This window comes from Malus domestica, chromosome 13 (genome assembly GCF_042453785.1).
Source record: "Malus domestica chromosome 13, GDT2T_hap1".
Taxonomy (NCBI): Eukaryota; Viridiplantae; Streptophyta; class Magnoliopsida; order Rosales; family Rosaceae; genus Malus; species Malus domestica.
This window is the reverse complement of record NC_091673.1, coordinates 5971812-6043070: the sequence shown is the minus strand read 5'-3', so window position 1 is coordinate 6043070 and position 71259 is coordinate 5971812. Positions and strand designations below refer to the sequence as shown.

The following is a 71259-nucleotide window of genomic DNA, read 5'->3' as shown; positions in this document are numbered from 1 at the left end:
ATACATCAAGCTCCCCACCAATGAAGCATAGGGTTTGTTCAACATGGTTTTCCTCTCCAAGTCATTCTTAGGACATTGCTCCTTGTTCAATTTGTCACCTTTGCTCATCGGGACTTCTCCTCTTGAACATCCTTCTATGTTGAAATGTTTTAATATGTTCTCAGTGTATGACCTTTGCGAAATCCCCAGTAAGTTTCTTGACCTGTCTCCTTTAATCTCTATGCCGAGAACAAAATAGGCATCCCCAAGTCTTTCATATCGAAGGTGTTTGACAACAACAACTTGGTTTCAAGCAATAGGTTCAAATCATCGCTTGCAAGAAGTATATCGTCAACGTAAAGTATAAGGAAAATGAACTTGGAACCAATGTTTTTAAAATAAATGCAATCATCAACCTTATTCTCAGTGAAGCCAATATGAGTTACCTTTTCATCAAATTTCATAAACCACTGCCTCGATGCTTGTTTCAGACCATATATAAACTTGCTTAATCTGCAAACTAGGTGTTCTTTACCCTTTTCAATGAAACCAGGAGGTTGGTTCATATAAATTTCCTTTTCCAAGTCACCACTTAGAAACACCGTTTTGACGTCCATTTGGTGAAGTTCCAAGTCAAAGTGTGCCACGAGTGCTAAGATTATCCGCAGGGAATCCTTGGACGACACGGGAAAAAATGTTTCATTATAGTCTACCCCTTCCCTTTGAATGAAGCCTTTAGCTACCAATCTTGCTTTGAACCTTTCAACCTTCTCTTTCGAATCTCTCTTAGTTTTGTACACCCATTTGCATCCAATGGGTATCATAGATTATGTCTTCTCTACAAGGGTCCACACCTGATTAGAATGCATAGACCCTATCTCCTCTTCCATTGTTCGCTGCCATGATAGAGAGTTTTCACTTTTATAACTTCATGCATGCATGCAAGTTGCTGGATCAGTCATTATACCTTCATCATGCTCAACTTCACAAAAGTAAGTGATATAATCTTCTGGAATCGTTGATCTGCAAATTCTTTATGAGGCTCTTCTTGGTGCTTCCAAGGCAATTTGCAACTCATCAGCATCATGTTAAACTATTGGTCCATCTTGTTGTGGTTCATTTATTTGATGACCCTCTGCAACATTATTTTCATGTGATGGTTGCGAGAAACTAGTTTGAAAAACTATAGTTTCTCCAAGGCTTTGACTTCATTCATCATTATTGCTCAGCACATCAGTATAGTTTGAAAAACATTATTTAATGGATTTCATAAATCTATGAATTCTGATAGAGTTTAATTGATTTGTAGAGATTGCATGTAAAATTTTGATTCAATTCCCTTGAAATCTCAAGAGAAGAAGCGGGATTTGTGAATGTTTAAAATACACTACGAAATCTCTCTAATTCCCTCAAATTCCTCAACTTTTTAAAATTATATAAAATGAATTCCCAATTGAATACACCTGGAATGTTATCAATATTTCGAAATTCTAATTAAATACACCGGGATTTCTAAAGATTTTAATAAACTATATTAAAACCCTAATTCAATACACATTGAATTTCAGAGAATCATTTAAAATCTTGATTTAATATCCATACCTTTTTTTTGAGATTTATTAAAAGAATTAAAATTTCTTAGAATCTCAATTGAATACACCCTCCATTTATGATATGTACAAAATTTAACTATATTTTTGTACTAATTAATTTACCTATGTATATATATTTTTTTAATGATTAGCTAATATGCCTAATATATAAATTCATTGCCTACTTACTTACCAACATAATGCAAAATAAGTTACCTACAAAATAAATGAATGTTAAAAAACATGCTTATACATGCAAAGTTAATGTTACGAAAATTATATTTTACATATAAATGTGGGTAAATTATTTAAACACATATATATACTATAAAAAAAATTATGCCTAATATATGTAAGAATCCATGCAAAATAATTTACCTACAACATAAAAAAATGTTGTTTGATTTAAAATTAAGTCACCTATGTTTTACATAAAAATCTATCAATTATTTGCACATAAGTTAACAATACATGCAAAACAAATTCACCTATAAAAACAAATAATGAGCTAAAACATGCCTAAGACCATCTCCAACCCTTGGAGTAAAACCTAAAATTTTTAGCTCAGAAAATTTAGGTTTTAACTCAGAAACAACTTTTTTGCTCCAACCCTTATGACCTAAGAGCATCCCCAGTGAGGGGCTCTATATGAGGCTGGAAAAGTGATGGATAGAGCCCATTCTAAAGCTCCAAGGAATCTTTGGGGCTTTATAAAAGAATATCTCCCAATGAGGGGCTATATTTTCCGGGCTCTATATGGGGCTATATATATTTATTTATGTAGTAATTTGATTAAGCGATGAATTTTTTTATTTTTTTATTTTTTGTGTTAGTTTTTCTTAAGTTGATTTTTGAACGTGCTATCTTAATTTTTTTTTTATGAACCCTTCAACCTAAAAAGTTCAAATTGTGACAAAGTTAGATTTCATCACTTATGAATCATTCGTTGGATTAGATTCCCTTATCTCAATCTCATCCGTTGAAAGAAACAAACCCCCACTTCGCCCTCTGAAATAATTTGATTTTCACGTATAACACAACAAATTACCTAGCACCAATTAATATATTAGTATCATGATTTTGAAAAAAAATATTTGAAAATTTCACCCATCAATGCCCATAAACGTTAAGTCAATTTGAAATTTTAATTCTTATGAAATTTAAAACAATCATTAATTAGCCAAATTGCAAGAAAAATAAGTAAGAAACAAGAATTAAAAAAATAATAAAAGGAGAGTATAAGTGTATTCACAAGTGGAGGGAGAGTGATAGAATTTTGTTCACATGAGTTGCTACTTTTTTTGTGAGACCCACTGTTTTTTGGGGCTAGATGTAGCTCGATTTTTTGCTACCCAAGAAAGGAAGTTGCTAGCCCCAGTGGTGGATCTAGCCCTATTTTCCGGCTCATTTGGGATGAAATTTCTTGCTAAGGCTAGAAATGTGGTAGCCTTATGGAGGATAAAGCCCCCATTGGGGATGCTCTAAAATTTTAGCCCCAGATTATTAAAGAATGAATTTAGGCTTTTTTTTTAACTTAACTTTTAAAAAAAATTATGTAGACTATCATAAATTAATTTTTGAACATTTTGACCTATAAATATTTAAATTCCAATAAATATTGAAAAATCACTAAATCGACACATGAAACTTATGAAATACTATGGAAGAATATGAAACACATGATAGAGATTGGAAGAATTGTAAATGGGAAGAAATGGTTTTGGAAGATGGTATAAAAAAAAAAAATTGGAAGAATTGTAGGAGAAAAGTGAGTTTTGTGTGGATGTTTGAACAAATACATATGTATTTATAGAGTTTTTGGGTGAATTTTGAGTTAAATAATTTTTTTTAATTATTTTAGTTGTTGAATTTAAATTTGGGTAGCTAGATCTTTTTTTATTGTTAGATTTGATTATATTTGATTTTAGCCGTTTGATTCAATAAATATATAAATATAAAACTAAAAAAAAGAAAGTTTGAATGTGGATCGTTGGGTGAACCAATGGCCCAACTGATTGTGGCCGCCAAATCATAAAAGAGCCGTTGGGCTTAGTTACCTATCAGACATCAGGGTAGACAACCCTATGTGGGTGGGCTATATTCTTTGGGCTCCACCAAGTTTTTGGGCTAAATTTTGGGAGAATTTGAGTTTTATTTATTTATAGGTTTTAACACTTAACCTAATTTTAGAACAATGGTTGGAGAGAAACAAGGGGGAATAGAAGGGAAAATTTAGGACTTACTCCAAGGGTTGGAGTTGGTCTAATATGTGTAATAAATTTATTTGGCATATTAGACCATCTTCAATGATGACCTAAAACCTAAAAATATTTAGCCCAGAAAATTTAGGTTTTAGCCCAAAAACAATTTTTTAGTTCCAACCCTTCTAGCTTAAAATTTTAGAAGTGGGCTTCACAGCCCCGGTTTCAGTCTCAGTTGGTGGGGCCCTTAGGCATTTTTGTTTTTTTATATTAGGCAATGAATTTATAACATTTAAATAGGTTATTTTAGACATCCAAAAGATGTACAATGTTTAAAGTCCAATGTAATTAATAAATTTGTTTATGGCTTCCACGGACTCTTTGTGAGGGAAAGTGATCTCAACAAGTTGTAGTTTCATATGTCCCCATGAAGCAACATAGCAAACGTTACACAAACAATTATAAGTAGGAAATATATTGTACATATTTACATTTTACAATAAAGCTTCCAATAAAAAATAAAAGTTTAAAATACAATTAATTTTGTTCAAATATAAAAAAGTAAAAAATTTACAATTAATTGGTGTTTATAAACATGTATCGGAGAAGTACGGCAATAATCTATAATTAGATGGTTTACTGGTGTGTACGAACCAGATTGTGTTGGACTGATGGTTAAGTTAAAGATAATATCGAAATTAGATTGAATTCTATATCGCATAAATAAATCATGTAGGTGATCGCACTTCACCATACTAATTCCCCAAAGCAGAACAAGCTAATTGATCTAAGCATTGAGCAACAAGACCAATATCTGTTGTAACGAATATTGGAGGCTTCCAGCTTCTCATAATTCTTCATCACAAGGTTGCTTTCATGTGCTCTGCCTTCACTTGCACGCTCATCCCAGTCACAATCGAAAATATGCAGTCTTTTCTAATGATTAAGGGGCCCTTTGATTTTTTTCTTTTCAGTTTTCAATCATACATCTGAATAAAACAATAATCTAAAGTACATATACATATTGATAGAATTCTGATTCTTAACCAAAACTTCATAATATTATCATTCCAACTTTCTGATCAAAACTAAACATAAATAAAAATTATGGGCAATTTAGTAATTACATGAACACAAATTTTACTGTTTTTTTTACGTGAACCTCACGTCCATATAAACATAGCAGCCCTATTCAAAATTAAAAATTAAATTAAAAAAACTCCAGTTCTCTCCTCCTCCTCTCTTTGCACTCTCTCGCCAAAAAAATCCTCAACCGCTCTTCTCCCATGTTCTCCTCACGCTTAACTGATCTACTTTCTTAAAACCACCCAACAACACTATAATTTGTCTTTCCCCGAACTCCCACAAGTTACAAAAACAAATCCTTCAAAATATTAAGATCCCCATTCCATATTAATTCTTAAAAAAATTGTTTAATGTTCCACAAAATTGCAAGATAAATGAAACAAGGATTAATCTATAAGGTTTGATCTGTACGTTTCTCTTCTCTTCAAAAATTGATGAAATATAAATGAAAGGATTGTTTTTGCTGGTTTGGTGGCTATGTTCGGCAGTATATTGACAAATATTCCTAAAAAGCAGGCAACTTTTTCTTACTTCATAAACTCTCTTGTAGTTTTGTGGATGTGACGAAACGTAGAAAATTAAGATGCAAATTTAATTGCACACGCATTGGTGTGTGCCAATTGCTAGTTTAAGTTGAGTAAACTCGAGCATGGTTATTAAGAGTTAAGAACTTAAGACCCACGTTTCCTCATGGTTGGGCGATTTATTTTGGTCCACAAACACCAAGTAAAATATCTCCCCGGCTTCCCAACACCCTTTAATAGTTCCCCTTGTTGGAATATGATTATGATAACATGATTTTCATAATATGTGTAATCATATGTAAAGGTACATCATAACATTGGTATACTAATATACATATGATTGTAGTAAAATAAGTTAATTAATAAAGGAAATAATATAATATAATACAATTAATTAATTTTAAAATGATATGAACAGTTGTATTTCAACGTGAAAAAGATTATTTTCATCCCTATATATTTGTCAAATCATTTTCTGTCAAATTCATTCAATTTCATTCTCACTCATTACTCATAACATATTGTAATCAATAGTCTAAGCGACAACCGTTTCCCGATCATGTGAACTACCCAATTTCTATCACCCCTTCCCCTCTGTGGAACAAAAATCCATTGATCCGTGACGGTGTTAGATCCGGACGGAATTTAGAGCCGCCGAAACAAAGAGCAATACAAAAAAATGGATGCCTTGTCTTCCTCATTTCTACCCACATTTCGCACTCCAAATATTCTAGTATCTCCTGCCATCACTACCCCCAATCTCCTCATAATTTCCTCTGCCAGAAGAACTGAAGAAAAACCAGATAATGCTTCAACTTTCACTGCGGCAAAACAAACACCGTCCACGCTACCCGCAGCTATCTTCAGTGCCCTTGATGACTTGATCAACAATTTCATCGACCCTCCACTGAAACGCTCTCGACCCCAGACACGTGCTCTCCGGCAACTTCGCTCCCGTTGAAGAGCTTCCCCCAACAGAGTGCGAGATCATACACGGCTCCCTGCCGACGTTCCTCGACGGGGCTTACATTCGCAATGGCCCGAACCCGCAGTTTCTTCCTCGTGGGCCGTACCACCTTTTCCAACGCGACGGCATGGTTCACTGCGTTAGGATCTCCGGAGGCCGGGCGGTGCTCTGCAGTCGCTACGTACGGACATACAAGTACATCGTCGAGCGTGACGCCGGCCACCCTTTTGTTCCTAACTTCTTCTCTTGCGGCACGTATCGTTCTCTTCGCTGCCCGCATCTTAACAGGCAAAGTACAAAAATCTTGTAGTTAAATGTTAGGAAGATTAAATTTGTCTATAAAATCTTATAAATTAAATAATATGGAAGTTGATTAGATTATTATTTAAGTATTAATTAGTGTGCTTATTTATTTCTATTTGCGACAAATAATTTAGTTTTCAAATTTAGTCTACGTAGTACTACTGTTATAATAATCCAACAGTGTAGATTATGACACGTCACTTATAATTAAACTAAAATTAAGAAAAATTTTATTTCAAACATAATTAAACGGTTTTGAAATTTTTTTTAAGAACTTCTAAACCTTAATTGTAGTAAAAATTAAGCTTAATTACATGTGATGTGTTATGTTTTAATTTCGTTAGATTATCTTTATGGTGAAGATTGAACAAAATGCGGGTAGATACACATGACTAGATGTAGAGACTCGGAATCATCTAGCCCATCATAACACACCCAAAATAATTACAATTAGTTTTCTTTTTTGTAATGTTTAATTATTGAGGTTATGTTTAACTTCTGCGATCCTTAAAAAATAAAAAAATAAGTACGTCAAAACTTGTAATAAAAATTCAAATACAACCTGAAAAAAAAACAATTAAAATGTGAGATGCTTTTTCTAAAGGGGATTTTCTAATACTTTTGTTATGCAGTTAACTTTTTCAGCTGACAAATTGGAAGTAATTATTATTATTTGCATGCGCTTTTAGCTATTCTAAAAAATTTCAAACAAGTTTATGAATAGACAATAGCGAGTCAATATGTAATATATTGGTGTATTTACTAAAATATTCCAATAGGTTAGGGTATATAGTATATTATTAAATAAATTCACGTGATATATATATTGTGTGACGATTTGATAATCACATTTCTTATTGTCCCCACTCACTTTACCTTTCCACTACTTCGTTATTTACAGGCCAATACAATCCTGCAAATGGCATCGGTCTTGCAAACACAAGTTTAGCTTTAATTCTTTGGCAGTCGACTCTATGCCCTTGGTGAGTCTGATCTCCCTTATTCCATCCGCCTGACGTCCAATGGAGACATCGAAACTCTGGGACGCCATGATTTCGAAGGAAAGCTCTCCATAAGCATCACGGCTAATCCGAAGATAGACCCTGAGACGGGGAAGGCATTCTCCTTCCGCTTCGGCCCCATGCCGCCGTTTCTAACATACTTCCGCTTTGATTCGAACAGCATGAAGCAGCCTGACGTGCCCATATTTTCTATGGTCACTTCCTCTCTCGTCCATGATTTTGCAATTCCCAAAAAATATGCCATATTTGCTGACATACAAATCAGGATGAACCATATCGACATTCTCACTAAAGGTGCCTGTCCGTTTGGACCCCTCCAAAGTGCCGAGGATCGGAGTGATTCCACGGTACGCCAAGGACGAGTCCGGGATGAGGTGGTTTGACGTGCCAGGGTTCAACATCATGCATGCCATCAATGCTTGGGATGAAGATGATGATGCTATTGTGATGCTGGCACCAAACCTTTTGTCAACCGAGCACGCATTGGAGAGAATGGAGCTTCTTCATATTTCGGTGGAGAAGGTTCGGATCGATCCCAAGACGGGGATTGTGACAAGGCAGTCAATGTCAACTAGAAATCTAGAGTTTGGTGTGATTAATTCGGCTTACGTGGGAAAGAAGAATAAGTATGTTTATGCAGCTATTGGTGATCCCTGTTGACCTATATTGACTTAGAAATGCCACATAATCTGCCATGTAATGTGACATGTCATCAATAATGCAGTTGAGAGTTAGTTAGGATGGTTATATGTGGCATACAAGAGAAGGAAGTTAGGTTATAAGATGTATAAAAAATGTAGTTCTCGGTCTATCTTGTGTACTGAGAATTCTTTTAATCAATACAATTCCTCTATCTTCTTTTAATTCTTCTCTTGAGTTCTTCCTTTCTCTTTATTTTCTGCAATTCTAATGCTTCTGTTAAGAATCCCATGCCTAGGATATCCGGAGTTGTGAAATTGGATGTGTCCAATGCAGAGCACAAGGAGTGTAGTGTGGCCAGCAGGATGTTTGGGCCGGGGTGCTACGGGGGCAAGCCGTTTTTCGTGGCCAGAGAACCCAATAATCCTGAGGCGGATGAGGACGACGAGTATTTGGTGTCGCATGTTCATAATGAGAAGCCGGGGAATAGTGGCGTAACCAGAATTTTTAAATAATAGAGTCATAATATCAAGCAAAAAAACTTCATTGGACATTTCACCCATCACCTAGTATGCACTTGCCAATTCCTGTCAACATATGCCAAAACTTTATGCCAACATAAGTCAACAACTATTATTATTCGTGGAGGCTTGTGAGAGTTGACTAAAGTATTTCATACTAGAAGAGAGAAGGAAGACAAATATGATAGAAGAAAATAGAAGAAGTAGGAAGAGGATGTTGTAATTTAGTTTAGATTAGGTGTTTATAGGGGTCAAATACAATGTACAAAACAAATATACATGGGGTTTTTAAGTTGTTGGGGTCAAGGATAACCAATGACCCCATGTTGGCTCCACCACTGCCGGGGAATCGAGGTTCTTGGTGATGGATGCCAAGTCTCCTCAGCTTGACATTGTGGCTGCTGTGAGGATGCCCCGGCGGGTGCCTTATGGCTGCCATGGACCCTTTGTGAAGGAAAGTGATCTCAACAAGTTGTAAATATGTGACACATTTCGTTATAAGTTTGAAATTATATTTTCTATTGAACACATCGGTTACCATCAATACAAATAGTTAGTGCTAAAAACACCGATCTTTTGAGATAAAATCCTACACTAAAGTGGCAGCTATGTTGCACAACAAAGTACAAGGGAAGAACCAAGTTTTTGAGATTTTTTTTCAATGAAAGGGATACATAAACCTATACAAATTCAGCTAGAAGACCTAGTTTTCTGCATAATGTGAAAACTGATGAAGTGCTGAACTTGCTGCAGCTCCTAATTGGGCTTTGGAGTTTCTGATCATGAATTTCATCCCCATATTTCAGTTCCCTTTCCCTTCATCGCCAACTTCTTCTCGACAGGCCGGTTCTTGCAATCGGCAGAAATTTGTCGTGCTTCAGCACATTCCCAAAGCAGAACAAGCTAATCTGAGCAACAAGACCAAAATAATTAGTCCCTCTTTCATAGCAGCCAATGTAGATGCAAAGCAACCTAAAACTTAGTCCTTAGCAAAGAAACCAAGCATCAAAAGAATCCCTCTCCACTCGCAACCACTGCCAAAATATATCGCTAGCGCAATTGCATTGATGCCGTGCGTCCCCTCCAATACCGAAATCACAAGACTCACATTGCACACAGCACTCCACGCTAAGTAAATTGTTAGCACTGCTGTAAATGCTGGCCAGCACCAAACAGCAAAGTATAGACCGAACATTATTTGCAGGAAGACAACATGGTAGGTTGCCGCTGACCTTATCAATCCAAGAAGCGTACAGGTTGACAAGACAAGAACATAGACAGATGTTAAACTTCGCTTCAATCTTGTTTTCTCAAAAGGGTATATGTAGCATTGCCTTGAGAGTCATCGTCGGTCCCTCTTCTTCATAGATCTTTGAGGCCAAATCAACGATCAAAAGCACGGTGCTGAGCTCTAGGAGATGGAGAGGCACCAGATAGAGAAGACCGAGATGACTGAACCCAGCTGAATAGTCTTTCATTTTTCTGGCTATGTCAAATGGTACGAGCCAATTGAAGTGGAGATCATCGGGGATTTGTTTTACAATTTCTGAGATTTCAACCATGAACATTTAGGAACAAAAAAAGACAGAAGAGAGGGAGGGAGGTGAGGGGAGAATTCCGAAGGCTTCTAGCTTCGAATTTTTCATCGTAAGGTTGTGTTGGAAGTTTTGAGACTCTTGTCCCACATTGGGGAAAACAAGATTCTCAAGGGTCTTTATATAGATTTAGTGCTTTAGTCTAGTAATTAGAATATGGGCCATTTGGAAATGGATTGAAGGCTTGGGCCTTATGGTTGTGTGGATTAGGCTTGTATAATATAGCCTAAATACAATTAATATTAATTAATCAAGACAAGGGCCTAGGCCCTTGGAATTTAAAATTAATCTGATTCATTAATTTTAATTTTCGGATTAAGTTTTTAATTAATTTATTATTAATTAAAAACGTTTTGATTAAAAGACACAGCTCTTAGAAAAGAGTTGTGAACCTTCAAATACACTGAACTGGTATTTGAAAAGGTGTGAAACAGCCTATATATCTGCAATCCATGGTGTTGATGCACAAAATCAGCGAGGACTTTGGTACAACAGAAAGTGTCAGGTTTGTGACCTTCGCTTGGTTGCTTCGATCACTAGTGAAGATAAGTACGTAAATGAATAGGGACAGGGAAGCAAACACAAGATGTACGTGGTTCACCCAAATCGGCTACGTCCACGGAGTAGAGGAGTTCTCATTAATTGTGAAGAGTTTACACAAATACATAGGTTCAAGCTCTCATTTTGTGAGTTCTAGTGAATAGTTTAGTACAAAATGACATTAGAGATTATTGTGGGAGAATGATCCCTATTTATAGAAGAGAGTTTCTAGTTTTTTTCTAACATTGACACGTGTCATGTTGTGATTGGCTTTTGATGTTGACACATGTCGCGCTGTGATTGCTTCTGATGTCGACACGTGTCGCATTGTGATTGGCCTCCTGGTTTAAGGGAAGCTCTTCTGGGTCCTTGACGGTATAACGTTGATCGGTGCTCAGTAGTTTCGGGATTGGTCAAGTATGGTACAAACAGTGCTCCCCTAAGTTCCCGAGCGAGGGAAGCTCCTCGGTTGGGGACTTGCAAGATCCAAGCCATTGAGTAATCACGAAACTTCTAAGTACCGAAGTGTGGTATCATTTTCACGTGCCTTATCTGTCTCATATGTAGATGTGGCATCTTCTCTGGAAGTACTTTTCCTCCATCCATGGGTGGTATCTTTAACTGATGAAGATGCACAAGGTAATGTATCAATTTCACTTGAAGCTTACTTGTAGTTTCGGGCTTGGTTAAGTGCGATACAAACCCTATAGTAGGAGTCCCCCAAGTCGCCGAGCTAGGAGATCTGCCGAAAGAGGTGACAGACAAGGTAAGCAGTCAAACTTCCAAGCAAGCAACCCAGGATCGGAGGTTCGACTTCGGCTTCCGGTTGATTGTTCTCCTTCTCCTTGTCTCTCATTCAGCTGCCAGGATAAGGAGAAGTAAATGAAGAAGAGATGATATGAGATACTTTTGCTTTTGAAGAAGTAACTTTCCATAGGCTCATTCTTGAACTGTGCTGGAGGGTTTTCTGGTTCCCTTCAGAGTATAAGGCCGACTCAAGAATTTGAGGGTCAAAACAAGTCCATCAAATCTAGAGTACGTTCGACCTTGATGATATGAGATACTTTTGCTGTTGACGGAATAGTGAATGTGGTATGGAAAGGTGTCGTGCTGTAATGATCTGTTTCAGCTCACCGTTAAACCTTCTGCTTCAATCTTTTGCATGGCAGAAGTGGTGTGCAACCTTTGCATTTAAATGGTCCTTCAGAACATTCCTTCATAGTGACTCATCCACGCTTGGCAGCTTCAGTGTAAAGAGCCAATATCTGATCAACTGTCATGAGGTATTTGCCGGTGGAATTCATGACCTTGACAGCAATTGAGGATGAGTTCTCGAGAGCAATGCTAAGTAAGCAACCAGGTAAAGGTCTCAGGCAGTCAGTTCCAGATTGGAGGTTTGATTTCAGGTTCCGACTGACTACGCTATTTCTCTTTGTCCTGCAGGTGTGGACAAGGACGAAGACAAGGACAGGGAGAAAGCATGATATGGGATACTCTTGCTTTCGACCCTGATGATATGAGATACTCTTGTTCTTGGTGTGGCTTATTTGCTGAGGTATTATCAGGGGGAAATAAAGCTGAGTATTTCGAGAGGTTATGTTGAGGGTGCATTCTCGAATGCGAGAAAAGGTTGAGCATTTTTGCAGGTTTGCCTGTCCGTTGAGGAGGAAGGTCGATGTATATAGGGATTTCCCAATAACAAGTAGTAATGCTATTCCTTTACCCTTCTTGGTCACAGCAATGTAGTGAGAGCTGCCAGCTTCACGTGTTTTAACTTTGTCAGAGCACTTTGCAAAAGTGGTATGTGGTATCTGGAAAGCTGATGTTGCGTGTGAAGATTACAGACAAGTTTTATCTAAGGAAATCTGGCTCTCGAAGTTCTGAAAGCTGTGCCTCTTCGGTTTTCGAACAAGCAATCCCGTCGGGGATCTGGCTCTTGATATTCGGAAAGCGGTGCCGCTTCGGTTTTTGAGAAAGTAATTATGTTGGGAGTCTTTTCTCGAATGTGAGTAAAGGTTGGACGTTCTTGCCAGCCTGTCTTGCCACAGAACACGGAGGTCGACACATATAGGGACTTTCGAGTTGTCAAGCAGTGGTGCTGTTCCTTTACCCTTGTGGGTAATAGTAGGGTAGCTGGAACTTCGAAATTCTCGTGCCTAAACTTTGTCAGAGATCTTTGGCAAAGTTATATGTGGTACCCGAGGAGTTGATGGTGCGTGTGGAGAGTGGTGATTGAACAGTAAGATTCACGTGCTTTCTACTTCACCAGAAATCTTCGACAGATTGCCCGTAATTTCCGCAAAGCTGAGTGTGCATGTGACAGGTGCTGACGAGGCTGAAAAAGTAGGTGCTTCTTCGATTTCTGAGATCGGCTCTCGTGGTCTCTGAGCAGCTCAGCTTTCGAGAAAGTAAACGCCTCTTCGATTTCTGAAGCTCCATCAAGTGCAGATTTTTATAGAAGTTGACATTAAGTTCCACAGCACACTTGAATCTCCACCAGTAGAAGCTCCCTTCTTGCACTTCTAAGATCTTAATTTGTCTGACCTCTTCCTTCTTTAACACCTTTGAAAATGTCTGGCCCCTCCGACCGTCGTTTTGACTTGAACCTTGGAGAAGAGACAGCCACGCCTTCTCCAGACAACATATGGCGCCCATCCTTCATATCCCCTACTGGTCCTCTTACCGTTGGGGATTCTGTGATGAAGAATGATATGACCGCTGCGGTGGTGGCCAAGAACCTTCTCACTCCCAAAGATAACAGACTACTTTCCAAACGGTCTGATAAGTTGACTGTTAAGGATTTTTTGGCTCTTAGTGTTCAGTGTGCAGGTTCTGTGTCTAATATGGCCCAACGCCTATTTGCTAGAACCCGCCAAGTTGAATCATTGGCTGCTGAAGTGATGAGTCTCAAACAGGAGATTAGAGGGCTCAAGCATGAGAATAAACAGTTGCATCGGCTTGCACATGACTATGCTACAAACATGAAGAGGAAGCTTGACCAGATGAAGGAATCTGATGGTCATGTTTTACTTGATCATCAGCGGTTTGTGGGTTTGTTCCAAAGGCATTTATTGCCGTCGTCTTCTGGGGCTGTACCGCGTAATGAAGCTCCAAATGATCAACCTCCGATGCCTCTTCCTTCTGGGGTTCTGTCCAGTACTGAGGCTCCGGATAACCACCCTCCGGTGCTTTCTCTTTCTGGGGCTCTACCGACTGCTGAGACTTCCCCTGAGCAACCTTTGTGAAGGCTCCCTCTTGTTTGTTTATTTTGATTCATGTATATGTACATATTTGTAACTTATCGGAAATATCAATAAACAAGATTTGCTTCATTTCAACGTATTGTGTTAAATACACCAAGGCCTTCTTCACTAAGTTCTTTGAATTTTTCCTTTTGTTGAAGCTTGTATGTTGAAACTTTGTGAGTGAAGCATGTAGGTTGAGGTAGTGCTCCCTTAATTTCCCGAGTGAGGAAAACTTCTCGTTTGGAGACTTGAAAAATCCAAGTCACTAAGTGGTCGTGAGACTTCTGAGTATCAAGGTGCAATATCATATGGTAGGAGTCCCCCAAGTCTCTGGTCGAGGGAGTTGACGAATGAGGCATTTCCTTTCTAAGTGGTAGCCCAAAACTCCTTCTTCATATATATTTGTTATGAAAGTTGTTAGGCCCAAAGAAGATGAGGCCTAGGCAATTTTTTTTTTTTTTAATTTTCAAATTTCCGGATTTTTGAATTTTCGAATTTCTGAAAAAATAAAAATTAAAAATAATATATATATATATATATATTTATATTTTAAAGCTTTGTAGGTGAAGCTTTGGTGTTGAAGCTTTGTAGGTGAAGCTTTGAGGTTGAAGCTTTGTTGGGCACCATGAATTGATTTTGCTTCACACTATCTTGATGAAGAGTGTGTGAAGCTTTTATATGCTTTGGTGTTGAAATTTTGTATTGTAGGTGAAGCTTTGGGGTTGAAGCTTGATAGGTGAAGCTTTGGTGTTGAAGCTTTATAGGTGAAGCTTTGGTGTTGAAGCTTTATAGGTGAAGCTTTGGGGTTGAAGCTTTATAGGTGAAACTTTTGTTGGCACCATAAATTAATTTTGCTTCACACTATCTTGATGAAGATAGTGCGAAGCTTTTGAGATTAATATTTGTCCTCCATTGATGAAGCTTTTGTTGGCACCATAAATTGATCTTGCTTCACACTATCTTGATGAAGATAGTGCGAAGCTTTTGAGATTGATATTTGTCCTCCATTGATGAAGCTTTTGTTGGCACCATAAATTGATTTTGCTTCACACTATCTTGATGAAGATAGTGTGAAGCTTTTGAGATTGATATTTGTCCTCCATTGATGAAGCTTTTGTTGGCACCATAAATTGATTTTGCTTCACACTATCTTGATGAAGATAGTGCGAAGCTTTTGAGATTGATATTTGTCCTCCATTGATGAAGCTTTTGTTGGCACCATAAATTGATTTTGCTTCACACTATCTTGATGAAGATAGTGCGAAGCTTTTGAGATTGATATTTGTCCTCCATTGATGAAGCTTTGTTGAATTTCCCAATTTCCAATTTCCTCTTTTTTTTTTTTTTTTTTTTTTTGGGAAAACTAGAAATTTGAAAATGTGGGAGAGACAACGTATACAAATTTTGCTTCCACATTGTTGAGTGAGAGATTGTGATGCAAGCCACATCTTGTAGTAGTCGAAGGTTTGGATGAACCATATAAATTGAATTTGTTTTGAACAGTCTTGATCAAGAGCGTGTGAAGCTTTCTATGAGTTGTAGTGTTTGCATTGTTACAGAGGAGAAATGTTTGAAGCAGATGCAAGAGGGCTGAAGAGCTTGATCTTCGTATACCAAGCCCTGAAGCCATTGTTGGCTTGCAATAAGACTTTGTTGGTGACTATAGCTCTTGTTAGGCATAAGTGCTCCCCTAGTTGAGTTGTAAAGCTTGAGGGTTTTTGATTATTTGTGAATGCTAGGAGTTCACATGTACAAGTTGTACCACTCGTCTTCTGGTTAGTGGAATGAATGGTGGGTTTCTTTCATCACTTGGTTGGTGGTACGAATGTGAATTCCTTAATCACCTTTCATCACATTTCATCACCTGGTTAGTGACATGAAGGAGAGTACGCGTTGTACATTTCATCACCTGGTTGGTGGCATGAAGGAGAGTACGTGTTGTACATTTCATCACCTGGTTGGTGGCATGAAGATGAGTTCCTTCTTCACCTGATTGGTGATAAGGGTGGCAAGTTTCCAAATAATATTAGAGTACGGGTTGTACATTTCATCACCTAGTTGGTGGCACGAAGGTGAGTTCCTTCATCACCTAGTTGGTGAGAATAAAGGCAAGGTGTCGAGGCACATTGTGGCAAATGTTGAATGACACAAAGTGTGTTGAACCCTTTCGAAGCACAGTTGGCTTATGTATGGATGTGTTGGAATGTATGATGTTTATGTATGAATGTGTTGGAATGTATGATGTTTATGTATGAATGTATTGGAATGTATGATGTTTATGTATGAATGTGTTGGAATGTATGATGTAGATCATTTGTATAGTCTTATTGACACATACTTAGATTTTGTTTTGTATTGGAAACATTTACGTTGAAGCTTCAACACTTGAGTGTTTCATTGCTCGGAATGTAAAAGAGTTTAGGGCCGAGTTGGCTAAATCACCTCTTTATTGAATTCATACCAAATGGTCTTTGTTACATAGGATGCCGAACGGCTGTAGCTTAACACTTGTACAATGTGAGTCTATTTGTAATAGTACTTCAAGTGGTCAGCATTCCATGGATGGCCAAGGGTCTTGCCGTCGGAGCTTCTGAGCTTGTAGGAGCCAAGGCGGCTGATGCCGACGACCTCGAACGGTCCATCCCAGTTAGGACTGAGTGTTCCTTCACTCGGGACTCTATCACAGAGTAATCTTTTCTTCAGTACCCAATCTCCCACTTTGAAGGAGCGAGGTTTGACCCTTGAGTCGTAGTAGTTGGAGATGCGCTGCTTGTAGGCGACATTCCTCAGGTGAGCCTGATTTCTGTGTTCCTCGACTAGATCCAGGTTGAGGGTGAATTGGTTGTCATTTTCACTCTGCATGTAGTTTGGATTCGGTATGTTGCTTGCTCAAGCTCAACCGGGACAACTGCTTCTGTACCAAAAGCAAGTGAGAATGGAGTTTCTCCTGTGAAAGTCCGATATGAAGTGCGGTATGACCAAAGAACTTGGGGTACGAATTCTGGCCAACAACCTTTAGCTTTGTCCAAGCTAGTTTTCAGAGTGCGCTTGATTATTTTGTTAACGGCATCGACTTGTCCATTAGACTGGGGATGGGCTGGAGAGGTAAAACATAAGTTGATGTTGAACTTAGAGCAGAACATCCTGAAGTTCTTGTTGTTGAACTGCCGCCCATTGTCCGTGACTATCGCATTGGGAATGCCGAATCTGCAGAGGATGTTCTTCCATACGAAGTCTTCTATTTTTTCCTCAGTAATGGTTGCCAAGGGTTCTACTTCAGCCCACTTTGTGAAGTAGTCAACTGCAACGATTGCATAACAGACCTTGCCCTTCCCTGCAGGCATTGGGCCGATCAAATCAAGTCCCTATTAGGCCAAGGGCCAAGGGCTGATCATAGGAATGAGTGGCTCGGGAGGGGAGTGAGGGATGGTTGCGTAGCGTTGACACTTATCACATGAGCGAGATATTCTGATGGCATCTTAGTGGAGTGTTGGCCAATAGTATCCTTGGCGAAAAGTCTTGTGTGCTAGGGATCGAGACCCAGCATGATCTCCGTAGACTCCTTCATGTATTTCCCGAAGGACAATTTCTGCCTCCGCAGGTGTAAGGCATCTTAGGTATGGTAGGGTAAAACCGCGCTTGTAGAGTTGGTCATTAATGATCAGGTAGCGAGCAGACTTGTATCGAATATGCTTAGCTTGGACTTTGTCATTTGGGAGGGTGCCATGGGCAAGGAATTTATAAATTGGGGTGATCCAACTATCTCCTTGTTGTAAATTGCACACTTCCGCGACCATGGTGCTTGGTGCTGCCAACAATTCAACATGAATTTTTCTCCCAATCTTGTCTTCCACTGCCGAGGCGAGGCGGGCCAAAGCGTCTGCATGACTGTTTGCCGCTCGAGGAACTTGGGTGATCTGGTAGTGGAAGTGCTTGAGCAAAAGTCGTGTTTGCGCAAGATATGCTGCCATGGAGCTATCCTTAGCATCAAAGTTGTTCGTGACTTGGTTGACCACTAATTGGGAGTCACTGAAGATATCAATTTGTTTAACTCCAAGATGCTTGGCCAAACGTAAGCCTGCTAGAAGGGCTTCGTATTCGGCCTCGTTGTTCGATGCCTTGAATTTGAAACGAATAGCGTATTCTATCGCCACTTTGTCAAGGGTAGTGAAGACTAATCCTGCTCCGCAGCCCTGTTGGTTGGATGAGCCATCAACATACAGACTCTATGTTGGGGTTGTTGATTCTATCTTCTGAGCTTCCGATGGTAATGAAGCTATTGCTTCAGGTGTAGAAGCAATGTCAACAGGATATGTGAAGTCGGCGATGAAATCTGCTACTGCTTGACCCTTTTCGGCTGGTTTTGGTTGGTAGGAGATGTCAAACTCACCCAATGTTATTGTCCATTTGATCATTCGCCCAGACATGTCAGGACTCTAGAGTATCTGTTGAAGAGGGTGATTGGTAAGCACGATGATGGCGTGTGCTTGGAAATAAGGGCGAAGTTTTCGAGCAGACATGACCAATGCTAGAGCTAATTTCTCAATGTTGGAGTATCGTGTCTCCGCATCTTGTAGGGCCTTGCTAGCGTAGTAGACGAGCCGTTCGACACCACTGTCCTTTCGGATAAGAACAGAACTGACTGCTGAAGCCGAGACCGATAGATAGATAATGAGAGTGTCACCAACTTCTGGTTTGGAGAGCAGAGGGGCTTTACTCATGTACTCTTTGAGGTTCCTGAATGCCTTGGCACATTCCTCCGTCCATGTAATGTACTTCTTATTTCCCTTGAGTGCTTTGAAGAAAGGAGCACATCTGTCTGTGGCCTTAGAGATGAATCTGGTTAAGGCTGCCACCTTGCCAGTAAGGCTTTGGATGTCTTTTGAAGTTACTAGCTCTTTCATGTCAAGGATTGCTTTGATCTTTTCGGGGTTAGCTTCAATGCCTCGTTGGCTAATCATAAAGCCTAAGAATTTGCCAGATCCCACGCCGAAGGCACATTTGTTGGGGTTCAACCTCATTCGATACCTCTTTAGAATGGTGAAAGTTTCAGATAGGTTGGTGATGTGTTGGTCAGCATGTTTGCTCTTGACTAGCATATCATCAACGTAAACTTCCATGCTCTTCCTAATCTGTTCGGCGAACATTAAATTGACTAGTCTCTGATAAGTTGCTCCTGCATTCTTTAGGCCGAAAGGCATGACTTTGTAGCAATATAGTCCCTTGTCAGTAGTGAAGGTTGTGTGTTCTTGGTCTGAGGGGTTCATGAGGATTTGGTTGTATCCTGAATAAGCGTCCATGAAGCTCAAGAGCTCACACCCTGCCGTAGAGTCTATAAGTCTATCAATGAGAGGAATGGGGAAACTATCCTTCGGGTATCATTTGTTTAGGTCGGTGTAGTCGACACACATTCTCTACAAGACCTTTTGAAGCAGGAGACTTTCCTTGGTCGGATTTTTCTTAACAAGGACAACATTTGCTACCCATGTTGGCTAATTAACTTCACGGACGAAGCCTATGTTCTTGAGTTTTTCATCTTCTGCTTTCATCGCCTCGTATCGTTCAACATCATAAGATCTTCGCTTCTGTTTTACTGGTTTGGTCTTGGGATCAATACTCAAGTGGTGACAGATGATATCGGGAGAGATGCCCGGCATATCTTTATATGACCAAGCGAAGACCTCGGCGTTCTCTTGTAAAAATGAGATCAGCGACAACCGAATAGGTGGTGACAAAGTGGTGCCAATCTTCACCATGCGATCTGGATGGTCTTTGGAGATAGAGACATTCTCTAACTCTTCAGCGGGTTGTGCTTGCTGGGTGAATGAGTCATCTCGAGGGTCGTCGGGTTGACTGTTGCCATCATGAAGATCCGAGTTGGCTTCATCTGGACTGGTCTTTACTACCTGGTTATGTATAGAGAGGGTCTCCTTGAGGACAGGCAGGTGTTGTTGCTTAACTGAAGTGTTGTAACATGATCGAGCACTAAGTTGATCTCCCCTGATGTATCCATTGCCGAAAGGGGTTGGAAACTTCATCAACAACATATGTGTGGATACCATGGCCTTGAGATCATTGATGCATGTGCGCCCAAAGATGACATTGTATGCCGTCGGGCAATTGACCACTAGGAAGTTAGTGGTAATAGTAGCTGTGTAGGGGCTTGTACCAATGGTGAAGGGTAAGTGTATACTCCCTAAAGGTTGCACGATATCGCGAGAGAAGCTTATCATAGGAGAAATCGAGCGATCGAGCAAGTGTTCAGCTACATTAAGTGCCTTGAAAGCTTCAGCAAACATGATATTGACTGAAGCACCTGTGTCTATCAGGATTCGTTTCACATCAAAATTTGCTATGTGAGCCTCCACAATCAGCGGATCGTTATGAGGGTAGATGATACCTCTTTCTTCCTCAGGGTAGAAACATATTGGATCCCAATTAGGTTTTTGATACTTGCCTCCCCTGATGTCTTCCACGTGAAACACTTGATGGCCATGTCTCAAAGTTCGTTCATTGTTTTTCATGGCCCTATTGGAAGATTCAGACATGGGTGTGCCGCCGCTTATGGAGTATATCACATTCACCTGGCGTTGGTTACGGTTATCCCTTAGAGGGTGAAGGAGGAACTGATTAATTTTTCCTTCACGTGCCAAAGCTTCGATATGATCACGGAGGATGATGCACTTCTCGCCGTCATGGCCATTATACTCGTGGTAGCAGCAAAACACGCCCGTGTTCTTCGTGGACTTGTAATCTGGCTGCCTTGGCTTTGGCTTTGGTAACAGGTAAGCTATACTGGGTTGATGGCCGCACATGTAGCGTTCAAAGGTGTGTATGTCTCATACCTCGGGGTAGGGCCTGTCTTGACACGCGATTGGCCCACTGTGTTGACTGCCTGGGGATGGGTGTTATTGTGACGATATACTGAGTTATCGCGATAGTGCCCCTTATTCTTTTTATTAAAATGAGATTGGTGAGGATGGAAATCTTTCCTTTTGCCCTGGGATTGATATGTCTGCTGACTTGGCGAAGCATTAAATGAGGCCGGGGGGTGTGCTGCTACCATTTGGAAGGTTGAGGTCTTTTCATTCGGTTGGATCTGGCCTCCACTCCCTACTTGCTGATAAGGGGTGACTGTAGGGGGTTTCCCTTGATATGTCCTTGCCTCGGTAGAGGCATGGTTGTAAGCTTGTGCCATCACCTCAGAGTAAGTCTTCCAAGTGTTGGCATTGATCATGTACTTGAAGAAACAGTCACGTAAGCCTGCCGTGAAGGCCTTGAAGGCGGTCTTGTCATTTGCCTCAGCGCAGCGGGAATACTCATGGCTGAAGCGGCCAGCATACTTTCGTAATGACTCGTCCGGCTTCTGGCGAATAGTGTACAAGTCATTTGCGGAATGCAAGCGATCGGTCTGGAAGATGTGTTGAGAGACAAACAACTTCCTCAACTCTTCAAATGAGTCTACCGTCTCGGGTGGAAGACGGCAATACCAGTTTAAAGCTCCGCCAGAGAGGGTGGAGGGGAAGAGAAGGCACCGTTCTTCATCGGTGTGTCTCCAGTATACCATGGTGGACTCAAAGAGGTTAAGGTGTTCAATCGGGTCTTCCCTTCCAGTATAGAGTTGTAAGTCAAGCTTCTACTTTGTCTTCGCTTTGAGGGGGGTGTTGAGGATCCTTCTTGTGAGGGGGCCAAGCCTGGGTTGGTTCCAGTCAGGTATCTCGGCTTGACGTTCAGCCTTCAACTTGTTTACTTCTTCCAGGAGCTGTAGGACGAGGGGGTCCTGAGTGGAGTCGTGCATCACTGAAGTTTTCTTCCGTAAGTCCCCATCGCTTCTTGGAAGTAGGAAAGTTTGATCAAGATAGCATGATTTTTCCTTGGACTCGTCACACTGACTCCTAGAGTGAGTATGTCGGAACATTTCCGAGTCCCCTGTACCTTCATGTTCTTCTGGGACTTGTTGCCCATTCCCTAGATTAACTGCTGGCCTGGGTCGTGGGAGAGGACCGAGTATTTCAAAAACTCTTGGGTCATTGATCTTCGAGCTTATGTGGATGGGATTCTCTCGACGTTGCTTTAGGAAGTCTCGACAATCGCGATAGACGGCTTTTGATCATTCCACTCCTTCTGTGAGGAGGTGCTTTCCTCTACTCCTTCTGCTTCGGGTTGAAGCATCTTGGTTGAGAGAAGTCTCATGTTGATTATCACATTGATGTGTAGCTCGATCCCTATCAGGGATGTCCGTGTTGGATATCGGTGACCCTCCGTGTTGGGGGGCATTCAGATGATTGTTGACCTCAGCAGGGGCGACGAGCTTGTGTGCTTGAGCATGCCTAGCCTCGTGAAGCATCTCGAAAAGTTTTTCATACTGCTCCTGGAGGACCTCGTTCCTTATCATTATCTTGTTGTTCTGAGCTTCTAACTCATCGACTTTAGCTTGAAGAGTAACTCTATTTCCTTCCTGCTTTCGTTGATTCATACTAGGTCCAATGGGGGTGTCATTCTGTGTGCTATGGCTTCTTTCGCTCCCCATGTTGGAGAGAGATGTTTGGCCAAAAGAAAGTGTACGAGTGGTGGAAACCAGCTTAACAAAGCTGAAGAGAGTGGGAGTAAGTGTCTTTCCCACAGATGGCGCCAAATGTTGATGCACAAAATCAGCGAGGACTTTGGTACAACAGAAAGTGTCAGGTTTGTGACCTTCGCTTGGTTGCTTCAATCACTAGTGAAGATAAGTACGTAAATGAATAGGGACAGGGAAGCAAACACAAGATGTACGTGGTTCATCCAGATCGGCTACGTCCACGGAGTAGAGGAGTTCTCATTAATTGTGAAGGGTTTACACAAATACATAGGTTCAAGCTCTCATTTTGTGAGTTCTAGTGAATAGTTTAGTACAAAATGACATTAGAGATTATTGTGGGATAATGATCCCTATTTATAGAAGAGAGTTTCTAGTTTTGTTCTAACATTGACACGTGTCATGTTGTGATTGGCTTCTGATGTTGACACGTGTCGCGCTGTGATTGGCTTCTGATGTCGACACGTGTCGCGTTGTGATTGGCCTCCTGGTTAAAGGGAAGCTCTTCTGGGTCCTTGACGGTATAACGTTAACCGGTGCTCAGTAGTTTCGGGATTGGTCAAGTATGGTACAAACACATGGTATCCAAATGAATCATCTTTTCTTCTTTCTTTTCTTCCGTACAAACTTTCCAGAGAGAGTAAACACACAAAGCAATTCGCTAGAATTCTATAATCCAGTGCGGGTTATAAGATTAGGTAGTTGTATCCTGGTCGAGCAGACGTTATAGAACCACAAGCACAAGAGTGTGCCTTGGAATTTAAAATTAATCTGATTCATTAATTTTAATTTTCGGATTAAGTTTTTAATTAATTTATTATTAATTAAAAACGTTTTGATTAAAAGACACAGCTCTTAGAAAAGAGTTGTGAACCTTCAAATACACTAAACTGGTATTTGAAAGGGTGTGAAACAGCCTATATATCTGCAATCCATGGTATCCAAATGAATCATCTTTTCTTCTTTCTTTTCTTCCGTACAAACTTTCTAGAGAGAGTAAACACACAAAGCAATTCGCTAGAATTCTATAATCTAGTGCGGGTTATAGGATTAGGTAATTGTATCCTGGTCGAGCAGACGTTATAGAACCACAAGCACAAGAGTGTGCCTTGGAATTTAAAATTAATCTGATTCATTAATTTTAATTTTCGGATTAAGTTTTTAATTAATTTATTATTAATTAAAAACGTTTTGATTAAAAGACACAGCTCTTAGAAAAGAGTTGTGAACCTTCAAATACACTGAACTGGTATTTGAAAGGGTGTGAAACAGCCTATATATCTGCAATCCATGGTATCCAAATGAATCATCTTTTCTTCTTTCTTTTCTTCCGTACAAACTTTCCAGAGAGAGTAAACACACAAAGCAATTCGCTAGAATTCTATAATCCAGTGCGGGTTATAGGATTAGGTAGTTGTATCCTGGTCGAGCAGACGTTATAGAACCACAAGCACAAGAGTGTGCCTTGGAATTACTGTTCGAATGACATAGCTTTTACGCTAGCCTTTACCTTCTGTAATCAAGTTAGTACCGTTGACATTCTTATATTAATTTCTGTATTTATTGTATACTTTTCATTCTGTATAGCAAGTACCTTTTGTGAAATAAAATTGTGAATTTCAAGTTCTGTTTATTTCTGAATTGTTCTCCAACAGGTTGCTTTCCATTGCTTTCACTTCCAAGCTCAATCCACACGGTTTCATATACAACCGTGAATTTCTAAATGACCATGAAGTCTTTGAAGTCTTTCTTGATGCAATTAGCAATGCGGAAAAGTCCAAGTCAAGACTCAAGTCCACCCCAACCACCATCAACAGAAAAAGTCTTTCTTGATGATTTCAGCCTATTGAATATTTGAAGGAGAGCCAAGGGTAGACTTGACTTAAACTTTAAGTCTCGTTCGGAATTGCTTATGTTCATAAACTTTTGTTTTTCTTTTCTGAAAGTGCTTTTGATACAAATACATTGAGAATTTTATTAAAATTCAAGTGCTTCCTAAAAAGGCCACTCGGAAGTACTCTGTATCCCAAAAACATTTCTATGTAAGTTTTTCTGCCAAATTTCGAAGCGCTTTTAATTGTCAGAAAGCGCTTTTAATTGTCAGAAAGCGCTTTTAACTCTTCTTGAAACAACCCCATTTGTTTCTCGACTAATTACAACATTACTACCATGGCCCCAAAGTTGTTAATTTTCACATGTAAAGGGGGCCATTGGTTTGTTATATCCTTGACTTTGTCTCTTGGCTCACAAAAGATAACGAAAAAAGGTCGGCCTACTTTGTGGAAGAACCAAAATTTACCAATTCTTACCCTGTGTAACAACAATGCAGTAATACATAATTCAGTGTAACAGCAATGTGGTTACTGGTTTTGTTTCGGTAGATTGTTGGACGCTTTGAAATTCCGATGAGATAATACAGTTGCCTTAGCAATGGCGCCGCAAAATGTCAAATTCTTATCAATATGGTAAAAGAGAAAGACATATAATTTGATGGAAGGATGCATCCAAACTGCAATAGTATTATATGAAGGGTTGCAACATCTTCACAATTTCATTTCCAAGTAATACATTCATTAAAACCACCAAATGAAAGTTACAAATTGAGCTACAAGAAACCAGAATATTCATCCATTGCTTTCACCTCTCTTCTTAGCCTGCATCTTCAATTTCTTCTCCACCGCGCGATTCTTGCAATCGTAGAAATATATCATGCAGACAATCCACTTCAGCACATTCCCAAAGCAGAACAAGCAAACCTGTGCAATAATACCACCAAAATAATTCCTGCTTTTGTAGCAGCCGGAATAGAGGCAAGGCAACCTCAAACTTATTTCCCAGAAAAAGAAAATGAGCATCAAACTAAACCCTTTCCACTCACATCCGCTGCTCAAATATATCGCCTGACCAAACGGCTTGATTCCGCCCGCCCCATCCAGTATCGAAATCACAACACTCACATTCCACACAGAACTCCATGCCAAATACATTACCACAACCCCTACAAATGCCGGCCAACACAGTACAGCATAGAACAAAGCATCGAAATCATTGAAGTTTCGGAAGACAGCATAGTAGGTTATTCCTAGCCATGTCAGCCCTAGCAGAGTATAACTTGACAACACAAGGACATAAGAAAATGTTACAAAAGTTCCCTTCAGCCTTGTTTTGTCAAAGGTTTTTTTCACCATTTCTCTTATAGTCATCACTGGACTCTCTTCTGTGTGTATCTTAGATCCCAAGTAAACGATCGGAATCGCAGTTACGAAATGGAGGAGATGAAGAGGCACCACAAAGAGAAACCCCAGATAAAATAACTCATTGGGAAAATCTCGGTTCAATTTTCTGGATACCTCAACTGGAATGGACCAACTCAACCTGAAGTAAGTCAAGTAGCGGTTCATGCCGGCCTCACGCGGCGGCAGGTTTAGGGTTTTCAAGGTTTCAACCATGATTTTCTGGAGATGGGATTCATAGTAAATCAGGAAACAGAAGAGAGGAAGGGAGGTGAGGATTGTGAAAGTTAAGAATTTGATGTTTCTGGCAGGGATTATAAGAGCTTTCCTGAGAATACCGGAGGCTTCCAGCTTCTGATTCTTCATCACAAGATAGCTTTCCATTTCCATGGGTTCGCTTCCAAGTTCGATCCACTCACAATTGAAGGTTTCTGATAATCCAAAGCACATCATTTACTAAACTATTTGAGCAGTTTTGGGTATTAATGAAATTTCCAAAGAGCAGAGGACAAATTAAATGACACCATTGTTCAGCCACTTGAACTTTACTCTGCAATTTTAATTCTTTTTTATGGTTAGGTCAAGGCTGCGTGCATGTCCCGTTGCACCCAAGTTAAAAACTCCCTCCATGTAGATTAGACCTAGGTGATTTACAACAAAACGCGTACAAAGAGAAGAAATACGATAAAATACTTCGTTACTTCATTTATTATTTAAGGTTTACAATATACACGCATCAGGGCCGGTCCAGAGCGGGTGCAAGTGATGGCACCACACAGGGCCCCCAAATCGGAAGGTTCCCGATTTTTCAAATTTGCATGTATATACGTATATATAGCAGTATGTGTATAATATTATAAACGTGAGTATAAGAGCAAGTGGTATTACAGCTTCTTTACATCGGCTTAGGTGATGGGTTTGAAACTTGTCTCCATCCTTTTTTTTAGTTTATTTTTATTAAATGCATAAGTTTCCACAAAATAATATAAAAATTCTACATAATAACATGAAAATTCAAATCTTTACCCTCTAAATAGTTAAGGAAAAACAATACGCTACCTTTCCACTTGTTGATTTGTTAAATTTGTTTGTGCTATTAGAATTTAAAGAAACTCAAATGAAAACTAAAATTATTTTTTCAAACAAAAAAATAAAAAAATAAAATTCTTAAGTACTTTTTCTTAAGTACTTTTTAAGGCCTCCAATTGACTTTTGCATAGGGCCCCCAAATTCTCAAAGTCAGCCCTGACACGCATGTTTGCCTTATTCTATAAGGAATATAATTACAAGGATATGAAAACTAAATACAACAGAGATTACAATTAAACAAATCTTCATCCTATCTAAAATAGGACTCCTAGAATATTTACAATTTAGGACTCAAATCAACACTCCCCTCAAGTTGTGCGTAGATATCATAGATGCCCAATGTGATAATTGGGTCCTAAAAAAACCTTTACTAGATACTACCTGAGTAAGAACATGAACCTGCTGGTCCTCTAAATTCACAAACGGTATAAACACATTCTTTCTTTTAAGATTTTCTTTGACAAATATCAATTAACCTCCACATGCTTTGTTCGATCAACATTAGACTTGATCCCCAACGTAAATTACAAAATATGGCATTAGATTCTTAATTATTTGCAGCATCCGCTAACAAGGCACGATTACGCACAAGATATTGTTCAGAATATGGTATTCGATTCTTTTAACTGTTCGCAACATCCACTAATTGGATCGTTAATTACAATAGTCAAACAAAGAACATACAATAAAAAAAGAATGGTTAGTCTTGTATAGTATGTGGTAGGTTTGAATTATGCTGCACAAATAAGAGTACCGCAACCAGAAGATGTCAAAAACCAAGCCTTTGTGACTAATGATGGGGGTGAAACGGACTCCACAAGCAAAAAAGATCGTCAGCTCATTGGGACTTAGTCAGTAGATTAACCAACCATACTATTTCGCTCAAAGACTACTACCATAAATGCTCAACTCTCAACCACTGAGAACCAAACTCACCTTCTTCGATCAGCAAGTGGAGAACTAAGAAGTGGAGTCTTACTGTGATACACGGTAGATGATGACACACTCTAATTTGGCCAGTTGCGTCCAAATTTCTCAAGGAAAGAGAAGCAGATTAACGCGTAGACATCCAACGTACATGTTGTGCAGAGGTGCCAAGGTGGGGAAGGCGACAAACAACTTCATCTTCTTGAACCAACAAAAAAGGGTGTTCATGAAGCTCTGCTGGAGAAGAATGCAATAAAAAGGTGTCGCGTGCAACCAAAGTACCAAAGTTCGTGCAAGAAGAAGACTTCGATGGATGCAGAGCAGAGATAGAAATTGTGAGCGCTAAGATGCAGTAAGTGTTGAAACGAAGCCGTTTTAGCCGAAAATACACCTCAAATCAAAACAAACAAACTTTAGGAACATCTAATGCAAACAATGAAAATCCAACCACAAAGAAAGAGTTCACATAAAATCATATATAAACAGATATAATATGGCAACTTCAAAGTAGGAAAGCAACCTCTAATTTTTAGCACGCAGAAGTGAGAAAGCCGATGCAAATGATGTCCAAGTCATCCAATCCAAGTTTCTAATAAAACCCATTGTCACGACATCGACATAACTAACATGATTCTCGTCAATCCTACTAGAACTACAATATAGCAGAGAAATCATCCTTCCAAGTCATCCAGCAGTTGCTCCAATTCCAGCTTAGTCCCTGTAAAGGCAAACAAGCAGATGCACTCAGCTACTCGATAATATCAAGAAGAAAAGAAGTCCCAAAACACAAAGCCCTAACACTTTCAACCAGTTGTTCACATCCAAATACACTCTACTTGTTCGAGCTTATATCTTTCACCATTTTGTAAAAACACTGTATAGCCAAGACTTACAAACGTTGTATAGCCATGACTTACCCATTGGCATAAGGTGAAGCACGACGAGCAGGGCGATGTGGAGGAGACCTGCTGTAGCTCCGACCACGTCGAGGAGGTGTGACACTACGGCGTCGTGGAGGTGATCTTCTCCTACGCGGACTATAACTCCTGCCAAAAAAGATATCATTTAAGTGTAATAATTTTAATTCTCCTCATCAAGAACAAAATATTTTCAATTCAAAAGTAGACAAACATTAGGAATATTGTGTTCCAAATAAAAAAACTTGGCACGCACAAGGCAAATTCTAAGTGAGCTGAGACAAGTATGTCAAGAAGGATGCGGTTAATCAGGGTACAAACAATTCTCATTACCATTCAAACACTCAACGCAACAATAGCATAAAATGGAAAGACAACGGGTCATCAAAATACAGAATCACAATTTTAACAGAGTGAGTTAGAAAAGAAAGATGGTCCCACCTGCGCCCACAGCCATCGTAACTGGGACTTCTGCGGCGTCGAGGGGATGGACTTCGACGCCTTCCACCACTCACTCCTCGTGAACCAACGCGCGTGCGACATTCTCGAGCAAAATGACCAGGTTCACCACACTCATAACACTTTAAGTCCTCTCCTCCACCACGCCCACGTCCACCACCACCACGGCCTCCACTACCCGTAGAATTGTGAGAAAGCTCCACACGCCATCCATTTTTACCTGTATACACAAAAACGGGAGATAGGAAGCTTTGCATCTACCAGAATAAATGAAGATATGATGCAAAAGATAATACGACACCAACTTATCACTTATAGTTGCAAAAGTCAAAACAAAACAAATTAACACACACAAATACAGTTAGAGTGGGATAGTTGGGCAAACCATTCAAAGCTTGAACCGCGTCTAGAGCATCCCTGCGATCATCAAATTCAATAAATGCATATCCTGGCGGTCTTCGTGCAACCCATACACTGTCATCAATTTCATAAAAATATTGGTTAGCAACACGAATCCTTCGAACCTATGAAAATTGATCACGACTCGTTAAGACAACGAAAAACAAGAGGAATGTAGCAGAAAATACTTGCGAAGAACGCCGAACATCCGGAATTCATCTTCCAAATCCCTCTCGTTCACTCGAGTGTCCAAATTCCCAACATAAACCCGAGTCATCGTCGCAATACCACCTTCAACCTAGCAAAATACATACATATATATATATATAACACAAATTTATCTAATAAAAACAAATTCTCATTTAAATTCCAGAAATAATCGAACTTTTCCAGGAAAAATTAGAACAAATCGAAAGTTCAATGATTTACGAAACGAAAAGAGGGAAAAATAGCATTGAATATTACCTTGAAAAAAACCTAGAATTTGTGAACTTTGATTGATCGGAGCGATGGGGAAACGAATTGGATGCTCTGCGGGTGGAATCGCAGAGCCCGATTAAACCCTAGAAACCAGAACCAATTTCCCCGCGTGTTCTTCGACTGATTGTACATTCCCCTTTTAGCCCTTATGGTGAATCTCCTCTTTTAACCTTGTCTGTGAGTTTCGGGAGCCCAACTGCCCCGCTATTGGGCTTATATGTAAAGTTATCTGCTCTCAAGGCCCAGACTTCTAAGGGTGTCTGAACGGCATGTCGTTTTTAATATCCAAAGCCATTCTACGGCATTGCTAACACATGCCTATGGGCTCGTTTGAAAATACTTTTAAAACGACTGAAAATGCTTTTGGTGAAATTGACTTTGGGTTTCCAAAAGCATATAAGTATTTTTTGAAAGAAGTACCATATATATTCTTCTTGCAGGAAGCACTTAAAATGTTTTTCTATAATCCACTTAGATTTCTACTAAAGATTGGTCTTAAAATTTTGGATTTTTAGCCAAATGGTCCCTGAGATTTGCATAACTCCTCATTTTGGTCCCTGAGATTTGAAATCAATAGAAGTGATCCTTGAGATTGTCCAAAATCAATCATTTTAGTCATTCCGCAAAAAATTATGTTAAAAACAATCAAAATGACAAAAATACCATCAATCTAACAAACAATACGTCAAAATGATTTGACAAAAAAAATGAGGGTATTTTTGTCATTTACATTTAGTGGAGATTTTTTATGGAATGACCAAAATAATTGATGATGAACAATCTCAAGTGCCACTTTTATTGATTTCAAATCTCATGCACCAAAGTGAGGAGTTATGCAAATTTCATAGACCATATTGGCTAAAAAGCCAAAAATATTTTCACTAAAAGTTTTTTCAGTAATTTTAAAATAACTTTCAAACGAGCTCTATATTTCTCATATCATTTTCGTAGGATAAATTTTTACTTCTTCACATTATTTCACCCCTTTTATTAATCCATGTCGTATTTCCAATGATTCTGCTTACTCCATTTGAAAGTCCTTATTTATTGTCTAGAAATAACTTAAGAAACATAAACTCTACAAAATGGCGTGTAAGCGTTTAATATTTCTCATCAAACAAGACTAATGACGTACTTGGAAAACTTTTCTAGTGGAAGTGATGTTGTTATAAACACGTTTAGAAATTTATTAGAAGTTCCAAGTGTTTCATGAAAAACTTCCAAGTTTTCTTAAGTGAAACACATTTAAAAGCATTTTTTTGTTCATAAAGTGTTTTTCCTCGTATGGAAGCAAATTATAAAGAAGCTTTAAATTTATAGTGAAGAGGTTGGACGAACATAAAAATAAAATAAGAAAAATGCTTTCAAACATCATATCGTCTTATACTCAAACTATCTGAATAATTTACCGCCTACAAGAAAATAATCTATTTATTAAATACACAATCATTGAATAATCTGAATTTATAAAACTAAATAATCCAAATTAATTCATATTATCAAATATTCGTAACATTTAATATTGCGCAACGTAAAAAGAATTCCGAAAAGATACACTAAAATAATCTTATAGAAAGAAGCAAGATATACTATAAAACAAGAAAAAAGTGCGTGGACGTATGATTATGGACCAATAGCAGAAAAGCCGAAGGAAGATAAATGGATGGTTTGTTGTTTGTTATCATGTCAATAATGTCCGTGTCGTTATTCGAAAACGCTGTCGCCGTCCTCACTCCCACTCATCTGCCACGCTCAAACATCATCTCAGCAGGCACGATATATAACCCACAACAAATCATTCAATTTCATGACCAATTACTGAAGCTCGAAGAAAAAGATTGGATTTTTGTTCTGAAGGATTTGTGCAAAAATGGCAGAAGAAGATGGGATTGTGGAGAGGAGTGAGAGATTGGCGGGAAGAAGTGGGAGTGGGGTAGGGAGCGACTCGAGGTGGGTGGATGGGAGCGAGGTGGACTCGGAATCGCCGCCGTGGTCGTTGCATTCTGATAATGGAGAACGCGGCAGAGGAGAAGGGTATGGAGGATCTTTCAGGAGGAGGCTTGTGAAGAAGCCCAAGAGAGTTGATTCTCTTGATGTGGAAGCCATGGCGATTGCTGGTGCTGGTAGCCATCACTTGAAGGTAATAACACAGTTCCTTACGTTTTTCTTCGGTTTTTTTTGTGAAATAAATCATTTTTATGTGGTATTAGTGGTTTTTCTTTATGTGTTGGTTAATTTTAAATTCATCAAATGTTGTAAGATTGGAAATTTGGTTATTTGGAATAAAGGTTACTTTGCATGGGTGTAACCACATTGGCTAGAGCTGACATGCTCCCCTATGCACTGAGTTTGAATCCTCATCCCCGCAATTTATATTAGCTTGGAGTAGAGTATCGTTTGTATTAAAAAATAATCTTTGTAATATGGTATGTTTGTTACATCATGTGAACCTTTTATTAAGAAATTGTATATCAGCAGAATCATGATTTGCCACCCCTTTTTTGCAGACAAAATTACCTTTTCCCAATTCTGTAATGTAAAGTGTTTGAAAATACTACTATGATAATATCCATGACTTACTAACTTTGTTTAATCAATCAGGATCATTCTGTTTGGGGCACTCTTGCTTTAGGATTCCAAACTCTTGGCGTGGTCTACGGTGACATGGGAACGAGCCCTTTATATGTCTTTGCTGATGTGTTCAGCAGGGTGCGCATCGAATCAGATGTTGATGTCTTGGGAGCTTTATCACTAGTGATGTACACAGTTGCGCTTATACCTTTAGCAAAATATGTTTTCGTAGTTCTCAAAGCCAATGATAATGGAGAAGGTAGGCACTTTTTCGTGTCACAATTATTTTGTCCTTGGTTATTTTGTCCTTAGTTGCTTGGTAGTATATGGTCATGTGAGTACTTGTTAACCTGTACACTATTTATGTTTCCAATTGTAGGAGGAACATTTGCATTGTACTCACTGATATGCAGATATGCAAATGTTAATCTGCTGCCAAATCGTCAGCCAGCTGATGAATACATCTCAAGTTATAGGCTCAAATTGCCCACTCCAGAGTTGAAAAGGGCTTTGCGTATAAAAGACACTTTAGAAAGGAGACCATTCTTGAAAACTATCCTCTTGTTGTTCGTTTTGATGGGAACTTCGATGGTTATAGGAGATGGTATTCTAACCCCAGCTATATCAGGTACATTACTTGACTGAGCTTGAGGTGGAAAATTCTTGATATCATATACTCAGCCAACAAAATATGTTTAAGCTGCAGCTACTGACATGAAATCACATTACCAATAACAGCCACAGATTGTTCTTGCATCGTTTTCAAGTTCCTCTTCCTTAGACAGGAAACCACAATTAGGAAGTAGGACTTTTGTTAAACCTGGCTGAAACTGCAAAATTGTGCACAATCATTTTCATACATTATACGAATGTTTTCCATTGTATCTGTGTAGGAGAGTATACTGATGTATTTTCTTCTTTTTGGTTGTCATAGTGATGTCTGCTGTGAGTGGCCTGCAAGGTGAATTGCCAGGTTTTGGTACAAGTGAGTATCTTTTTCTTAGTCTGACAGAGAATCTGTGGTTCATTTGTTTACTTAACTATTTTTTTTACCTGGGATAGAATTGAAAGGGGAAACACAAGTATAACTTATAAGTTGCGGACAGTATGGCCCATAATCTGATTGATTTTAATTGCAGATGCTGTGGTTGTTGTTTCGATTGTAATTCTCCTAGTGTTGTTCAGCATACAGCGGTTTGGGACTGGAAAAGTGGGTGTCATGTTTTCTCCAATACTTGCTTTGTGGTTCTTCAGCCTGGCATCTATTGGAATCTACAATTTAGTGAAGTATGACGTTACAGTCCTGAGGGCATTCAATCCTGCTTATATTTATTTTTTCTTCAAGAAGAACAATAAGGAAGCATGGTTCGCTCTTGGTGGTTGTGTTTTGTGCATTACAGGTATATCTCACCTTTAACTCCCGTTAGGTTTCTAATGAGAGCCATTTGTTTTTCCCTTTTCAATTTCTCCTATGGATTTATAGTAAAGAAACTTCCCAAATGCATTAGTGGTTATGCTGTTTCAGGAGCCGAAGCTATGTTTGCTGATCTAGGACATTTCTCTGTGCGAGCCATTCAGGTTGGCCAATGCATACCCTTTCTCTCCCTTGAAATAGCTTCATACATTTTATTTATCGAAGAGCATCGTATAATCTATACATCTTGTGCAGGTTGCCTTCAGCTTTGTGGTGTTCCCCTGCCTTCTCTTAGCTTACATGGGCCAAGCTGCTTATCTGATGAAACACCCTGATTCCTCGGCTAGAATATTCTATGATTCTGTGCCAGGTGACACTTTCCAACATCTTGGCTACCATTCTTTTCAACTCCACTCTAACTGTCTCGTAAAGGGGCATCTCTCTGTATTTGGTTCCTCAGTTTGACACTTATGGTTCCCCAATCTTGTGAACAAACAGATAGTCTTTTCTGGCCAGTCTTTGTGGTAGCTACCCTTGCTGCGATGATTGCCAGCCAAGCGATGATATCTGCTACATTTTCATGTGTTAAGCAATCAATGGCTCTTGGATGCTTCCCAAGGCTAAAGATAGTTCACACCTCAAAGAGGCGAATGGGCCAAATTTATATCCCTATTATCAATTGGTTTTTAATGATCATGTGCATAGTTGTGGTTTCCATCTTTCGAAGCACCACAGAGATTGCCAATGCATATGGTGAATTATCCTTTTCCTCTCCTTCCTATAAGAATTTTGTCCAAAGCCAAAGATATTTGTATATTTGAAATGAAGTTGGTTCAACATTCATATTCTAATGTTATCACATGAAATTCTATATGTTACAATTTTAAATGCCGCTAGGCAGGAATATTGAGTTTATATTCCTCACAACAATATATATGAGTTTTATTAGTCGGACAGGAGTCAAGATGTACCAACTATTAATGTGTAATGATAATTTTGCTAATCCAATTATATCTATTCACGCAGGAATAGCTGAAGTTGGTGTCATGATGGTGAGCACAACCTTGGTGACACTTGTAATGCTTCTCATTTGGCAAACCAACTTGTTTCTAGCTTTGTGTTTTCCACTTGTATTTGGATCGATAGAGTTTGTCTACTTGTGTGCGGTTTTATCAAAAATCAAAGAGGGTGGCTGGCTGCCTCTTGCTTTCGCCTCTTGCTTCCTCTGTGTGATGTACACTTGGAACTATGGGAGTGTGCTGAAGTACCGAAGCGAGGTAAGGGAGAAGATATCCATGGACTCCATGACTGATCTTGGCTCCACACTAGGGACTGTTAGAGTCCCAGGAATTGGATTGCTGTATAGTGAGCTTGTCCAAGGCATCCCATCCATTTTTGTGCAGTTCCTTCTAAGTCTTCCAGCTATCCACTCCACTATAGTTTTCGTCTGCATTAAGTATGTCCCTGTCCCAGTGGTTCCTCAGGAAGAAAGGTTTCTGTTTCGAAGAGTTTGCCCAAAAGACTACCATATGTTCCGCTGTGTAGCCCGATACGGTTACAAAGATATCCGGAAGGAAGATCACCATTCATTTGAACAACTTCTAGTTGAAAGCCTGGAGAAGTTTCTGAGGAAGGAAGCTCAAGATATTGCCTTGGAGAGCAATTTAAATGACTCAGACTTTGACAATGATTCTCCCAGGTCAAGGGATTTGGGAGTCCCAGGAGGTGATGAGATTGAGGAACTCAGGATTCCATTGATGCACAATGGAAGATCACTGGAGGTAGGAGGAGCTTCAACCTCAGAAGAAACTGCTGTTGCTGAAACGTTGCCGTCTAGTGTGATGTCATCGAATGAAGACCCCGGTCTGGAGTATGAGCTCTCAGCACTGCGAGAAGCAATGGATTCAGGATTTACGTATTTGCTAGCGCACGGAGATGTGAGGGCAAAGAAGAACTCGTTTTTCTTCAAGAAGCTAGTCATAAACTACTTCTATGCATTCATGAGGAGGAACTGCAGAGCAGGTCCTGCAAATATGAGTGTGCCTCACATGAACATCATGCAAGTCGGTATGACTTACATGGTCTGATTTATTTATTTTTACTTGCAGAATTTATCTCATTTTATGGATATTTATCTGCTGCTTATTGCAACCTCTATGTGAGACACTGTAAGACAATTATTGCATCATAAATTTCCCCATCCTTCAGAGAAACATGCAACTAAGACGCTCTGGTGACGGTATCTCAAACCGACTGACCATACCATATGTGGTATCTCGTGATTTGTTTGCAATACCGCCTCCTTAACGGGCCAATTGAATGTGAGTTCTTCTGTTGGTCTCTTTGTGTTTTCTTGTCTTTGTTTTGGTCCATTTTTCAACACCAACCAAAGTAGTTCTTGCGTACAAGAAGCTCTGTTGGGTTTATTTTTCTTGTCGGGCTTTAGGCAAAAGTGGCAACCTATTTTTATTGGTGGAAAAGTATCGACATTTAGAATAAACCCTAAAGAATATTTTTATGTACAAATATAATCAAGCCACATTTCTCACGCAGTGCGTTTTAATAAGAAGGCCAACTCATGCAAGTGCGTGCTTGAGGGTTCTTATAGAAGGAATAGGATCCTCTCCGGATCCTCTTTGTGGGATCCGGATGATTAATTAATCGTGTCCGCTCATCGTATATCGTGCGATTAGAAATTATTTTAAAATTTTAATTTAAAATTTAATATAAATAGTACCGAACGAAAACTGGCCTAACGATATACGATTAAAGGACACAATTGAAGGATCCTCTAGATCCCCACAAAGAGGATCCAGAGATGATCCTATTCCCTTATAGAAAGCATTTATGTTTATAAGAATTTTGTTAAAAACGCTTTAGAAAGGTCACCTTTCAAAAGAGCACTATGTATAAGACTACGTGTTTGGGGTCGCTTCAAGTGTTTTATGAAGTGCTTCATGAAATAGCATTCATGTGATTCTCTCGAAAACACTTCTACAATCACTTTTTTAAAAAATTGTCAAACACAGTCATAAGCGTTTTTGAGCGTCGAAAAACACGTTTAGTTCTTCTAAAAGCAATCTCATTCATACCTTGTAATTTGAAATCACACTCATATCAATCTATTTGTTATCATAATCGCTTTTAGCCATTCTAAAGGCATCCTAAACAACAAGGACTCTTAGTGGAGTTTGCGTGTGGGGGAAGTTGGATTATACTTTAAAAAAGAATGGAAGTGGAGAGGATGTCGTAAATGGATAAGAGAGGAGGATGAGTAGGGTTTGCACTTTGCATCATCAATTAGATTGGGGAACTCTCAGACTCGTTCCCAGTCAACCGCTAGATCCACCACGTGTCATGACTCCTAAAACGTGAGGAAACAAAGCACGCTTGAGAGTTTAGATACTTAAAAATTGCTTTTTGTTCGTTGAATTTTCATAAGAAATTCATGAAAACTAATTTTTCTGGACTGAAATCCGTGGAAGCTGAAAACTTCTTCTAATTAGTGAAAAGTCAGATGTTAGTTGATAATTAAGACTCTATAAGATAATTAAGTGACCCATGTGTCTCAGAATAATTGAATAATTAAGGGCATTTTAATCCAGCATTATTTCGATAATCAACGGGTGTAAACGGTCCTGTTAAGCTTTGAAGGGCCATTAGAGTCCAACCATAAACCAATCATATAGTTTTTAATCAAATTTTCAACGAGTGAGCTTTGCTGAGACCACATCGTTGATGGATGCAAGTTTTATGTGTGAATGATTGAGAACCATTGATCTTTAGGTTTCTTCTTTAGTCGTGACTCAGACGAGTACACCAACGACCTAAAGTCATCTACATGTGATGAAGGATTGTATTGCATTTCCTTCTATAATAAACAATTACTGGCTGCACAGACTAATGCTGACAGTTCTTATCTATTGGATCCCAATCAGGGTTTAAAATACCTATGAAATTGTCGATAATCGTTGGAGGGGGGGGTGAAATATAAACTTCATCGTGTATCGGCGAGATATTGGAAAATTGATGAATATCAACAATGTTTATTGACTCACTACAAAAATTTTGCGAGAGAACCATCGAGCGAGAGCCCTTCCACACAAGACTCCCGGATCACTTCGTCAACTTTCATCTCTGTGAGATCTCACAGTCAAGCAGGCCTGGGATTCGTAACCCAATCAATTCTTATAAAATATATTATATTACCTTCATTGATAATAGCTAAAAATATCATCCGTATACTATTATTTCAATTTTCGAACGCATTGCAGATTTCGAACTTTTGAATTTTTTTGAGTATTTTCGTCGAAGGCAACTGATATCGATATTTTCATAAATTTGCATACTGATATTTCCTGCTATATCGATATTTAAACAATGATCCCAATATAATTAAATGAGATTAAATCATGACTAATCCTATAGCTAATTTATTTGAGAGCCAACAGGCTACTGGATCCATCGCTATCCATGGACCACAAACATTTACAAACCCTATATGGTTTATAAGAGCTGAAACTAGCTAATTAAACAACTACTAATTAATTAATTTGTGTGATCCGGTGCTTCTTGACCTAAAATCGTTGTGATTAGACAAAATTATGTTACTTAATTTATTATATACACATGCTCTTGGTGCAGGTTAAATCTAGCTACCTAATCCCCCATGCTGAATTGTAATCATTTAATTAATTTGATTCATGCATATGTGCTGCATAGCTTGAATTCTGGTTTTGATACCGACTCTCATTTTTTTAATGCCTCTCTCCTCCCATGCATGCAAACTCGAACCTAACTTCAAAATTCCTTGACATAAACTATTATAAATTGTTACCTAATAAAGTAATTTGGATAACCGATTAGGTACGATATAACAAATACACTACTCTCATAACTTGCATACAAAAATGAGTTTTCAGTTACACTGTGTTTGGATGCGTCAAAATAACTCGGAAATTAATAAAAACTCGGTATTTCAGCAAGGAAAAATTGTTTTCCCTCGTTAATTTGGCAACCTCTATCGTGGAAAACGCCAAATTTTGCGCAGAAAAAATAGTGGAACTTGAGCACGGAGATTTCCAACTTTAATTTCCACCGATAGAGGCGTTATTTCAAAATCCAACCTAAGAGAAAAATTTGGCGCGCAGAGAGACGCTTCAAAGTCAGGGAACAAAGAATAATCCAGCAACAGACACCAATCAGAAGGGAAAAGGAAGATAAGCCACTGACCTGGAAATCTACACGACATCAAGAAGAGCGACACAAGAGCAGATCGCAAAACTTTTGGTTCAGATTACAAGAATAGGTGAACAACGCAAGAGCAGCGTAACTCATACCAGAAATTTGGAGTATCTCTCTGCGCACTGAAATTCCCGCTTAGGTGTATTCGCGATTTTTTCACGTAGAATTTGGCGTTTTCCACGATAGAGGTTGCCAAACGAGAGAAAACAATTTTTTTCATGCCAAAAACCAAGTTTTTACTAATTTTCAAGTTATTTTGATGCACGCTGTGGTTGGATAAGGAAATTTAAAATTACTAAAAAATTTGGGGAAACTTGATATAACTCCAATTTTTTGAGCCAATAGTAGGAATGGTCCAATTTATTAAAATAAGTTCAATTCTTTAAATTTAATTATTTAATTATCAATAATTATCTCTTAAAAGAAAAAACTTATTGTAAAAATCAAATTTCTTCCTAATTATCTCTTTGATTATTTCTTTTTGTATATTTTTTTTTGTTATTTCTTGTTCTTCCTCCTGCTTTAACCCATTTATAGATTTTTTTTTTAATTTTTATAATCAACCTATATCACATGTTAATTGTATTTATCTACCTATATGACAGATTCTTTTTCATAGTCAACCTGTCACAGATTAATGTGTCTTATCTCACTATGTTAATTGTATTTATCTACCTATAGGTATATTATGTTTTTTTTTTCTACCTTTTAGTTAAGTTTCATATCTCACTTACAGGTATAATATACATTCATATATTTGTTACTTGAGTTAGGGTAAAATGTTTTGCAGATAGATTTATGTTAGTATATTAATTATTTTTTTTTGTTTATAAGATATTAATTAGATATTTGGGAGTTGAAAAATGCATAATATTAAAAGATTTTTATTATTTTTAGAAAATATAAAAGGAGTATAAAAGAAATAAAAACATATAATTAGATAACTGGAGTCACTCCTAAAAACACTCTATGTTTTTTGGACCTGGATCTAAAATCCCCAAAAATTTTCAAAATGACGAAATTTTATTTTCTAGAATTTGTGGATTTTCTTGTTTGGTTGACCTAAAAGATGGAAATTTTTATTTTTAAACTCTCACTCATAGAAATTTGAAGATAACACATATATATTTACATAGAATTTAAGCTTGGGAAGGAGGTCCCAAATTCCAAGTCCTTTTTATGTGGAAATTCAAAATTTATATTTTACGAATTCAAAAAGGAGAATTAATTAGTACATGCTAATTTATAAATTTTAATTTTTGTCAAAATACGAGTATTTGGATAGTTTGATTGAACCAGTAAAATCTTTAGCCCTAAATTACCAAAAATTCGAGCCATTGATGTAAAATGTATACAACTTTGATTTGACACAGATTACCTTCCTCAGGATTCTAGGGATCCCATAATCGTGACCGTTCATTGTACATCGTACGGTAAGAAATTATTTCAAAATTTAAAATTAAATATAAATAGTACCTAATGATTTATGACTGCACGATGTACAATGAATGACCATAATTACGGGATTCTTAGGATCCGCAGGAAAAGGATCCGACAAAAATCCTTTTCCTACAAGGCAACAAAATGAAAAAAAAATAATTAAATAAAATCATGGAAAATATTGGTAAACATCTCAGTCGCTTCTCTGTATGTACAAAGTACAATTGTTTCGTCTATTTCATATGTAAGTGCAATTTGCACCACCATACACGTCAAAATATTAGCCTAAACCCTAACCCTAAAACCAGAAAGGACTATTTAGGGTAAATTATATAGTAGTCCCTCATGTTTGAGGTCTATTACAACCTCATACAACATCTTTAAAACATTCACTTTCATACATCACGTACTATTTTATTTCAAAATAATACATCCGTTACATTTTCCATCCATTGATCCGTTAAGCGCTAACGTGGCTGCCAAATGTGTGCCACGTGGCAAAAAAAACAAAATTTTAATTTTTTTAAAACCTAAATCTTCTAAATAAATTTAAAAAAATATAAAAAAAAGCTGAAACACACCTCCCCGCAACCCCCGCTTTGTCTTCCTCCCTCCCTCCCTCCCCCACCCAACATGCAACCCAAAATAAGAAGAAAAGAAAAAAGAAAAGAAAAAAAAAAACCCATCTTCATCTTCCCCGACCCCCCTTCCTTGCAACCCACCCCTTTCTTCCTCCTCCCATCTTCCCCAAACCCACCGCACCCATCCTCCACGTCCTCCTCCGCACCCACCCTCACACCCATCCGCGCACCTACCCTCCGCACCCACCCTCTTCCCTCCTCTACACACCCCACTCCTTAAATCCACACCCATTGGGGAAGACAAGAACTGGGTTGCCACATTTGTGCCACGTGGCAAATTTTTTTTAAAAAAAAAAAAAAAAAAAAAAACCTAAATCTTCTAACAAAATTAAAAAAATTAAAAAAAAGCTAAAACACACCTCCCTGCAACCCCCACTTTGTCTTCCCTCCCCCACCCAACCTACAACCCAGAAGAAGAAGAAGAAGAAGAAAAAAAAAAAAAAAAAAAAAAAAACCCCTGTCTTCATCTTCCCTGACCCCCCTTCCTTGCAACCCACCCCTTTCTTCCCCCTCCCATCTACCACAAACCCACCGCACCCACCCTCCACGTCCTCCTCCGCACCCACCCGCGCACCTACCCTCCGCACCCACCATCTTCCCTCCTCTACACACCCCACTCCTTAAATCCACACCCATTGGGGAAGACAAGATATGGGTTGCAAGGAAAGGGAGATGGGTTTTTTTTTTTTTTCTTTTCTTTTCTAGGTTGCAGGTAGTGGGTGCGGAGGAGGAGGAGGAGGAGGTGGAGGATGGGTGCACATTGGGTTTGGGGAAGATGGGAGGGAGAAGAAAGGGGTGGGTTGCAGGAAAGGGGGGTTGGGGAAGATGTAGTTGGGTTTTTTTATTTTTTTTTTGGGTTGCAGATTGGGCTCGGGTGGGGAGGGGGGATGGGAAGATGGGTGCGCGGAGGAGGTGGAGGATGGGTGCGGAGGAGGATGTGGAGGATGGGTAGGAGTGGTTTTGGATTTGGGTAACAGGGAGGGATGACGGATGGGGAAGATGATGAAGGGGATGGGGTTTCGGCGGGCGGCGCAAGGGGGGTGGGGTGATGGGATATGGGTTTTCTAAGTTTTTTTTTTTTTGCCACGTGACACAAATGTGGCTGTCACGTCAGCGCTTAACGGATCAATTGATAGAAAATGAAACGGATATATTATTTTGAAATAAAATAGTACGTGAGGTATGAAAGTGAAATGTTTTTAAAATGTTGTATAAGGTTATAATAGACATCAAACTTGAATAACTACTATGTAATTTACCCGACTATTTATTGTACGAAATTCAGTGCATGAAATGATTTTTTACGCTGAAGTTCCAAATAAATCCTTCTACCTTTATGGCTGCTTCATCATATATGTCTTAGCGAATGCGCTAACAACAGTAGAAAATGTGTTTCTGTTTGCATCCCTCACGTTAATTTGATAAAATAAAAAAAACGAGAGCCATGCATGCATTCTCCAAATTCCAGCCATGCATGAGGGACACGTGCTGTTGTGTTGAGCCGACAGGAGTACGACACGTGTTTAATTCATGCATCCTAGAAGTTTCTTTGTTTTCTTAGAAGGGCAAAGAGTTAGGTAAAACCGAGCTGTTGTGCTGCATGAATTGAACGTGTACGTCCATTAAGAAATACATTGTTTCTTTTTTTTTTCTTTTTTTTTTTTGGGACAGGACGGCATATATTTCATAAAGTCAGTCAGGCTAATTGGTACAAGATAAAGAAACATCCTTAACAAGAAAATCACTAATGATATGGGTTACCGAGTTTGCTTGACGGCAAATATGGGCAACCGAAGCTTCAGTGACCAGAGACAGCAAGAATTTGGTATCTTTGATGATGGGTCCCATGGAAGACAAGTTCATCGAAAACTCCAACACTACCAAAACAATCTGAAGCACATCACTCTCAATATCAATCTTAATTAAACACCAGTTCAAGACTAACTCTCATAGCCAGTGCTTACATTGTTTCAACTCCGAAGAAGCAGAGTGATTTTGCAATCTTCTTTTGACCTGTTGCAGTTCTTTCTTTCTTTTCAACTGTTTAATATCATTAATAAATCAAGGGACAAACTTACCAGGTACGGTCAGTTTGCAAAAAGTAAAACGAAGAATGTAAGAATTTACTCGGTTGAATAATAATAGGAATTTGGATCCGATTCGAATTTTACTTTGTGGAATTCTATAAATCTTCACATATTAATCATTTATCGTATATCGTGCGATCATAAATTATTTGATTTTTTTTATTTAAAATTAAACACAAATAGTATCTGACTAAAACTGTCCGCACGATGTACAATGAACGGCTAGGATGTGGGGAACCCTAGAATCCCCACAAAGTGGATCCGGAGAGGATCCTCTTTCTAATAATAGTGTGCATAATCTAGAAGGCATAGTTAGCTTGATGATTAATTGACTACAAAAAGTAATGCTAAATAAATTAACTTTTTAAATTAAATTTATATACCGTATGATGTGTCAGTAATAGAAAATGACACGTGATAATTTGATCATAAAAAACGACTTCATATATAAAAATATAATTTTATGAATAATATCCTTAGCATTACCCAACTAAAAATCCAATATAATTCATCGTCACCAACCATCCTTCAAAAGTTCAAAACAGCCAAAAAGGGTGATAAAAGCAAGAAGAAGAACCCTATTTTTTTTTTTTTGGAACAGAATAAGAACCCTATTTGTTCACTTAGTTTAGGGTTATTGGTAAACACTAGTTACAAACTATTTTTCTTAAGAAAATGTGCTATTGACAATCCACTAATGATGTACGTCTTACCGTATAAAATGAAATTACATTTTCGTCAATCAACCGTTTATAATCGTGCTTATATATAAGGAATGGTAATTGATTAGTAAACTTCGTGCTTTAATAAGGATTAAATTTTGTATGGAAATAAATTGAGCCCTTACATGGTGACGTGGGTTCGAATTCTATGGTTTGTTAATCTAATATCTAATCTAACAAAATTTATCTTTTGACGAAAAAAATAATAATTTGTATGGTCAAGGGAACCCTCTCGATTATTGTAGTCCTATCAAGACAAAGTGTATCATATTATTTCCTATCCTGGGTTAATTAATTTTATTTCTAGACATCAAGGATATCATATTAGGGTTGGTTTGGGTGTGTGGTTCTTTAAAAAAAAACATGTTATTAAAAAAATTTGGAACATTAAATATGTTTGATAAGATAAAAAAAAATTACTTTTTTTTTTTAAAAAGTTGTCGTTGACAATGGAGAAGCATAGAAAAGCAGAAATAAGGTCTACTATATGTTTTTTTCAAAGCATAGTGAACAATGTCTATTTAATGAAATTTTAAAATGACAAGTATACTTCTGCATATTTTACAAAATTATAATCTTTACCTTGTATTATTTTCCTTAGTCACTTAACATATTCACATCAAAATTTTATACAAAAGTTTAACACTCAGATTTGTTGAAAGCACTTTTTCAGAGCTACCCTTAAAAAGCCACTTGGGGAAATAAGCCATAAAGTTCCAACAAAGTTGTTGCAACTAATAATATTAGTGATAGGATAGCAACCCCTTATATTTATTTGATTTTTATTAACAAGTTAGTCAATCGTAGTATAAATATTGTTTTTGTGGTGGGAAGGGAAAGACATTTAAAACACCTTCTCAAATGGATGCAGAATTATTCTGTCTAAGATTCCGAATGGTAGGGTTTTTCTTGTTTGGTTTCAATGAACCCTATCACACACTTTGCCTTGCTTATTACTGGTGATAGCCTATCAAACACTCCACGTACGTGTTGATTTTTAGTCAAAATCCAACTTTAAATTTGTTGGCTTTTCAAATAATCACACTACCAAAGCCTCAAAAGCTGCCTGCTCTTTGTATTATTTATCGATATTTATTTGGTTTTTAACTAAGATGGTCTTTGAGATTCATTCTTTATTTTGGTATCTGATAATAAAAATTGATAAAATTAGTCTTTGAGTTAGTCCACCGTAAATTGTTTTGGTATTTTTATGAAAAGTCTGTCAATATCCTCGTTAAGTGGAGGAGTTTGTTTGACAAAAATACAAAAGATGGTCACATGATCATTTACGTGACAATTTAATAAAGACATTGACAGATTTTCACGAAATGACCAAAATGATTTACAATGGACAAAGTCAAGACCGTTTATATAGATTTTTATTTGTCAAACGAAAGTGAAAGTGAGGAGTTATACCACTTTCAAATACCATTTTAAATAAAATAACATTGCCAATTTGTTATTGAGCTTTAGCTTTCTGAACCCACCACCAAAAATAATCGGGTCCAGATTTAAATTATATGAGAATTAGATATGAATAATACTCCAAAATTATGAGCGAACTAAAAATATTTTCAACTAAAAATATCAAGAAAGTCAAGATTCATGTTTGGTGGCTGCCAAAAACTAGACAAATTATATACCAGAAGTAACTTCTGAACTTGGAATTCACACAAAGGTCACACCAAATATTAACAATTAACAAACACTGAAACATTTGGCTCTTCGCAGAAATGGAAAATAAGAATTTATTCTTCTTTATTTTTGTTTATTCTCGTAAAGCTTCTAAAAGATTTGGTTCGTATAGTTCTTTTTCTACAAAAAGAATTCTTATCCATTCAAACTTAAAGAGCAAAGTAGCGAGCACATTAGTTTGATTATCTACCTTAACCAATATCAGTCATTGTTAAGTTTAATTTATGAAAGGGGTTTGCTTACAATTCTCACATGAACTTTCTCGTTTCATTTTCTCAGCTTTTTTTTGTTTTATCATGCAATGTTGTTTGGTGATAAAAAAAAAAAAAAAAAAAAAACTCTCTAATTTCTAAGTCACATTTTTTAAAGATTAATCATGCAAAAAACCAGTTAAATTATAAATCTCAATCGTTTGAATAACCTTGTCAAAATTTCAATGTTTAAATAAACATGATTCATCTATTTCATAGATAACAGTTAGATAATTAAAGGCTTTCACATTTAGTTAGTTAACTTTTGCATAAATAATCTTTAAAAGTTGATCAAATAATCACCATGCAACAATGCAACAAAATAAAAGGGAGAACTGAGAAAGTTAAATAAGAATATCTAAATATTCGCAAATAACCCGAAAATAAGAATATCCAAATGCGACTCTGCCCCTCTCCCTACCTCTTGCCTCATCCAGCCCTCATTCTCTCTAAAAAGCTCTCGCCCTTCCGTGCTCCGCCCTCAATCGTCTCCGTCGGCTGGCGGTTTCAGAGTCGGTGACATTTATTTCCAACGTTCTTCGCCACTTCTCCGACGTTTATCGTCGGTTTTTTATGCCTTAATTTCCTTAGTTTTCCACATTTCCTATCTTCCTTGTCGTCTCTTTTCAAACCCAACTTCCATCCTCCCCATCTCTTCCCTCTACCTCCCCTCCTCATATGCCATCCTCATCCCACCCTCTACTCAAACCCACAAACGACGAACCAAAGATAGATGCCAAATCCATTTCCTTACTCCGCTTTCCTTCCCACGACCGGCATGCCGACTTTCCCTTGAGGCCAAGCGTTCTGCGACTTCAGGCAAAGTCACATTCCCCCTTAGCTTCACCCCTTTTCCATATATTACTGTGTTTGTATATATTTGCACGGGATGGTGAGGATTTTTGGATCCCGTGGCTATATCCTGATTTGGCACTTTGGTGACGAATTTAATGTGTTAGATGAATTTAATTTGTAAAATTTGTAAAATAAATAGACACAAATATCAAAATTTAAAGACATTCAATAGCAATCACAGTGCCATTTCTGAGTCAAACCACCTAAAATTTAGAAAAAAAACCATTAGATTTGGAAGAAAAAAAAAACCTCCATCGCAACTCCTAATTTGGCTGCTGGAAATCGGAAGAAACTCACTTCACCACTCTCTCATTCTCAACAGCCACCGAGTGGACTTTAAAAGCCCCAACGCAAAAATTCCACCAACTACAATACAACAACAAATAACACAAAACAAATCTCTCTCTCTCTCTTTCTCTCTCTCTCTCTCCCCTCTGCTCTCAGAGAGAAGCTTAAAGCCAGATATTCTAATATTTTTTATACAGAAGTGACTACTGAGTAGAAGGAAGGCACCACCGTCTTTTGGCATTTCGTGTTTTTGTTCTCCATTTTCTGGTTGTTCACCTGCTGTCTACATTTCCCTCTTTAATTTTTATATCTGTAAACTATTATTTTATCAAAAGAAACAATCTTTCTCTCTCGCCCTGCAGATTATTACAAGCCAATTTCGTGTTCCTGTAACGCTCCTTTTGTTTTCAGTTTTTCAGAAATTTTTTCTGGGGAGGCGTTTTCTGCAGAAACTTTGTTTTTCCGCTGAGTTTTTCTTCTGTTTTTTTGTGGGTTTCTTTTTCAGAGATTCAGAAAGTCGCTGAGTAAATAAGTTAAACAATCCATTTCATCTTTTTGCAATTTAACGAACACCAAAAGAATGTGACTTTTCTCTGCATATAACTTGGGGAGGCTGTTTTTGCTAAATGGGTTTCGTTTTCTCTCCCCAATCTGAAGCAAAACATGGCTCTGCTCGATCACTGAGTCCACCCGCCATGGATCAGGAAACTGGGGTTTATCAAAACCATATAAAGGTGCAGTATTTTGCTTTGATTTCATACTTTTTCTTCGCAATGATGAAAACCCAATTGAGTTTTGTGATCAAATTGCTGTTTTCTTGTGTTGCAGAAACAATCATGGAAGACAATTCTGACTCTGGCTTACCAGAGCCTCGGCGTCGTCTATGGCGATTTGAGCACTTCGCCTCTGTACGTTTACAAAAGCACATTTGCTGAAGATATCGATCACTCAGAGACCAACGAAGAAATCTTTGGCGTCTTGTCCTTCGTATTCTGGACTCTCACCCTCATCCCCCTTCTCAAGTACGTGTTTATTGTGCTCAAAGCAGACGACAATGGCGAAGGAGGAACATTCGCCTTGTACTCGCTGCTGTGTCGACACGCCCGAGTCAGCTCGCTGCCCAACAGCCAGTCTGCCGACGAGGAGCTCTCCGATTACAACAAGGAAAGAGCCGGGACGGCGCTGCAGTCGAGCATCGGGTCCAGGTTGAAGTCGACTCTGGAGAGGCACAAGGTGCTGCAGAGATTTTTGCTTGTTCTTGCTTTGATTGGAACTTGCATGGTGATTGGTGACGGTGTTCTCACGCCGGCTCTTTCTGGTAATTTTGGGTTTTAATTTGGAAAATTGGCCAAAATGATCATTTTTCAAATACAAATTGCTAAAATGATCAGCTTTACAGTATGTCATCGATATCTGATCGCTATAACGTCAATTGATATGTCGTCGATGTTTAATTTTGATCAATTCTACAATTAGGATTTGACTTCTGATCATTTCTAGCCAGTTTCCCTTTTAGTTTATTGCTTTTGGGTTTTTTGGAGTGAAAGTTGGAATTTTGTGTGTTTTTCTTTAGAGACTAACTGGAATTTTGCTTTAAATCGCTGCAGTTTTTTCTGCGGTTTCAGGGCTTGAGCTTTCCATGTCCGAAAAGCATCACAAATGTAAGAGAACTTTTTATAGCACAATCACTTTTGAAGCTTTAGCAGTTTGTTTTGAGCTTCGATACAAGTAGAGATTTCTTATTTAGTGAACTTTTTTTCTTCGGAGTTTTTGGGCTTGAAGCCGTAAATTGGTCCGGTTTGTTCCAACTTGTTTCGTCGGATTCATAAGAGTAAAATTGAATAACCGAGTTTTGCACCTTAATACACCGGCTGTTTTCCTCTTTCCGGAATTCCACGGTGCATTTCATCTTTTACCAATCATAATTTCCTTGTACTTCAAGTTAATTGTGACTTATCCATACTTTAGTTGTCTGGTATTGTTGGTCCTTAACGCGATAAGGTTTTTTTTTTCCTTAATTGTCGGCCTCCATAAATCTCGTTGTGTAATTGAGTGGACAGTTTGATTTCACTCTGGTGTATAAAGATCAATGCTTTGCCTTATACTTCCTCCTGAAATTTTGATAATCTTTATGCAGATGTAGAAGTTCCAATTGCATGCATCATTTTGATTGGCCTGTTTGCACTTCAACATTATGGAACTCACAGGGTCGGGTTCTTGTTTGCTCCTATAGTTCTGATATGGCTTCTATGCATCAGTGCGATCGGTGTTTATAATATACTTCACTTCAATCCGAGTGTGTACAAAGCACTTTCTCCATACTATATGTACAAATTTTTAAGGAAAACTCAGAAAGGGGGCTGGATGTCCCTCGGCGGAATTATGTTGTGTATAACAGGTAAGTATGCATGTATAGGATTGACTCACGTATATATTTCCTCGGAAGCAAAGTGGTTTACCTGTTTCTCTAATGCACAACTTAACTTTTCCAGGTTCAGAAGCCATGTTTGCTGATCTTGGACACTTTACACAATTGTCCATTCAGGTATCTTATTTTTGCACGGCTTGTTACACTATCCGAAAAGAGTTGATATGGCAGTACTGATAATGATTGTATAAATGTGGTTCGGCACTTCAGTAGTAAAACTTTAGCACACAGTCCGCACTTATTCAGCCTGGTACAATTAGCAAAACGATTACTTTCCTGGTAAATATTCACATTTTTGCAGATTGCGTTCACCTCTTTGGTTTATCCAGCTTTGGTTCTAGCATATATGGGACAAGCTGCCTACATATCTTCACATCACAATGTTGGGAAAAATTCTCAGATTGGATTTTACCCATCTGTACCAGGTAGACACCTTCATTTGTTTAGCAGGAAGATTCTAGATTTGAAAAATATGCAACTTCTTAGCTAATCTAGCAAACCCCGCCACTCCTCAGAAAATTTGAGATGGCCCGTTCTGGTAATAGCTGTACTTGCTGCCGTAGTAGGAAGCCAAGCTATCATCACTGGAACTTTCTCAATCATCAAGCAATGTTCTGCCCTGGATTGCTTCCCAAGAGTCAAAATAGTCCATACATCATCCAAAATCCATGGTCAAGTTTATATCCCGGAAATCAATTGGATCTTGATGGTGTTGTGTTTGGCTGTTACTATTGGTTTTAGAGACACAAAGCGCATGGGTAATGCTTCAGGTATGGCATCGTTTACAAATTTGAAAAAACCATTAATGTTTGATATTCCATTTTAGAAATTAGTAAACCCTAAACCCTAATACTTCTGCATCTATCAGCTGGATTTTAACTTTTCGCTATCCCTATATGTTGATGCCTTCGTGTGGAAGTTACTTAACCTAAAGCTTCATGTCGAACAGGGTTTGCAGTTATCTCGGTGATGCTGGTCACCACGTGCTTAATGTCCCTAGTTATTGTCCTATGCTGGCAGCAGAGTGTCTTTGTTGCAATTGGCTTCGTGGTCTTTTTCGGCACAATTGAAGCTCTTTACTTCTCGGCTTCTCTTGTAAAGTTTCCTGAGGGAGCCTGGGTTCCCGTTGCTCTTGCTCTCTGTTTTTTCTTCGTCATGTACGTTTGGCACTACGGCACAATTAAAAAGTATGAGTTTGAAGTCCAAAACAAGGTCTCCATTAACTGGCTGCTTAGCCTTGGCCCCAGCCTTGGCATTGTACGAGTCCGTGGGATTGGCCTCATACACACCGATCTTGTATCCGGAATTCCAGCAATCTTCTCCCACTTTGTCACCAACCTTCCGGCCTTCCACCAGGTCCTAGTTTTCCTCTGCATCAAATCCGTCCCAGTCCCCCATGTTAGACCCGAGGAACGGTTTCTGGTGGGTCAAATTGGCCCAAAGGAGTATCGGCTCTATAGGTGCATTGTGAGATATGGATATCGCGATGTTCACAAAGATGACATGGAGTTTGAGAATGATCTTATGTGCAGCATAGCAGAGTTCATACGCTCAGGAAGCACTGAATTCTCTGTTGCAGCTGAAGATGCGGGCAAGGAAGATGATAAAATGACGGTCGTTGGCACACGCTCCACTCATGCAGATGGGATTCAGATGAGCGAGAACATCAACGTGGAAATGAGCCCATCAGGGCAGATAGAAATAAGATCTCCGCCAGTGGCTCAACGAAGGAAGAAGGTAAGATTCATTGTTCCGGAGAGTCCAAAGATCAACACGGGCACAAGGGAGGAACTGCAGGAGCTAATGGAAGCTCGGGAAGCTGGAATAGTGTACATAGTTGGGAACACATACACGAATGCAAAGAAAGGATCTAGTTTCATGCGAAGCTTTGCAATCAACTACGGATATGAATTCTTGAGAAGGAATAGCAGGACATCCAGTTATGCACTCAGTGTACCGCATGCGTCTGCGCTGGAGGTAGGGATGATTTACCATGTATGATTCAGATTACACGACGAATTTATAGGGCAAATTGTACATCTTGTAACGCGACAGGTTGCAAAGGATATCCAGAAATTCAGTCATCCTCCATTTTGGTTTTGTGACGTGAGAGGATGAACTGGTGCTTTTTTTTTTTTTGGGTCTCAGATAAAGAAATTGTTCAGCAGGACAACGAGAATAGTGTCATATATAATATAGATAACCCAAATTTCCCACACTATAATCTCTTTTGTTTTGTTCGAGCGAGATTCTAATCTAATTTGAACTAGTACAATAGGGGGTTCGAACTGGGATGTAGAGTGGAGAGTATATTGTTCTAGTCAATTTGGCAACATCTAGATATGCGAGACGCTAAATTTAGGTGGTTATTTTCAACTGCAAGATCTGTTGCACAACCGTGTCTACATCTCTTTATTTCATGGCTAGTTACGTGATTAGAAATAGTTGTATGCAATTGCTGACACTCAACGACGCATGTGTTGGGCCAGTAAGTGGGTCATTGATAAGCAGGCCTGTTCACATTGCACTTTTAAGTGCCAGTTACTGATGTTGGCTAGAAGCCCTTGGAAACTATTTTTTAAGGGTATTTCCTTTCAGTTGGGCCAAATTAAAAACCAAAGCATTTGAAATTGCAGGTGGGTCTGTGCTCTTTTGGAGAGCTGTATAGAAGTTTCTGAAGAATACAACACATCAAAAATTGATAAAATTAAATATATATAATGTTAAAGGTAAGGGTAAGGGCAACAACGTTGTCGTTTAGCCCAAAAAAACCCTCTCCAACATTCCGCTCAAAAGCCCATACTTCTCAAGTTCGTGCATGTGCCAACGATAGATTGACGTGAGCCACTATTTTATTATTTTTCTATCAAGTGTGTGTAATACACGAGCGACGAAAGGAGAATGGCCAACAATGGTGGCCCTGTTGCAGCAACGCAGCCGTTGCTTTTCAACGGCAGGGACGGTGGGGAATGGAAAGCCGTTGGATTTCCTAACGCCCCCGACTTTTTAACTCGTTTGTTTCAACATGTCCCTCAACCATGGTCTAAAATATCCATAATATCCCGATATTTTCATCGAAATTTCTGTATTTTTGGACTACCAAATATTTCCGATATCATCGATATTTTAGACCTTGCTAAGTCACTCATGTATCTTATCATGCAATGTATAAAATGTAAAATATTGTACTAATTCATTATATATAAATGATTATGGTGTGTTTAAACTTCTTTCATTAATTACTACATATTTTCTACACTCACAATATTTGCCAGCTCGCTATATAACCAACTTAAATCAGTTATATCTATCATGCAATGCATTTCCTTCCAATTTTTTGTGATAAACTAATAGATAATTGACTAAATAAACATCCTGCAAAGTTTCAATAAAAATTTCCAAGTTTTTCTTACAATTTCCGTGGTTTTTATTCAATTTTTTTCGATATCGATAATATCCCGATATTTTCATCGAAATTTCCGTGTTTTTTAACTACCGATATTTCCAATATCATCGATATTTAATACATTGCCCTCAACATGGTGGATCACCTTAACTTCCATCGTTAATCACTCTGTCGGGAGAGAAATGTTATTATTACATTTTACACCATGCTTCATATACACATTAAATACTTCACAAAAAAAATTAATTAAAGAAAATAGAAAAACCGTTGTGGATAAACCAATCACACAACTCACGACAGACAATTAAAAAAATAAAAAATAAAAAGCCTGGACGCAACTTCTCTCTACCATCGACGCCAAGAAAATACAAATATATATATTTTTTAAGTATAAAAAATAGTATTTATAAATATATATATATATATATATATAAAATAAAAAAACATATAAAATAAAAGGAAAAAGGAGATTATTTGTTTAAGGGTTTTGGAATCCAATAGCGTGAAAGACACGTCTGGAACATTCAACGTCGGGTAGGTGGACCTGGCCCGTGGATCCACGGCCCATTGTGGTTGAGTGCATTTTTGTTCATTATCTTATTTATTATTTTTAGATGAATTTGAAGTTTAATATTTGTGTTTATCTACTACATAAATTTTAAAATTCAAACTTATCTAATAATGATAAATAGGATGGTAAGCATATATTACATTGAATGACAGTGAGCAAAAATGCTTCTATTGTGGTTTCGGATTGGGAGAGAAGCTCCCGCCCCACCAAGCCGAACCCGTTCTTTTAAACTCCCCACGAAACGCGGCGTCTGGATAAACCCGGGCCCACGGAGACTTCCACTTGTTTGACTTAGAAATGACGTGACATACGCGTGTCACGAGAGTGTGCTCCCTGTCGGTTCGGGGGAGGTTGGCCGACGTGGACGGCTGCCTAAGGATGGTGGTGGCGTTGGTGGCCGCGGGTCCCGCGCGGGGTAAGATCGTTGTGGTGGCCCCCAGCTGGGGACATTTTTAGTGCTCCACGTGTCGATGGATCCGTACTCGGGCAGTGGGGGGGAAAGTTGGAGGAAATCCTTGTCTGCTTGATTTTATCCACTTTGATTTTGAACAACAACAGCACCTCGTCTTGGGTATAATTACATGCATGCCATTGCTTTTGGGGGAAATTTTACCAAACGTAGTTAAAATTGTGTGAAGCGACGTCCGAAACCATATTCTAGAACATTTTCTTTTCCAAAATTACCCTGAAATGGAAGTATTTGTTAGCCTTTTTAAGACTCTAGAATTTGATGATGTGGTGCAATTACAGATAAAGATCGGGTGTCCTTATCTGTCTATATCATTCATTGCATTACTTGTTTTTCATGTAAAAAACTTTTGTAATTAAAAAGCAAAATGAATCTGAGTACAAAGACATAAAAATATTATCAAGATCAAAAGTGATCTAACACGCGTGCCCATTCCAAAATCATCATTTTAAACAAGTTTCTAAATTTTAGCTCATGTTATTCAACGGTACCATATGTTTGCCTATACAAAAATACAAGCGCATGCGCATTAGTCCTTTTCTATGTTCTAAATGCAAACGCTAAAAAAAAAAAAAAAAAAAAAAAACATTTATTGTTTTATATATCACATAAAACTAATTATATTAGAAAGACAATAATTCAAATATTGTCAGTGCGATTAGCATCTCAACGGCAGTATGTAATTACTTATTATATGAATATTTATTGTATCTCATTGCATGCAAAATCTCGCGTGTTATGATGTTTACTTGAAATAAAAAAAATGATACATAATCATTTCTTTTGTTTTTTTGTTGTTAAAGGATAGACTTTACTAAATTTTAATTGGAATGTTTACATCTTATGCGAGAATATTAAAAACAAATTATGGGTCAAGAGCATCCTATAAGAAAGAACCACCATGCAAGCACCATGTGAAGACACCTCGTGCGCAACAATGTTGCACTGCATTGAATAAACAGAAACTTCACCTCCCCTAGTTGAGAAACTAAGGTATTAATATCGAATAAAAAACAATACAAGATATCATCTTAGGTAACTTCCCTGTTAAGCATCTGAATTAGAGATTAAGGGAATAAAATGTCAATACTTTGCATACTTATTCTTAATAATAAACATACAATCAATTGAAGGAAAAAAACAAAAGAAAAAAAAAACCCCTATAAAAGGGGCAATATTGATAAAAAGTGAAAAGGTTTATGGTGATTTGGTAAAAGCGTGGCTCAAGTGTCCCATTTAACCTTATCCTAAATGCCAGCTATGAAAGTGGTGCGCATTGGGTCACGCTCGCCGAGTCAGGCTTTTATCGAGCTGACCCAGCCTCACATAAATTTTTAAGCATGTCGAAAAAACGGCTTGACATACAGAGTATTATAACATAAATAGTTAAATATTTTTTTATATTAAATTATTTATATTATGATATTTGATGTATCAAATATTTATTGACGGATCCATTATGAAGCAAGTGGGTTTAGTTGACCTACAAATTCTGATGATCTCTATAGATGACTTGAGTGTTATCCCTTGAAGGTTAGAGTTGTCTTTCATACATGACCTCCAATTGTTTGATGCCTCAAACAGGAGTTCTCGTTCTCAAATTTAAAAAAAAAAAAAAAATATCAACTTAAGCATTATATTCTTGATATGCTTTTAAATAGTTAATTTTCTTAATTGAAAGAAATCGGTAGTCTTGCAAAAAAAATGGGGAGGAATAGAGTATATTATGTGTATTGCTAATATATTGACTTTGATTCTACTGATTGCTATTGCTTCAGCAGAAAGAGCCTTTTTCACTTTGAAAATTGTGAAAATTCATTGTAACCAAATGAGAGATCAATGATTGAGTGATATCGTGATAATTTATATTGAGAGCAATGTTTTTTCTTCCATTGAAAATGAAATTATAATGCAGCGTTTTCAAAATATGAAAAACGCATTGTGGACAATTGTAATTTGTATTATTATTTATTCTATAAATTATGAATAGAAAACTTCATTTTAATCCTTGGCAAAGATGACTTTTAGATTAAAACCATGAGTAAGATCAAAATTTAATTTTAGTCCTTTGATGTAACATCTCACATCTCCCAGGGGAGTGGATTATGTAATCATTATGTGTATATTCTTATCTCTACCTAGCATGAGACCTTTTGGGAACTTTTGGTTTCAGGTTTTATCGGAACTCTGAAGTTAAGCAAGTTCGCGCGAGAGCGATCCCAGGATGGATGATCTACTAGGAAGTTCTCGTGTGAATTCCCAAAAACAAAACCGTGAGAGCGTGGTCGGGGCCCAAAGCATAGTGTTACGGTGGAGTCGAGCCCAGGATGTAGTGGGGGCTCGAGGTGGGATGTGACACTTGATACATTAATAACCTCATTTATTAATTATATTTTGATTTTTTTTAATTATTTCTCTTTTTCTTCTTAAATTTTAATGTATTAATTTTATTTCATTATAAATTTCATTTTCATTTCATTTATCCTAATATATTTTGTTGATGCACAAAATCAGTGAAGACTTTGGTACAACAGAAAATGTTTTTGTGACCTTCGTTAGATTGCTCCGGTCACTAGTGTAAATAAGTATGTAAATGGATAGGGACAGAGAAGCAAACACAAGATGTACGTGGTTCACCCAGATTGGCTACGTCAACGGAGTAGATGAGTTCTCATTAATTGTGAAGGGTTTACACAAGTACATAGGTTCAAGCTCTCCTTTAGTGAGTACTAGTGAATGATTTAGTACAAATGACATTAGGAAATATTGTGAGAGAATGATCTCTATTTATAGAAGAGAGTTTCTAGTTTCATTCTGACATTGACACGTGTCGTGTTGTGATTGGCTTCTGATGTTGACACGTGTCGCGATATGATTGGCTTCTGATGTCGACACGTGTCGCGCTATGATTGGCCTCATGGTTGGAGGGAAACTCTTCTGGGTCATTGATGGTATAACGTTGACCGGTGCTCAGTAGTTTCGGGATTGGTCAAGTATGGTACAAACAGTGCTCCCCTAAGTTTCCGAGTGAGGGAAACTCCTTGGTTGGGGACTTGCAAGATCCAAGCCATTGAGTAATCACGAAACTTCTAAGTACCGAAGTGTGGTATCATTTTTACTTGCTTTATCTGTCTCATATGTAGATGTGGCATCTTCTCTGGAAGTACTTTTCCTCCATCCAGGGGTGGTATCTTTAACCGATGAAGATGCACAAGGTAATGTATCAATTTCACTTGAAGCTTACTTGTAGTTTCGGGCTTGGTCAAGTGTGATACAAACCCTATAGTAGGAGTCCCCCAAGTCGCCGAGCTAGGAGATTTGCCGAATGAGGTAACAGACAAGGTAAGCAATCAGACTTCCAAGCAAGCAACCTGGATCGGAGGTTCGATTTCGGCATTCGGTTGATTGTTCTCATTCTCATTGTGTCGTAAATAGCACCAAGGATAAGGAGAAGCAAATGGAGAAGATATGATATGAGATACTTTTGCTTTTGAAGAAGTAACTTTCCACAGGCTTATTCTTGAACTGGGCTGGAGGGTTTTCTGGTTCCCTCCAGAGTATAAGGCCGACTCAAGAATTTAAGGGTCAAAACAAGTCCATCAAATCTAAAGTACGTTCGACCCTAATGATATGGGATACTTTTGCTGTTGACAAAGTAGTGGATGTATCGACACGTGTTCTGTTACGCTTGTCTCCACATGTTTCCTTGTATCCTTCTCACTTGCCCCATCTGTTCCTCAGACAGATGTGGTATCTTCTCTAGAAGCATAAGATGTTGAAGATGAGTACTCAAGAGCAATGTTAGGTAAGTAATCAAGCAAAAGGTTCCAGGCAGTCAGTTCCTGACTGGAAGCTTGATTCCAAGTGTTGACTGATTGCTCTTTTTCTCCTTGTCTTGCAGGTAAGAACAAGGCCAAAGGAAAAGACAGGGAAAAAGCTTGATATGGGATACTCTTGCTTTTAACCCTGATAATATAGGATACCATTGCTCTGGTGTGGCTTGTTTGCAGAGGTATTATCGGGAGGAAAAGAAGCTGAGTATTTCGAGAGACTCTGCTGAGAGTGCCCTCTAGGATGTGAAGAAAAGTTGAGCATTTTTTTTTATTTGCAGGTTTGCCTGGCTGTGGAGGATGGAGGTCGACATATATAGAAGTCTCCCTAACAACAAGTAGTAGTGCTATTCTTTTACCCTTCTTGGTCGTAGCAATGTAGTGAGAGCTGCAAGCTTCACGTGTTTCAACTTTGTCAGAGCACTTTGAAAAAGTGGCATGTGGTATCTGGAAAACTGATGTTGCGTGTGAAGATTGCAGACAAGCTTTATCCAAGGAAATCTGGCTCTCAAAGTTCAGAGAGCGATGCCTCTTCGGTTTTCGAACAAGCAATCCTGTCAGGGATCTGGCTCTCGAGATTCGGAAAGCGGTGCCTCTTCAATTTTTTAGAAAGCAATCATGTTGGGAGTCTGACTCTTGAGATTCAGAGAGCGGTGCCTCTTCGATTTTTGAGAAAGTAATCCTGTTGGGAGTCTGGCTCTCGAGATTCGGAGGGCGGTACCTTTTCGATTTTTGAGCAAGTAATAATGTTATTCCTTTACCCTTATTGGTCATAGCAATGTAGTGGGAGCTGCAAGCTTCACATGTTTTAACTTTGTCAGAGCGCTTTGAAAAAGTTGTCTGTGGTATCTGGAAAGCTGATATTGTGTGTGAAGATTGCATACAAGCTCTATCCAAGGAAATCTGGCTCTCAAAGTTCAGAGAGCGGTGCCTCTTCGATTTTCGAACAAGCAATCCTGTCGGGGATCTGGCTCTCGAGATTCAGAGAACGGTGTCTCTTCGATTTTTGAGAAAGCAATCATGTTGGGAGTCTGACTCTTGAGATTCGGAGAGCAGTGTCTCTTCGATTTTTGAGAAAGTAATCCTGTTGGGATTATTTTCTCGAATGTGAGTAAAGATTGGGCATTTTTGCTAGTCTGCCTTGCCACGAAGCACGGAGGTTGACATACATTAGGACTTTCTAGTTATCAAGCAGTGGTGTTGTTCCTTTACCCTTATGGGTAATAGTAGGGTAGCTGGATCTTCAAAATTTATGTGTCTAAACTTTGTTAGAGATCTTTGGCAAAGTTATCTGTGGTACCCGATGAGTTGATGTTGCGTGTGGAAAGTGGTGCCTCTTCGAAATCCGGAGAGTGGTGCCTCTTCGAAATCCAGAAAGTGGTGCCTTTTCGATTTTTGAACCAACGACCCTATTGCCCTTTCTTTTCTAAAGGCACCAATTGTGTGCAAGGAGTACATTCAGAGAGTTATTGCTTGTAGGAATTTTTCCCTTATTTCAGAGATTTACTGCACCTCATTTCTTCTTCATCATTTCTGAGAATGTCTGGCCTATCCGACCGTCGTTTTGACTTAAACTTTGGTGAAGAGGCAGTCATGCCTTCTCAAGACAACATATGGCGCCCATCCTTTTTATCCCCTACTGGTCCTCTTACCGTTGGGACTCTGTGATGAAGAATGATATGACCGCTGCGGTGGTGGCCAGGAACCTTCTCACTCCCAAAGATAACAGACTACTTTCCAAACGGTCTGATGAGTTGGCTGTTAAGGATTATCTGGCTCTCAGTGTTCAGTGTGCAGGTTCTGTGTCTAATATGGCCCAACGCCTATTTGCTCGAACCCGCAAAGTTGAATCATTGGCAGATGAAGTGACAAGTCTCAAACATGAGATCAGAGGGCTCAAGCATGAGAATAAACAGTTGCACAGGCTCGCACATGACTATGCTACAAACATGAAGAGGAAGCTCAACCAGCTGCAGGAATCTGATGGTCAGATTTTACTTGATCATCAAAGGTTTGTGGGTTTGTTCCAAAGGCATTTATTGCCTTCGTCTTATGGGGCTATACCACGTAATGAAGCTCTAAATGATCAACCTTTGGTGGCTCCTCTTTCTGGGGTTCTACCTAGTACTGAGGTTCTGAATAATCACCCTCTGGTGCCTCCTCTTTCTGGGGCTCTACCGACTGCTGAGACTTCTCCTGAGTAACATTTGTGAAGGCTCCCTCTTGTTTGTTTATTTTGATTCATGTATATGTACATATTTGTAACTTATCGGAGATATCAATAAACAAGCTTTGCTTCATTTCAACGTATTGTGTTAAATACACCAAGGCCTTCTTCACTAAGTTCTTTGAATTTTTCCTTTTGTTGAAGCTTGTATGGTGAAGCTTTGTGAGTGAAGCATGTAGGTTGAGGTAATGCTCCCTTAATTTCCCGAGTGAGGAAAACTTCTCGTTTGGAGACTTGAAAAATCCAAGTCACTGAGTGGTCATGAGACTTTCGAGTATCAAGGTGCAGTAGCATATGGTAGGAGTCCCCCAGGTCTCTGGTCGAGGGAGTTGACGAATGAGGCATTTCCTTTCTAAGTGGTAGCCCAAAACTCCTTCTTCATATATATTTGTTATGAAAATTGTTAGGCCCAAAGAAGATGAAGCCTAGGTAATTTTTTTTTCGATTTTTTTTTTCGAATTTTCGAATTTCAAAAAAAAAAAAATATATATATATTAAAGCTTTGTAGTTGAAGCTTTGGTGTTGAAGTTTGTAGGTGAAACTTTGAGGTTGAAGCTTTTTTGGGCACCATGAATTGATTTTGCTTCACACTATCTTGATCAAGATAGTGTGAAGCTTTTGTAGGTGAAGCTTTTGTGTTGAAGCTTTGTAGGTAAAGCTTTTGTGGGTCAAGCTTTTGTGGGTGAAGTTTTTGTGGGTGAAGCTTTTGTAGGTGAAGTTTTTGTGGGTTAAGCTTTTGTGGGTCAAGCTTTTGTAAGTGAAACTTTTGTGGGTCAAGCTTTTGTGGGTCAAGTTTTTGTAGGTCAAGCTTTTGTGGGTGAAGCTTTAGAAGCTTTTGTGGGTGAAACTTTTGTATGTCAAGCTTTTGTGGGTTAAGATTTTGTAGGTGAAGCTTTGGAGTTGAAGCTTTTGTGGGTGAAGCTTTTGTGTTGAAGCTTTTGTATGTCAAGCTTTTGTGGGTCAAACTTTTGTAGGTGAAAGCTTTTGTGTTGAAGCTTTTGTATGTCAAGCTTTTGTGGGTCAAGCTTTTGTAGGTGAAGCTTTGGAGTTGAAGCTTTTGTGGGTGAAACTTTTGTGTTGAAGCTTTTGTAGGTGAAGCTTTGGAGTTGAAGTTTTGTAGGTGAAGCTTTGGAGTTGAAGCTTTTGTTGGGTTCCAAGAATTGATTTTGCTTCACACTATCTTGATCAAGATAGTGTGAAGCTTTTGAGAATTTGTAGTTGTCCTCCATTAATAAAACTTTTGTTGGTGAAGCTTTGGAGTTGAAGCTTTTGTTGGTGAAGCTTTTATGGGTGAAACTTTTATAGGTGAAGCTTTGGAGTTGAAGCTTTGTAGGTGAAGTTTTGGTGTTGAAGCTTTTATTGGGTACCATGAATTGATTTTGCTTCACACTATCTTGATCAAGATAGTGTGAAGCTTTTGAGAATTTGTAGTTGTCTTCCATTGATGAAGCTTTGTTGAATTTCCTTTTTTTTTTTTTTTTTTTTTGGGAAACTAGAAATTTGAAAATGTGGGAGAGACAACATATACAAATTTTTCTTCCACACTGTTGAGCAAGAGATTGTGATGCAAGCCATACTTGTAGTAGTCGAAAGTTTGGATGAACCATATAAATTGAATTTGCTTTGAATGTCTGAGAATTGTAGTTGCCCTCCATTGATAAAGCTTTTGTTGGCATCATAAATTGGTTTTACTTCACACTGTCTTGATCAAGAGTGTGTGAAGCTTTTGAGAATTGTAATTGCCCTCCTTTGATGAAGCTCTTGTTGGCACCATAAATTGGTTTTCCTTCATACTGTCTTGATCAAGAGTGTGTGAAGCTTTTGAGAATTGTGGTTGCCCTCCAATGATGAAGTTTTTGTTGGCACCAAAAATTGGTTTTTGCTTCACACTGTCTTGATCAAGAGTGTGTGAAGCTTTTGAGAATTGTGGTTGCCCTTTATTGATGAAGCTCTTGTTGGCACCATAAATTGGTTTTGCTTCACGCTATCTTGATCAAGAGTGTGTGAAACTTTTGAGAATTGTGGTTGAACTCCTTTGATGAAGCTCTTGTTGGCACCATAAATTGGTTTTGCTTCACACTGTCTTGATCAAGAGTGTGTGAAACTTTTGAGAATTATGGTTGCCCTCCATTGATGAAGCTCTTATTGGTACGTGTTGTACATTTTATCACCTGGTTGGTGGCATGAAGATGAGTTCCTTCTTCACCTGGTTTGTGGCATGAGTGGCAAGTTGCCAAATGATATTAGAGTATAGGTTGTACATTTCATCACCTGGTTAGTGGCATGAAGGAGAGTACGAGTTGTACATTTCATCACCTGGTTGGTGGTATGAGTGGCAAGTTGCCAAATGATATTAGAGTACGAGTTGTACATTTCATCACCTGGTTGGTGAGAATAAGGGCAAGGTGTCTAGGCACATTGTAGCAAGTGTCGAATGACACCAAATATGTTGAACCATTTCAAAGCACAGTTGACGTATGTATGAATGTGTTGGAATATATGATTGAACGAATATACTGTGAAGCTGTTTGTTTATTTGTATAGTATTGCTGACACATACTTAGGCTTTTTTTCATGTTGGAAGCATTCATGTTGAAGCTTTGAACCCGAGTTTTTCACTGCTAGGAATGTAAGAGGATTAGGATCGAGTTGTCTAAATCACCTCTTTATTGAATTCATGCCAAATAGTCTTCGTTACATAGGATGTCAAACGGCTGAAGCTTAACACTTGTATAATGTGAGTTTACTTGTAATAGTACTTCAAGTGATCAGCGTTCCATGAATGGCCAAGGGTCTTACCATCGGAGCTTCTAAGCTTGTAGGAGCCAGGGCGACTGATGCCAACAACTTCAAACGGTCCATCCCAGTTTGGACTAAGTGTTTCTTCACTCGGGACTCTATCGCAGAGTAATCTTTTCTTCAATACCCAGTCCCCCACTTTGAAAGAACGAGGTTTGACCCTTGACTCATAGTAGTTGGAGATGCGCTGCTTGTAGGCGACATTCCTCAAGTGAGTCTGGTTTCTGTGTTCCTCAACTAGATCTAAGTTGAGGGTAAGTTGTTTGTCATTTTCACTTTGCACATAGTTCTGGACTCGGAACGGTTCTTGCTCAAGCTCAACTGGGACAACTACCTCTGTACCAAAGGCAAGTGAGAATAAGGTTTCTCCTGTTGATGTTCGATACAAAGTACGGTATGACCAAAGAACTTGGGGTACAAATTCTGGCCAACAACCTTTAACCTTGTCCAAGCTGGTTTTCAAAGTTTGCTTGATTATTTTGTTGATGGCTTCAACTTGTCCATTAGACTGAGGATGAGCTGGGGAGGCAAAACATAAGTTGATGTTGAACTTAGAGCAGAACATCCTGAACTTATTGTTGTCGAACTGTCACCCGTTATCAGTGACTATCGCATTGGGAATGCCGAATCTGCAAATGATGTTCTTCCATACGAAGTCTTCTATTTTTGCCTCAGTAATGGTTGACAAGGGTTCTACTTCGGCCCACTTTGTGAAGTAGTTAACTGCAACGATTGCATAGCGAACATTGCCCTTCCCTGCAGGCATTGGGCCGATCAAATCAAGTCCTCATTGGACCAAGGGCCAAGGGCTGATCATAGGAGTGAGTGGCTCGGGAAGGGAGTGAGGAATAGTTGTGTAGCGTTGACACTTATCACATGAGCGAGATATTCTAATGGCGACTTAGTGGAGTGTTGGCCAGTAATATCATTGGTGAAAAGTCTTGTGTGCTAGGGATCGAGATACAGCATGATCTCCGCAGACTCCTTCATGTATTTCCTGGAGGATAGTTTCTGCCTCTGCGGGCGTACTCATCTTAGGTGTGGTAGGTTAAAACCCCGCTTGTAGAGTTAGTCATTAATGATCAAGTAACGGGTAGTCTTGTATCGAATCTGCTTAGTTTGGACTTTGTCATTTGGAATGGTGCCATAAGCCAGGAATCTATAAATCGGGGTAATCCAACTATCTCCTTGTTGTAAGTTACACACTTCCGCAGTGCCAACAATTCGACCTGAATTTTTCTCCCAATCTTGTATTCCTCCGCTGAGGCGAGGCGAGCCAAAGCATCTGCATGACTGTTTGCCGCTCAAGGAATTTGGGTGATCTGGTAGTGGAAGTGCTTGAGCAACAATTGTATTTGTACCAGATATGCTGCCATGGAGCTATCATTAGCGTCAAAGTTGTTGGTGACCTGGTTAACCACCAATTGGGAGTCACTGAAGATATCAATTCGTTTAACCTCAAGGTGTTTGGCCAAACGTAAGCCTGCTATGAAGGCTTCATATTCGGCCTCATTGTTCGACGCCTTGAATTTGAAACGAATAGCATACTCCATCGCCACTTTGTCAGGGGTCGTAAGGACTAGTCCTGCTCCACAACCCTGTTGGTTGGACGAGCCATCAACATATAGACTCCATGATGGGGCTGTTGGTTCTATTTTCTGAGCTTCCGAGAGTAATGAAACCACTTATTTAGGCGTAGAAACAATGTCAACAAGATATGTGAAGTCAGCGATGAAGTCTGCCACTGCTTGGCCCTTCTCAGCTAGCTTTGGTTGGTAGGAGATGTCAAACTCACCCAATGCTATCGCTCATTTGATCATTCGCCCGGAAATGTCAGGACTTTGGAGTATCTGTCGAAAATGATGATTGGTAAGCACGATGATGGAGTGTGCTTGGAAGTAAATGTGAAGTTTTCGAGCAGACATGACCAATGCTAGAGCCAATTTCTCAATGTTGGAATATCGTGTCTCCGTATCTTGTAAGGCCTTGCTAGCGTAGTAGACAGGTCGTTCGACATTACTATCATTTCGAATGAGAACGGAACTTACTGCTGAAGCCGATACCGACAGATAGATAATGAGAGTGTCACCAACCTCAGGTTTAGAGAGCAAATGGGTTTTACTCATGTAGTCTTTGAGGTTTTTGAATGCCTTAGCACATTCATTAGTCCATGTAATGTACTTCTTACTTGCCTTAAGTGCTTTGAAAAAATGAGCATATCTGTCTGTGGCCTTAAAGATGAACCTAGTTAAGGCTGCCACCTTGCCAGTAAGGCTCTGGATGTCTTTTGAAGTTACCGGTTCCTTCATGTCGATGATTGCTTTGATCTTCTCGGGATTAGCCTCAATACCTCGTTGGCTTATCATGAAGCCTAAGAATTTGCCAGAGCCTACGCCGAAGGCACATTTGTTGGGGTTCAACCTCATTCGATACCTTTTAAGAATGGTGAAAGTTTCAGATAGGTTGGTGATGTGTTGGTCAGCATGTTTACTCTTGACTAGCATATCATTAACATAAACTTCCATGCTTTTCCCAATCTGTTCGGTGAACAATGAATTGACCAGTCTCTGATAAGTCGCTCCTGCATTCTTTAGGCCGAAGGGCATGACTTTATAGCAATATAGTCCCCTGTCAGTAGTGAAGGCTGTGTGTTCTTGGTCCGGAGGGTTCATGAGGATTTGGTTGTATCTTGAGTAAGCATCTATGAAGCTCAAGAGTTCACACCCTGTCGTAGAGTCTATAAGTCTGTCTATGAGAGGAAGAGGAAAGCCATCATTTGGGCATTCTTTCTTTAGGTCGGTGTAATAGACACATATTCTCCACAAGACCTTTTGGAGTATGAGACTTTCCTTGGTCGGATTCTTCTTAACAAGGACAACATTTGCTACCCACGTTGGATAATTGACTTCGCGGACGAAGCCTATGCCTTTGAGTTTTTCAACTTCTGCCTTCATTGCCTCATACCGTTCAGCGTCATAAGATCTTCGCTTCTGTCTCACTGGCTTGGTCTTGGGGTCAATACTTAAGCGATGACAGATTATATCGGGAGAGATGTCTAGCATGTCCTTGTATGACCAGGCGAAGACCTCAGTGTTCTCTTGCAAAAAAGAGATCAAAGCCAACCGAATGGGTGGTGACAAGGTGATACCAATCTTCACCATGCGATCCAGATAATTTTTTGAGATAGAGACATTCTCCAACTCTTCAGCGGGTTGTGCTTGCTGGGTGAAAAAGTCATCTCGATGATCGTCAGGTTGATTGTTGCCACCGTGAAGATCCAAGTTGGCTTCGTCTGGGCTGGTCTTTATGACTTGGTCATGTATAGAAAGGGTTTCCTTGGGCACATACAGGTGTTGTTGCTTGACCGAAGTGTTGTAACATAATCGTGCACTAAGTTGATCTCCTCTGATGTAACCATTGCCATAGGGGGTTGGAAATTTCATCAACAACATATGTGTACATACATGGCCTTGAGATCATTGATGCTTGTGCGTCCGAATATGACATTGTATGTCATTGGGCAATCAATCACCAGGAAGTTAGTGGTAATGGTAGCTGTGTAAGGGCCTGTACCAATGGTGAAAGGTAAGTGTATGCTCCCCAAAGGTTGCACGATATCACCAAAGAAGCTTATCAGAAGGGAAATCGAGCGATCGAGCAAGTGTTCAGCTACATTAAGTGCCCTGAAAGCTTTAGCAAACATGATATTGACCGAAGCCCCCATGTATACCAGGATTCGTCGTACTTCAAAGTTGGCTATGTGAGCTTCCACGATCAGTGGGTCGTTGTGAGGTAGATGATACCTCTTTCCTTCTCAGGGTAGAAACATATTGTATCCCAGTTAGGCTTTTGATACTTACCTTCCCTGATGTCTTCCACGTGAAACACTTGGTGGCCAGACCTTAAAGCTCATTCACTATTTTTCATGGCCCTCTTTGAAGATTTAGATATGGGTGTGTCACCACTTATAGAATATATCACATTCACCTGACGTTGGTTACGGTTACCTCTTGGAAGGTGAATGAGGAATTGATAAATTTTTCTTTCACGTGCCAAAGCTTCAACATGATCACGAAGGGAGATACACTTCTCGCCGTCATGGCCGTTATGCTCGTGGTAGCAGCAAAACATGCCTGTGTTCTTCGTGGGCTTGTAATCTGGGTGCTTCAGCTTTGGCTTCGGTATCAAGTGTGCTATGCTGGGGTAAATGGCCATGCATGTGGCGTTCAAGGGTGTGTTTGCCTCATACCTCGGGGTAGGGGCTGTCCTGACACGTGTTTGACCCACTGTGTTGACTGCCTGGGGTTGAAGATTATCATGGCGATACCCTTGGTTATCGCGATAGTGTCCCTTATTCCTTTTACTAAAATGAGACTGGTGAGGATGGAAATATTTCCTTTTGCCCTGAGATTGATATGTCTGTTGACTTGGCAAAGTATTAAGTAAGGCAGGGGGAGGCACCGCTGCCGTTTAGAAGGTCGTGGTCTTCTCATTTGGTTGGATCTGGCTTCCACTCCTTACTTGCTGATAAGGGGTGGCTGTGGGGGGTTTCCCTTGATATGTCCTTGCCTCGGCGGAGGCATGGTTGTAAGTCTGTGCCATCACCTTAGAGTAACTCTTCCAAATGTTGGCATTGATCATGTACTTGAAGAAACAGTCACGTAGGCCTGCCGTGAAGGCTTTGAGGGCAGTCTTGTCGTCTGCCTCGGCACAATGGGAATACTCATGGCTAAAGCAACCAGCATACATACTTAATGACTCGTCTGACTTCTGGCGATTAGTGTACAAGTTATCTACAGAATGCAAGCAATCAATCTGGAAGATGTGTTGAGAGACAAACAGTTTCCTCAGTTCCTCAAATGAGTCTACTGTCTCAGGTGGAAGACGGCAATACCAGTTTAGAGCTCCGCCAGAGATAGTGGAGGGGAAGAGAAGACATCGCTCTTCATCGGTGTGCATCCGATATGCCATGGTGGACTCAAAGAGGTTAAGATGTTCAATTGGGTCCTCCCTTCCAGTATAGAGTTGTAAACCAAGCTTTTGTTTTGTCTTCGCTTGAAGGGGGGTGTCGAGGATCCTCCTTGTGAGAGGGCCAGGCCTGGGTTGGTTCCAGTTAGGTATCTCGGCCTGACGTTCGGCCTTCAACTTGTTTACTTCCTCAAGGAGTTGTAGGACAATGGGGTCTTGAGTGGAGTCATGTACCACTGGGATTTTCTTTCGTAAGTCTCCATCACCTCTTGGAAGTAGGAAAGTTTGAGCAAGGGCGTGTGATTTTTCCTTGGACTCGCCGTACTGACTTCTAGGGCAAGTATGTCGAAATACATCAGAGTTTTATGTACCTTCATGTTCCTCTGGGACCTGTCATTCCTTCCCCAGATTAGCAGCTGGCCTGGGTCGTGGGAGGGGACCGAGTCTTTCAGAAACCCTTGGGTCATTGATCTTTGAGCATATGTAGAGGGGATTCTCTCGACGTTGCTTTAGGAAGTATCGGCAGTCACGATAAACGGCTTTCGATCTTTCCAACCCTTCTGTAAGAAGGTGTCTTCCTCCACTTTTCCTGATTCGGGTCGAAGCAGCTGGGTTGAGAAAAGTCTCATGTTAATCAATGTTTTGATGATTAGCTCGCTCCTCATCAGGGATACCCATGTCAAATGAAAGTGACCCTCCGTGTTGGGGGGCACCCAGGTGATGATTGATGTCCACAGGGGTAACGAGCTCGCATGTTTGAGTACGCCTAGTTTCGTGAAGCGTCTCAAAGAGCTTCTCATACTGCTCCTAGAGGACCTCATTCTTCATTGCTATCTTGTTGTTCTGAGCTTCTAGCTCATCGACTTTAGCTTGAAGAGCAACCCTCTTTCCTTCATTCTTTCGTTGTTTCGCAGTAGGTGTAATAAGGGTGTCATTCTGTGTATTGTGGCTTCCTTCGCTCCCCATGTTGGAAATGGATGCCTGGTCAAAAGAGAGTGTACGAATGGTGGAAACCAGCTTGACAAAGCTGAACAAAGTGGGAATAAATGTCGTTCCCACAGATAGCGCCAAATGTTGATGCACAAAATCAATGAGAACTTTGGTACAACAGAAAGTGTTAAGTTTGTGACCTTCGCTAGATTGCTCCGATCACTAGTGTGAATAAATATGTAAATGGATAGGGACAGGGAAGCAAACACAAGATATACGTGGTTCACCCAGATTGGCTACGTCCACGGAGTAAATGAGTTCTCATTAATTGTGAAGGGTTTACACAAGTACATAGGTTCAAGCTCTCCTTTAGTGAGTACTAGTGAATGATTTAGTACAAATGACATTAGGAAATATTGTGAGAGAATGATCTCTATTTATAGAAGAGAGTTTCTAGTTTCATTCTGACATTGACACGTGTCGTGTTGTGATTAGCTTCTGATGTTGACACATGTCGCGCTATGATTGGCTTCTGATGTCGACACGTGTCGCGCTGTGATTGGCCTCCTGGTTGGAGGGAAACTCTTCTGGGTCATTGATGGTATAACGTTAACCGGTGCTCAGTAGTTTTGGGATTGGTCAAGTATGGTACAAACATGTTTTATTGGGTTAATCTCAGTTTACTACCCTGAAGTTTCGTGGTTTTCAACATTTGGTACATGAAGTTTTTTTCATCCCAGAGTCATACCTCAAGTCTTAATTTTGGGACAATTTCGTACATTAATAAAGTTTTCCATCAGAACTTCCGTTAACTAATGATGTGGCACCTACCTAGACAATGATTTGGAGCCACGTGTCAATTTGGACCCACTTAAATATTAAAAAATTAAAAAAAAAACCTTAAAAACTAAAATTTAAAATTTTCCTTCCTCTTCCTTTCTTCATCTGTCTCTCTCCCACTTCGGCGACGTCATTCAGAAGCTCACCGGCTCTCCCGCCCACGACCTTTCCTCTAACCCTCCGCCGTCCGTCCACCAGCCCAAGCCCCAGATCAGCTCTTGCCTCCAGCACATCCGCCATCCCTCCTTGCCTAAGTTAACCATCGTCCCCTCCCTTGTTAGAATCCACTACTCCACCCACAAATGCCAGCAATCCAATCATCCCACCCAGTGGATCCATTGCCACTCACTTCAACTCCATCATACTGTCCACAACCCCTATCTCTCCCCTCTCTCCCCTCTCTCATTTCCCAACCGTACACGGGGCGGCTGACCTTCGATAACGTTGACCCATCTGTGCAGCGGCAAGGTCTGCCGCAGCTTCGAGACCCTTATGCATATGAGAGGTGGGTGTGCGGGGAAGATGCATGCAGATGAGAGAAATGAGAGAATGGAGGGAGGGGGTTGTGGGGGTGAGGAGCGGCCCAGAATAAAAAAATAGTTTTGCGGACTGATAGCTAGGGTGGGGGTAGGTGCAAATGAGAGAAGGGAGGGAACGGGGAGGTGGGTACAGGGAATAGGGAAAAGGAGGAAGGGGGTCAGGAAGGGGGCAGGATGTCTAAAAAAGTTTTTTTTTTTAATTTAATTTTTAATTTTTTTTAATATTTATGGGTCCAAATTCACACGTGACGCCAAGTCATTGTCCATGTATGCACCACATCATCAGTTAACGGAGGTTCTGACGGAAAACATAACTGATGTACGAAACTGTTCCAAAATTAAGACTTGAGATATGACTCTGGGATAAAAAAAAAAACTTTATGTATCAAATGTTGAAAACCACGAAACTTCATGGTAGTAAACTAAGATTGACCCTATTTTATTGTAAACATTTAGATAAACTAATTTTTGTTATACAATATATTTTGATGTACTTTGTCTTCTTCATTTAGTTACATCAAATTCATTATAATAGATTTCAATGCATATATTTAGGTACACACATTTCAGTACATACATTTTGGTGCATATATTTCGGTACATACATTTCGGTACTAACATTTAAATACATTATTTTAATATAATACATTTCGGTACTAACATTTAGGTACGTTAATTGAGTCTTTCAAGTTTGAAAAATGTTAAATAAAATTAATAAATTAAAAAACTCTTTTTTTGGTAAAAAAATAGA

The 71259-nt window shown here is 39.1% G+C and overlaps 4 protein-coding genes and 1 pseudogene across 6 annotated transcripts; 3 read left to right on the top strand and 2 right to left on the bottom strand.

The window, feature by feature from the left end:
* The first annotated feature begins 5807 nt into the window (after positions 1-5807).
* Positions 5808-8538, top strand: LOC114820726 (probable carotenoid cleavage dioxygenase 4, chloroplastic; annotated as a pseudogene).
* A 16546-nt stretch (positions 8539-25084) lies between these two features.
* LOC103452359 (uncharacterized) lies at positions 25085-26412 on the bottom strand. Its single transcript, XM_008391853.1, has 3 exons — positions 25431-26412; positions 25207-25298; positions 25085-25099 (listed from the first exon to the last, which is right to left on the bottom strand). Exons 1-3 carry the CDS (start codon positions 26410-26412, stop codon positions 25085-25087), a joined length of 1089 nt encoding a protein of 362 aa, XP_008390075.1.
* A 1294-nt stretch (positions 26413-27706) lies between these two features.
* LOC103451950 (serine/arginine-rich splicing factor RSZ21-like) lies at positions 27707-30487 on the bottom strand. 3 transcript variants are annotated; one of them, XR_531734.4, is made up of 7 exons: positions 30279-30481; positions 30002-30111; positions 29800-29888; positions 29397-29634; positions 28956-29084; positions 28559-28756; positions 27707-28429 (listed from the first exon to the last, which is right to left on the bottom strand). XR_531734.4 is itself a non-coding variant. In XM_008391401.4 (6 exons), exons 2-6 carry the CDS (start codon positions 30088-30090, stop codon positions 28750-28752), a joined length of 552 nt encoding a protein of 183 aa, XP_008389623.1. In that variant the 5' UTR covers positions 30091-30111; positions 30279-30487; the 3' UTR covers positions 27707-28749. The 3 variants fall into 3 exon arrangements, 2 of the variants coding, with proteins under 2 accessions (XP_008389623.1, XP_008389624.1); XM_008391401.4 differs by having other exon boundaries at positions 27707-28756; positions 30279-30487; XM_008391402.4 differs by lacking the exons at positions 27707-28429; positions 28559-28756 and having other exon boundaries at positions 28952-29084; positions 30279-30434.
* A 1427-nt stretch (positions 30488-31914) lies between these two features.
* LOC103451951 (putative potassium transporter 12) lies at positions 31915-36491 on the top strand. Its single transcript, XM_008391403.4, has 9 exons — positions 31915-32433; positions 32895-33123; positions 33244-33492; positions 33799-33849; positions 34004-34264; positions 34390-34442; positions 34534-34648; positions 34777-35031; positions 35305-36491. The coding sequence occupies exons 1-9, from the start codon at positions 32164-32166 to the stop codon at positions 36363-36365; spliced, it is 2544 nt and encodes an 847-aa protein (XP_008389625.2). The 5' UTR covers positions 31915-32163; the 3' UTR covers positions 36366-36491.
* A 10252-nt stretch (positions 36492-46743) lies between these two features.
* LOC103451949 (potassium transporter 6-like) lies at positions 46744-52153 on the top strand. The gene is made up of 8 exons (XM_008391400.4): positions 46744-48235; positions 48330-48819; positions 49109-49162; positions 49639-49899; positions 49994-50046; positions 50231-50354; positions 50445-50699; positions 50879-52153. Exons 1-8 carry the CDS (start codon positions 48128-48130, stop codon positions 51928-51930), a joined length of 2397 nt encoding a protein of 798 aa, XP_008389622.1. The 5' UTR covers positions 46744-48127; the 3' UTR covers positions 51931-52153.
* The last annotated feature ends 19106 nt before the right edge of the window (positions 52154-71259 follow it).

Excerpts from the sequence above, each read along its gene's own strand:
- LOC103451949 (XM_008391400.4), top strand. The coding sequence starts at position 48,128 with ATGGGTTTCGTTTTCTCTCCCCAATCTGAAGCAAAACATGGCTCTGCT. Across the intron at positions 49,900-49,993 it reads AATTATGTTGTGTATAACAG|GTTCAGAAGCCATGTTTGCT; the intron begins GTAAGTATGCAT and ends TAACTTTTCCAG. Across the intron at positions 50,700-50,878 it reads GCGCATGGGTAATGCTTCAG|GGTTTGCAGTTATCTCGGTG; the intron begins GTATGGCATCGT and ends CATGTCGAACAG.
- LOC103452359 (XM_008391853.1), bottom strand. The coding sequence starts at position 26,412 with ATGGAAATGGAAAGCTATCTTGTGATGAAGAATCAGAAGCTGGAAGCC. Across the intron at positions 25,299-25,430 it reads GATGCAGGCTAAGAAGAGAG|TTTGGATGCATCCTTCCATC; the intron begins GTGAAAGCAATG and ends ATACTATTGCAG.
- LOC103451951 (XM_008391403.4), top strand. The coding sequence starts at position 32,164 with ATGGCAGAAGAAGATGGGATTGTGGAGAGGAGTGAGAGATTGGCGGGA. Across the intron at positions 33,124-33,243 it reads AGCCAATGATAATGGAGAAG|GAGGAACATTTGCATTGTAC; the intron begins GTAGGCACTTTT and ends TTCCAATTGTAG. Across the intron at positions 34,265-34,389 it reads TTGTGTTTTGTGCATTACAG|GAGCCGAAGCTATGTTTGCT; the intron begins GTATATCTCACC and ends ATGCTGTTTCAG.
- LOC103451950 (XM_008391401.4), bottom strand. The coding sequence starts at position 30,090 with ATGACTCGGGTTTATGTTGGGAATTTGGACACTCGAGTGAACGAGAGG. Across the intron at positions 29,889-30,001 it reads ATGTTCGGCGTTCTTCGCAA|TGTATGGGTTGCACGAAGAC; the intron begins GTATTTTCTGCT and ends AATTGATGACAG. Across the intron at positions 29,635-29,799 it reads CGCGGTTCAAGCTTTGAATG|GTAAAAATGGATGGCGTGTG; the intron begins GTTTGCCCAACT and ends TTGTGTATACAG.